Source organism: Prionailurus bengalensis, chromosome F2 (genome assembly GCF_016509475.1).
Source record: "Prionailurus bengalensis isolate Pbe53 chromosome F2, Fcat_Pben_1.1_paternal_pri, whole genome shotgun sequence".
NCBI lineage: Eukaryota > Metazoa > Chordata > Mammalia > Carnivora > Felidae > Prionailurus > Prionailurus bengalensis.
This window is the reverse complement of record NC_057353.1, coordinates 42779277-42850953: the sequence shown is the minus strand read 5'-3', so window position 1 is coordinate 42850953 and position 71677 is coordinate 42779277. Positions and strand designations below refer to the sequence as shown.

Here is a 71677-nt window from a genome sequence, read left to right as displayed (position 1 = left end):
AAAGTGGGGCAGACAGTGACGGTAGGGTTGGTATTTTGGTAGCATGTTTGGGGGACAGTCTCTCTGAGGAGGCTTGAAAAGAAACCGGAAGGAAGCCAGGGAGCGAGCCATGTGTCTCTGGGGTGAGAGAGTTCCAGAGTTCAGAAAGTACTCAGTTCCAGTACTCAGAAAGTACAAAGCTCTGAGGGGGGAATGTGCGTGGTTGAGAAATGGGTGAGGGGCCAGTGTGGATGGAGCAGGACAAACAAGGGGAAGTGAGGGCGGAGAGGAGAGATAGCCAGGGGTCAGGTGGCAGGGAACAGAGAGCCATGCCACTCTAACACACGTGCTCTGCTGGTGCATATGTGGTGGCCTGGGATGCAGAAGGCTCTGTTAATCTTGCTTGGGAACGAGAGACTGCATGGGGGTTGGTGTGAGGGAAGGCTTCTCAGGGAGCTGGAAATGGAGCTGAGCCACTCAACACAGGCTTAGCTCTGCTAAATGCCGGGGGCAAAGACAACAAGACAAGGTATTTGTCCTTAAGGGGTTTACAGTCTACTGAGATTAGGAAGCAATATACTTGACTTGATGGGGACAGATGGTAGCTGGGCTTGTGGTGAGCACAGCATAAAGCATGCGCTTGTCGAACCACTATGTTGTACGCCTGAAACTAATGTAACACTGTGTGTCAACTATACTCAAATAAAAACATGTAGACAGGAAAATACTTGACCTGATAAAGTCTGCACAGGGCACAGTGGACCGCCACCGAAGAAGAGATCGGTGATGTGCGGTGAGCGTAAGGCATGAGGTCACCACACTGAGCGGACCCATGGGAGCCAGGAAAGCTCTTGGAACAGTAATGTCATTGGACCTCTTAGTCAGTGACGTTGAAGATGGAGAAAGGACATAGTGGAGTAAAAAATATAGGAATCTGCTGAAATTAATTCAAGGACACACTTCCTCTCCTCTGTCCAAAGGAGGTCTTTGCCAACATGACACATATACACAGGGCATGTCTTGTCACAGGGGTGTGGCTGAGTGTAGCTGTTGGTGTCTTTCAGAAACACAGGGTTTACTCTTCTCTGATGCAGTTGTGTTCCCATGTGGTTTTGGCCTCCAGCTGGGAGGCTGGTCAGGAGGCCTCAGTCCACACCAAGAAGGATAAGGAAATATAAGGAAGGGACATCATTGTCTCAGGGGATGACCACATGTCCTCTTGCACCAGGCCATCCTGTTCAGATGGGACTTGGGGAGGAGGAAGGGCTCACTTAAATGGACCTCAGGAAAGTTGCGAAAAATGGAGCCTCAGGTATTGACGGCTCAAGATTAATCAGGAGGATCTAGGTCTGGTTTCCTGTTCCATCCTCAGAAACTACTTTGGGCCCGTTGCTAAACCTCTTTGGACTTTATTTGCTCATCTGTAAACTGGGCTATGATCGCATCAATTTCACACTCTTTTGGGGACAAAATGAGTTAATAGGCATTTAGCACAATGTCTGGCACATATGTTCCAATAAAGGTTAGCTATTTTTCTCATTGCAAAACATCTTATTAAAGGTAGAAATGAACTTAATACGACAGACACACGGGAGCCAGAAAAGCTGTTTGACCGGTAAAGTGATTGGATCTTTAACGTGAGTGGCATTGAAAAAAAAAATAAGGCAGCAAAGATAGGTTTCTGTTTCAAGACATTTGGTTGCAAAAGGAAGGAAAACTGGATAATAACTTGGGAATTTTTAGGATAGATTTTACGGAAGGGTGCAAATCTAGGCTGATGCAGCTGATATGACGTGTCCTACAAGGATGTCATTCACTCCCACAGAGGCAGGTTTGGTCCTTTACTCTGGCCAAGGGGTGGGTAAGAGAAAAGCATAAAGTCATGGCCATGCTGAGGTAGTACCAGAAGAGCGAAACAAGGACAGAACCCTTGCTCAGACCCTGTCAAGCACTGATGAAATTTGTCAACACCTATTGCCATGCAAACTGGTTTAGCATAGTCCCTAAGCATTTGACTTTTACCCTTTGGTTAGGGCGTTCCCGCCACTGGGGAAAAAACCAACCAACCCCCTCACCATTCTTCACCACGCCTGGCACATAATACATAGCAAATAATTACTTCTTGGCTGCATAGATCAATCTATGTTTTCCTCTAAGCAAACATTAAATCATAATCTGTTATCGGGTAAAACTCAAAGGCACCCTGCTGGCTAAGTCTGCTGATGAGACTACTTGGGCAATGCATCGTCAATTCAATTTTATGGCCCTAAACTAGAAATACCTTGCAAAACACTACTAATGCTTTTCCAGGTCACATCCATTTTACTAGCCCCTGTGTGCTGGGAAAGTGACACAGGTGGGACAATAATTGAAGTCAGCCTTTTTAATTGGAAGCCATTACTCACGCTGGCAAAGGAATGGTAGGAAGACCGTGCAATCCTTTGCAGCTGAGAACCTGGCGGCATTAGGACGTCTCAGCTGAGCTTTACAGCTGGAAAGATGATGGCATGGCAAGGTTAAGTGGCTTGGTCACTGTGCCAGGTTTAGGGACATGTATTGAGGATTATTAGCGATAACTTTCCTACGAAATTCATCAACAGACTGCCGAGCAAAAATCATTCCATTGTTCCAACACAGAATTCACTAGAAGGGAGAGGTGGCATGAGGAAGATGATTAAGCAGTAAAACTCTTTTTAGAGGAAAGTGAAAATGTGTCCAAAGTATATAGACAAGGAACAATATTCGAGTCAGCCAGAAGAGACCCAAGGAGCTACAACTGTTTAAATAAAATTGCCATTTTATATTCACAATGGGCCAGATTTTATCCCGGTATAGCTCTGCAGGAATTCTTTGGAAAGGTTCCTAACTCTAGAATTACTTGGTGAGAGCGAATTGGGGCCCTATGAAAATGATACTTGGTGATGATTTTATGCAACTGCTTTTTAACCACCTAATAGACACAGAATGACTTTCCTACTAGTCCCACATTGGCACAGCCTGGGATGAACATTCAGCAAGTCCCATTATAATGTGGATTCGACTTTTCTTTCAGTATGATAGCTTTTGTGGAAAGAAACTCCAACAAGTTGTGTATTTGTCCAACTAACTCAGCATAAATCCATTTCCACTGAATGTGTGCCCTATGCAAAGTTGGCCCTGCCATATAAGCTTATACAAGTCCAGCACGTACTGTAAGGATCGCTTACGTAGTGAGATTAGAAACCCCAGCAATGCCTATATACCTAGAGAATCAGGTTGCTTCTGCTGTTACCTGTTCCCTTGCTATGGGCAGCGAATACCAAGGAAGTTCATTATGTTCTCCACTGCTTCTCCACTGTGTTGGCCCTGTTATAATTATATCTTTTTCTCCAATATTTTTAAATGTTTCATCCAACTTAGTCTTTCCTCAAGCTGTCCCCCAATTTTGGGAACCACTACCCTCTTTCCTTACATTTCGCCATCTCAAACTCACCATCTATGGAAAACCTCTCTCTACCTCCTTTTCCCCTCTTTTCTAAGCTCCCATGGAAATGCTGACACAAAAATGAATAACACAATTTTTGTCCTTAAGAAACTTCCAGACCAGTGGGAGATGGAAATGTGGTGATCAGGAGACACATGGAATCTCCAAATAAAGATATATGTGCCAGCCTGGGAGGAAATCCCAGAAGACCTCCAAAAAAAAAGGTGGCATCTAAATTGAGTCATAAGATACAACTAGCAGTTGTAGGGCAGGTAGGCAGAGGGAGGAGTGGGGAGAAGGAATCCAGGGAAAATATGAGCAAAAGTAAAGAGGTACGAGATAGGATAATGGTGTTGTAGGGCTAGGGGGTGGAACGCTACAGGTCCTTTGGGGCACCTGAAATGGCAAAGTAGGTGGCAAGCAGTTGGGGAGATGGGGCTGGAGAGGTTGACAAGGACCCAAAAGAAAATCTGCTTCCTTATAGTCATGGCTACATAACAATACATTGTTGGAGGACTGGAAGAATGAATCACTGAGAAATCATTTTCACAGTAAGACTCACAGAGTCATTAAACAATGGAAGTGAAGCTCCTGAACATGATTCAGAGCAAGGGTTTGGTTTTTGTGTAGATTAGTTTAGATTGACAATCAATTTACTTACTGATTTACTCAGTTTTTCTTCTTTCATTATTACCTACAATGTGCCAAGCCTTGAGCCAGACACTAAGGATAAGAAAAAAACCAAACAAGACACCAGCTCCAGAGTAGAGTGTTTTCCTTTACCAGTATGGCCTAAGAGTGGTCCCTGCCCTCATGAAATTCAGGTTCTGAATTCAAGCAAGGTGGTGGTGAGGCCACTAATTTGCAATCGAAAAGGAGGCCAGATGGCATAATCTATCATAAGCTGGAAAGCCAAGACTTGACTTTACACACTGTATTATGAACTATGTGTGACCGGGACAAAGTTACTGAACCTCTCAAAGTTTGTTTTCCTATCTGTGAATTGGGGGTAATGACATCTATCTGATAGAGTAGTTTCCAGGATCACATGAGATAATATATGTGCCTGGAGCATTGTGGGCATAACACGTTTAATTCCAACAAACATTGCTCAAACATGCAAATTTGCATTCAAGTCATATACTATTTCTTAATCTTCAAACACTAAAGATTCAAAGATGAGTAAGAGACAGTTTGCATCTTTAAGGAACTCTCCACCAAGTGCTACCTTTCTTCTGATAAATACAGATAGAAATTTCTATCTGTATTTGTATTGTATCTGTATCTGTATTGTATCTGTATCTGTCTTAGTTTCTCACCTAGGAAACGAGGCTAGTTTTCTTGCTTTCCTTCCCTTCTCCATAGAAAGTCTCAGGACCTAATATAACTTAACTACACACACACACACACACACACACACACACACACACACACGTGTGGTGAGGCATTAAGCACACACATTCTGGAAATAACTCACCAAACCACCAAACGAACAAAACTTCCTCATGCCCGGATTCGCACTGGGCCACAGCTGGTGGTGCTGTGGCTCACAGAGCTGTAGGTTAGGGCATGGCTAGTCTGAGGACATAGAAATCCATAGGCAAGTTTTCTGGCTTGTGTCCAGAATCCCTTATGGTTCCTTGGTGAGAAAAAGGCAGACAAATTCACAGGAGCCTCAGGTTCTCATCCCTCTCCCAAATGTTGCTGCTGTCACTGGGCAGGGAAGTAAGAATTCCATATGCCAAGTGCCTTTTGATGATCATGATGGGGTGGGGGCAGGTGGGGATTCCGTTAGGATTTTGTTTCTTTCTTGTGATGTGCTATACTCGTTCATCTGTTCCATGTGTCCCAATTGTTAGGCAGCAGCTGTTTTTAAGTTATCTGGGCGAATCCACAGGGACACTTAAGCATCTAGAGAACATTAGTGGTAATACACCTGATAAATCCATTTGTGTTACATGGTTTTCCTGCAGAGACAAGGAAAAGACCAGCATTCTGATGATGGTCTAGCTTGTGGGGCACATCTGCCACATATTAAACACATTTTAGGGTCTCATTTCTGAGAATGATTTTTCTTCATTTTAGAAGGACAGCTACAGCTGTAACTCCCTGTGAGTTATATTTGATTGAAGGCAGCCCAAGCTCAGGAGTTGTTGAAAATTTCAGTCACCTTCGATGATGCGCCAATGAGTTTTAGTAAAGCAGGATCTGTCCAATGATGTCACTGTGTACATTTTTTCATTTGTTCCTTTCTCCTCCCCCACTTCTTCCTTCCTCCCTCCCTCCCTTCCTTTCTTCCTCTCTTCCTTTCCTCCTTCTTTCCTCTTTCTTTCTTCTTTCTTTCTTTCTTTCTCTTTCTTTTGAAAATGAATCTTTCTAGGTGATTCAACTGAATTTTAACTCACCATAAATCTTGTCTCAGAGTTAAGAGACTCCAGTAAAATGCATGATCTGACTGGAAGTTTTTGTGGTTTCTCTGCAAAAAGATGGTGTTTAGGAACCTGGGACAGCAATCAAAGTTTAAAAGCAGAATTTACAAAGCACAATGTGGCTGGCCTGCGTGTGTAGAGCACGCTCTGTACCCACCATGGCTAGAATGTTCAAAGAAGGGGATTTCATATGTCTTGTAACAGCAAAGTCTAGGGCAATTTTAGAGCAACCTGGCCAGTGTACTGTGAAAAATAAGCCAACGGACGTGTATGTAGTCTTCCCTCCTTTTATCCACCCCGGGACCCAGTCTCATTCTAGCTCCCAAGCTCTTTCACCAAAATTCAGAGGAAATAAATTAGAAACTTGACTTTTTAATAGAAAATAAGGGGAATTCCTGGTGAACTCTGATTGTGGCTTTCTGGGTACAAAGAATGGAAACTTCCTCTGTGCAGCTCCAGATATGGGGATTCCTGTAATAAAGACTGAATATCACAGGAATCACAAAGTCCCGAGGCATAAAGAGGCTTCGGGGAGACAAAGATGTCTCAGATCAGCTCTGAAGGTGGTGAGTCTTTACTCCTGTCACCACTTTGGGGGTTTCAGCATCTATACAGATGATTCACCCAACACTCTGGCCTCACTACCTTGACTTCATCAATTCTAGTGACCTTTTCCTGTAGCCTTGTTAGCCACCTACTCGCACCATCTTACACTGTATTTTGTCATTATCTGTCATTTCACTGACATTGAATTCATGGAAAAGACACAAAATGCCACAAACCATGGTGAATAGGTGCAATTAGAGGTCTTTCTCTCAACTGATTGTGCAATCTTCAAGTCCTGTCTCCAGAAGTGGCCTGTGTGTGCCTTCTGGCCAGCATTAGCTGCCTTGTGAATGTTGTTTGTATTTGCTCCTCAGAGCCCTTGTCTTTGAGAATTAAATAAAAATAGTTAATTAATAAATAATTAATTGAATAAAAGTGTGCTTACTGTTAAACTCTACCAAAGTTATTCCACCAATAATTATGTCAAGTGCTGGAAAGAGAAAAAATATCCACAGTATCAATTGGATATACAGCAGCTCGTTAAAGCAAAGATTATTTTCTCATATGGAATTAAAGTGAAAAGTTAAGCTTCCTGAAAATAATTTTTAAGAAATTAATTTAATTTCCCAATTGTTTTACTTTTGCTGGAAAATAATTTTCTTGAATCTTGAATAATTGAATAAATTTTTTAAAAATTTGATTACGTTGCTACTATTATTATATATTTATATAAGTCACTGATTCACATATGTGATTTTTTATGTTACAATTTAGTTAAGTAAATGACATTAAAAGCCATTCAGCAAGTAGGTATGTCAACTATTAATAGATTTTTAATTTTTTTCAACGTTTATTTATTTTTGAGAGAGAGAGAGAGACAGAGACAGAGCAAGGGCAGGGGAGGGGCAGAGAGAGAGGGAGACACAGAATCCAAAGCAGGGTCCAGGCTCTGAGCTGTCAGCACAGAGCCTGATGCAGGGCTCGAACCCACAAACTGTGAGGTCGTGACCTGAGCTGAAGTCAGATGCTCAACTGACTGAGCCACCCAGGTGCCCCAATAGGTTAATTTTTAATTTAACTTTAAAATTCAACATTTTATTTAGTCACCTTAAATTTGCATCCAATAAAAAACAAGCCTTGTACTTTTTTAATGTACACACAGTGTTATATACTATATATACTGTTTGTATATTTGTGCTGTGTGTATATATATATATATATATATACACACACAGCAAATACATAGATAGTACATGTTGTTGAAAAACCACATTCTGATTGTGCACACCAGCAGGTGAATCCTCACTTCCTGATTACAAGTCAATCATGTTTTTGTGACACAGAGTCCTCATGTAAGCTGTGGTTAGTATAGCAATATGGTACTGATGGGGTAGTAAGAAGTTATGTGAGTGGAACCCAGGTATCAGCTTCAGGTGACAGAGCTTTTGTGAGCTGGTCCTGTGAATTCCTGACCGGAGTGATTTGCTTCCACGTTTCTTGCGTTCCTCAGCAAGCCAGGCACATACTCGTCTCAAAGCTGTTGCGATCACAGTTCCCTCTGCATCAACAGCTCTGGCTGCCAGAGCAGGGCTCACCCCCGCTTGGTTCAGGGCTCTGCTGGGAAGTCGTGTCCTCAGAAGGCACGCCCTGCTGGTGCCCACACTCGGAGCCCTGTCTCCTTCTCCGTTTGTTGTGATGTGTGATACCTATCACCGCCTGACATTGTATGTCTATTTGGTTATTTGGCTTATTGTTTCTCTCCTTCATTAGATTGTAAACTTCACAGGGCCCTTTTGTTCACTCCTGTATCTCCAAAGTAGAGACTCCGTATTTGTTGAATGTGTAAATGAGTACATGAATAAATAACAGAGCCCAAGGTTGAGTCTTGGCTTAAACGGAGCACAGCTTGAACGTTTCTTTTTCATTACTTCAGGCTACCTTTCTACCTGATAGTGGTAGTGAAGCGCCGGAAGATAACAGACATCTCTTTCTTTCTCCTGCGTTCCTGCCCCACCCCTCTCTCTTTCCCTCGCTTGTTCTGTTTCACACTTTTCACATTCCTAATGGCTGACAGGGTCCAGGACCCTGAGGAGATAAATCTCCAGAGGGACCCCCTCCTACCTCGTGTCTCTCTCTGCCCTGCTTAGCGCAAGTCTAATGCAATTTTCTAGGCACACAGCCTTTGAAGGTGCTTTCTTCACCTGGTCGTATCACTTGGTCACATGCTGCTGAGATGACTGTGGGCCTCTCACCCATTCCTGCCTACCAGGTCCTGCTGTCAGGTCTGAGTTACTGTGGGCTCACAGGTCTCATCCGAGTGTGATGACAGTCTCCTCCCCCGCTCATGCAGCAGAACATTTCTCCCGGAATATATTGCTCTAATCAATTTCAGGCATTGCCTTAGATGTCCTCGAAGCTTCCCAGGTACCATCTGAATGTACATTCCCATGAGACCAGCCCAGGACACCAGAGCATTTGGAAATTAAACTGTCTGGCTATGTACGTATTTCTGGGGCAATCTCAAAGCACAGTGTAATTTCTATTATGGGACTGGGCTTGTGTTTGTCTATCACATGAAATGGCAGAAAAGGAAACACATTGATTTTGCAAATGTATACTTTTTTATGGTCTCTAAAGAAATGGAAGAAATGAGAGACTCCATTTGCTATTGCCATATGGAATATAGTGCGAGAAAAATTTACCAGCCTGCAAACCTGCAGTTCCTGGTCTTAAATCTTACCTATGAATTGTGTTTTTCTTCTAACAAATGGAAATCCCTGAACATTTAAATAGAGGACTCACTGACTTGTCCCTTGAATTGTAGTTCAACGCAGAGACCCTTTTCACGAGATTAAATTGTTTAAGTCCCTCTAGCCGTGAAAATTTTTTTCACGCTCATCCAGATTTCTTTCCAGAAAGTGACTAGGTCAGAAGGAGAGACACCAACTTAACTTTTATGTCGATGACAAGGGCAATACAGCTTACTAGGGTGAGCTTTGATGTTGGGCAGACATGGAAGGGAATCTTGTACTCTCTCCTCCACCAATACTACAATCAAGACAAGTTATTGAGAGAGGTGGTATTGAAGAGCAGAGAAGAAGATGGGCTTCTAGGTCAGGTGGCTTGAATTTAAATCTTGTTTCTGCTACTTATGCTATGATCTTGGACAACTGACTTTACCTCCCTGAATCTCCGTCTCTTCTTCTGTAAACTAATGCTTTACTTAACTGGGTGGTTGTGATCATTAAGTGAAATAAAGTATATAAAGCTCAGTTTCTGGCATAAAGCAAGGGTGCAATAAATATAAGCTGCTACATCGTCATCATCGTCATCATTATCACCATCATCCTCTGTAACATTAGTAATTGTGGTATTCGGTAAGATCACACAGCTAGTTAGTGATGGAATCTTAAAAATCCCTAGTTGCCTTATTTCCAGCCAAGTGATTTTTCTATTGTGTCAAAATATGTAGCTTTGGGAAAAGATTGGGCAACAAGTTCAACAACGAGGGTGGAGATGATGATGATGATGATGTTAGTAATGACGGTAACTGTTTGAACCACAGCTTTCTTTAGACTAGTGGTTCTCAACCTAGGTCACAAATCGGAATCATCTGGGTAGCTTAGAAAATACCTGGATTTCACTCCCAAAGATTCTGATTTAAATGGTTTGGAGTGCAGCCTGGGTGATGGGATTTTTTAATACCTCTTCCTGATAATTCTAATGTACAGCCTGGGTTGAAAACCACCGGTTTAGGGACACCTCTTACAGCTTGCTCTTCTGTGACAATGGTCAAGCCAAAATCAGGCTCTGGTGCCCCCATAGAGGAAGGCCAGCAGAGAAGTTTCATTCCCTGGCCCCCAAATTACCTGCTGTTATGAGGTTGAGAGGATGTGAGCTCAGTTCACCTTGCTGGACACCTGGAAAGGAAAGTAGCAGCTGACTACCTCTCCACTTGGGACCACCTGCCCTGTAGTCTCTGTGGGTGCCTCTCCCTGCACCCAGCTGTCAGCTAACCCATAAGCAAAGTGTGTACCTGCATGTAGGCCCGCACAAGTTTAAAAGCATGTTATCCTGGAATAGCCATGAGAATCTCAAAATGTGTGTGTGTGCTTGCATGGATATATATAGAAGAGTGGGATCATTACAATCAATTTTATATTCCCCTGTATTTAATTATATTCAACACAAATCAGCTGAATATTGAATAGGAAGATGACCATGATCTTGAGAGAACCTTGAGTTTGTTCTGAGCCACCAGGTGCCACCATATTGCACACCTAGCTAATGGCCTTCTGTTTAAGAGGGCTGGTCAAGTCCACTTCAGGATTCATGGCCATTATTTGTCAATACATGATCCCTCTGTACCTGGAGGTACACACTGGAGCAGGGTCAGCCTGGCTTGACCAGATCTCACAAGCTTGAGCAGATGTCCCCAAGTGATGTGTCAAGCTTGTGGAAAAGAGATTCAGCATGTATCCTTAAGGAGTGGGGAGTTGAATCTGGGGCAGCAAATCCAGGCCAGGGTTCTAGAGCAAGAATCAAGGTGTGGAGTCCAAAAAAGGTATTGTGATACCAGAAGGGCAGGGGATGGGGGTTAGAGGAGCTAGAGAAACAGGAAGCGTCTTGGAGCAGTTCTGATAAGTAGTCCCCTTCATTTGTAAGGGAAGCAGGGACCAGAGTAAAGTGGACAATTATCATTGTCTATGTATCTATTGTAAATTATTTTGCCTCTTGGAACCCTGAATGCTTCAGGTGGCTGAAGCTAGTGATTTTATCAACCCACTAATCTCTTTTAGGCCACTATGGGGTCTTGTCCATGGACATTTGACCCTTCTGGAGTCCTCTCCAACCTTCCTTTAGTTACTACTTCCCGAGTCAAGCCTGCCTCTCTTCCTTCCCAGTGTGCCTTCCTCTGACGAGCTCCTCTTGTCCTTGCCCTGCTCAGGGCCCATGACCAGGGACTGCCATGTTTACTCTGGGCCCTTGTTCAAGACTCTCTGCTCCCTCCCCCAGCCTGTTAAGTACAAGAAGTCAGCAAGGTTTCCTGTTGGAAAGAGTGGATAAACTAACTTATACTGCAGTGTGACTAACTTAAAAGAGCTTAGTATGTTCCTCTTTAGGATATTTGCATTTTGTGTGTATGTTGGGGGAAGTATACTACAGGAAAAGGAATTTTATTTTTATTGATTTTTTAATGTTTATTTTTGAGAGAGAGAGAGAGAGAGCATGCAAGCAGGAGAGGGACAGAGAGAGAGGGAGACACAGAATCCGAACAGGCTCCAGGCTCTGAGCTGTGAGCACAGAACCTGAAGACCGGCTAGAATCCACGAACCACAAGATCATGACCTGAGCTGAATTCGGGTGCTTAACTGATGGAGCCCTCAGACGCCCTGCGAAAGGGATTTTAAAAAAGAATTTCAGGGGATGCCTGGGTGGCTCAGTCGGTTGAGCATCCAACTTCAGCTCAGGTCATCATCTCGCGGTTTGTGAGTTCGAGCCCTGCATCGGGCTCTGTGCTGACAGCTCAGAACCTGGGGCGTGCTTCGGATTCTGTGTCTCCTCTTCTCTCTGCCCCTCCCACGCTCATGCTCTGTCTCTCTCTGTCTCTCAATAATAAATAAACGTTAAAAAATTTTTTTAAATACAATTTCAGGTATCTGTCATTAGACCAGTGACAGATGATTAAAGACTTTTGAGGATTTTTGAGAATTTAAAAACTTAACACAGGCACTCCCTAGGCCCCTGAGACAAGAATGATCTTCCCCATGTGCAGGTATACACAGACATCCAGGTGTGATGAGCCAGTGGGGTAGGGAGGAGGGAAAGGCACACTATATAGAATCAGCTGGGCAGACCTGGGTCTGGGCTCACACTCGGGCACTAGCAGTGTGGGATCCAGGCAATCAGCCTGAGCTTCCCAGGCCTTGCATCTTCATTGGAAAAGTTAGCCCTGGGGCCCCCAGGTGGCTCAGCGGGTTAAGCAATCTTGATTTTGGCTCAGGTCATGATCTCACAGTTTGTGGGTTCCAGCCCTGCATACCACCCCTCCTCTGTCCCGTTGAAGCTCCATACAGCCAGCACTGAGCCTGCTTGGCATTCTCTCTCTCTCTCTGTCTCTCTCCCTCTCTCTGCCCCTCCCTCTCTCTCTCTCTTTCTCTTTCAAAGTAAATAAATCAACAATAGATCAAGAAAGAAAGAAAGTTAGCTTAGCCAGCACTTAAAGAATACCTTCTAAGTTCCAGCGCAGTACTAGCTAAGCCCAGGGGGGCAAGGAGAGAGCATTTACTGAGGAAGGTGAATCCCTGCCACAAGGCTTTTCTAGCTCTACGCACCAGGCATAGAGGAGACTCAAGGAAATGTATGAACTCTGCAGGGGGTGTTGGGGAAGCCTGCCGAAGGGGAGCTTTGTGCTCACCTGGGCTGCAGAATGCCCCGAATGTCCGAATGTCCGGTACTGGGGACAGTGCACCGGGCGGTTGGAGCCATGAGCTCTGTGGAGTCATAGAGCCAGCTCGAATCAAGGCTCTGCTCCTCACTAGCTGTGTAACACTGGAACATTATCTGAAACGTGGGGATGATAACATATATACCCCATAGATGAGAAGTAAGATAATACAGGTGAAATGGTCAGAATGGTGCCAGCTTTTACCTTTGATTTATTGAACAAATGATCAAGATGGGGGATTTCCGGGAAAAGAGACTGGGGCAGCATTCTAGGCATAGATGGAGGGAAGGCAGAAGTACAAAAAGAGAATGATGTGCCTGGGGACTAATGGGCACAGCAGAGGTCAGGGACCTGGGACATGTGGGAGGAGCGTGGGAAACCAACCTGCGGAGGCCAGTGGGGGCCAGACCTTGGCAGGCCCCAGGGGTGCTCGGAGGGGTGTGGGCTCCGTCGAGAGCCTCAGGGAAGCCAGTCATGGCGGTGAAAGTGTTGGAGGGTTATACCAGGAAAAGGTTTCTGGCAGGGTCATGAAGGTTGGGCTGAGGAAGGGAGACAGGTAACAGGGGTGTGGGAAGGTCCAACGAAATAATGAGTGTGAAAAAAGCTCATATTCGTGTGCAAAGTGTAAGACGAATAGGAGTGGTCCAGGGAGCCCAAGGCAGGGCTGCCGACAACCCCCTAGGCTGGGAGAACCCTGGGCCCAAACTATTGCTGCCAGAGCTGGGGGGAGGTGCGAGGGTTGGAGTGAGGCTCCGGCCACCAGCCCACACCTGTTTGTGGCAGACTGCTGCAGGCCACAGGAGCGGCAGACAAGACTCATTGCAAAGGACTCCTCCCCACTCAACCCTGCTGCCCCTGCCCCCCACTCCCCTACCCGTGCATTGTCTTGAATGGGAAACTTCTCATCGTGGCTGTAGGCAGACGGAGAATGAGGGCTTGAGGAATGGCCTGGACTTAAATCTGCTTCTCTCTCTCTCTTTTTTAAAAGTTTTATTTATTTATCTTGAGAGTGAGAGAAACAGGGGGTGGAGGGGCAGAGAGAGAGGGCGAGAGAGAGAGAATCCCAAGCAGGCTCTGCACTGTCAGCACAGAGCCCGATGTGGGGCTTAAACCCACGAACCATGAGATCATGACCTGAGCCAAAACCAAGAGTTGGATGCTTAACCACAGAGCCACCCAGGTGCCCCAAATCTGCTTTTCTTAGTTACTAGCCCTGTGACCCAGGCAAGTGACTTAACCTCAGTCTCCTTTGGCCTCAGTTTTCACATCCATAAAATGGGGTTAATGAGAATGCCTACCACATAGGACGGCTCTGAGGATTAAATGGAAAGCACTGGCATGGTATCAGGCACACAGTAAGTGCTAAATAAGCGTTTATTGGTTGAAATGTGTAAAGTGATAATACTTGCACCTACTTCAAGATTTATTGTGAGTATTTATTATGAACGAAGTATTTAGGGTAGTGTCTGGAATATAACAAACCCTCAGTTAGGTTCACTGTGACTATTAGTATTGTAACAGATGCCCCGGAGCCCAGGGAAAAACTCAGGGGGAAAAGTAAAGGGGCGGATGGGAAGGACATTTTCCCTGTTCCAGTGAATCTACTTGAACATGAGTCTTGCTCTGTTGCATTTCTAGTTGAAGTTCACTTCAGCCGTGTTTATTTGCTAATCATTTTCTGCGTGCATAGATATTCACCTGTACCACTTCCATCGCTGGAGAGACAGGAAGCCCCTACTGCTTGCACTGGACCAGCCCTTTATCTGCCTGCAGCTGATAAACTGCACTTCTGCTCGGAGGCAGAGGGATGGACTAGGCGATCTCCTCTTAGCCTAAAAACTTTTTCTAAAAAGGACACATCAGATTTCCATAGCTGCCTCACACAGAGACCCGCCTTTCAGGCCATTCATCACAACTGCTTTGCAAAATAAATGTAGGCTTGCTTCTCAGAGCCGCCCTGGGTTTGCAGACAGGAGCCAGAGATCCAGAACCGCAAGAGAGAAGGTAATCATTTGGCAAAAGAGAGAAGAAACCAGGCAAATGGAAAGCTGGGGGCATCAGGATATCCCTCCTGTCCCTGATATCCCCTTGACCCTCTTCCATGTTGAACAGCAGGGCCACCCACAGGAGGGCTGGCCTCCTCTGGGGAAACTGGGGAAGCCCTGGGCGGGTGGGGGTGGGGGATCCCAGCTCTGTCTAGAGCTGCAGGATCTGGGCCTACTCACTTAGCCATGCAAGCTTTTCCTTATCTGTAACATGAGAAGATCAATTTGTCAAGAGTGTTTTTCAGGGTTCATGAAGTAATAGCCTTCTTTCCCTTACTTAGGCAAAACTTGTTCTCGCCCTGGGGACTCTGCTCCCACTGTTCTCTCTGCCCAGAAGGCTCTCCCCCCAGACTCCTGTCACTACTTTCTTTTCATCATTTAGGCCTCAGAGCAAACATCTTTTCCTCAAAAGGGCTTTGTTTTCCTCACCACCTGATCAAAAACAGCCATCCCCTGACACTTGTATCACATGACTTGATTCTATTGTTTAACCCTTGTTTATTTACGTGGTTATCATCTGTCTCCCCTGATTAGAAGGTTAAGTTCCACAAATACATACTCACTGCATATGCCCATCTATTTCTGAAAATCGGAATTCTCTAGGCTTTTATCATGGACAATAACTTTAAACTATGTACTACTTATGAAAACCCATCTTTGATGAAAATATCTATAGAGGCATGCTGTTCTGTCACGTTTATTTTCTTTTCATTTTCTTTAATGTTTATTTATATTTTTGAGAGAGAGAGAGACAGACAGAGTGTGAGCAGAGGGGCAGAAAGGGAGGGAGACACAGAATCTGAAGTAGTTTCCAGGCTCTCAGCTGTCAGCACAGAGCCTGATGCAGGGCTCGAATTCATAAACCTCAAGATCATGATCTGAGCTGAAGTCAGATGCTTAACTGACTGAGATACCCAGGCACCCCTGTCATTTTTCTAAATATTCCGGATGCTACATCAGCAGGAAAACCATAAACTTGCCCCTTTCAAAGGGTGGCTTCAACTGAGTTAAATTTTTGTGCTCTGCCCTGGGCTTTCACTGAAGGATGCTATGAAAAACTATCTTAAGAATCCTTTGTTATTGGAATAGTACCAGGAAGACAGTACATTACAGCCCTAGGAGCCACCATGAGAAACCCCACTGTAAGAAATTCCTTTCAAATTTCAACCCTTAGCAAAATATTCACTTCTTTGAGGAGCTAGTATGTATTTCATCTTCAAGAGTTGAGTAGCAGACTGTATTTCTCTTTTCATGTCAGCTGCCAGGAAGCTCAGGGCCAAATGTTTAACTCCTTTATAGATAGTAGCTATGTGAGACTTATTGGCCTGCATATTTGCACTTCTCTTTTTCCTCAGTCTTTACTTGTTGCTTTATATTCATCCTCAGTATGCTTAATGTCTGAGAAGATAAAAATAAATGTGGCTTAGAAAAGGGTAGGTACCAATAAGGCTGGCCTATCAAAACTACAGCTTAATCATAACAGGGGGAGAACCTGGCGAGGACACTGATGCCACAGCCTCTGGACATGGGTCTCTGTCACTGCAGGTGTAGTCCTGAATAGGAGCATCTGCTGGGAGAAGACTGGTCAGACCCTCACAGCCAGGGGAGAGTGCAACAGGGGAATCTGGCCTTCTAGGCATCTGTATGAGAGATGGCCCTCCCTCCCTGCCAGACTCAAACAGGAGGGGATTCCTCAAACATGGGAAAGGGCTTCAGATATTAGACAGCCCTCCTCGCTGCCCTGCAAAATAACTATTCACCAGAGTTTATTTTTATTTGGAAGGTTTTTTTTCTTATATACTTCAAAACCTTTGTGGAATGAAGGGGGATAGAGGGATATCAATAAATACATAAAACAGATGTGAATTGATCCATGCCAAAAGGTGAAAGAAACTTTTCATTTCCTTACTTTTCTAAATGAAAACCTGTTCTGGGTCCCATTCCCCGATGTCAGTGAGAAGTTCAGTGTCAGTTACTTATCATGGCTCCTTTCTCATTTCTTGTACCATGAGAGTCCAGGAGGCATAATTTTCAGAAAAATTGTGGGGATGGCATCCGTTCTCTGGGGAGGGCTCCCCGGGGGTTGCCATGGAGATGCCCATTATCCATATGCCTGGGCCCTCCCTGAGGTGGGCAATTCCCCTGGTGACACCCACTCCCTCTAGGCCAAGCCCTGTGCTGCATTTGTAGCTAGCTGGGCCACACCGAGGTGAAAGCGGAATATTTTAGATCCATCCGATGGGTAGAATCACCTCTAGGTGGAAGTCAGGCCGTACAGGCTCACGGAGGCCAGAACACAATGGGGGCCCTCCACTGTGCATTCTTCTCTCCCCGGCCCCACCCTGCCCTGGCCCCAGGGTCCACACGCTCAACCGTCTTATACCCAACAGAGTGGCGCACACCTGACACATTTTCTTCAGCCTCTTCTCAGTCTGCATATGAGGGACACACAGAGTGTGGGACAGCGGGGCACTGTTCTCCCAGATAGGAGGAGGAAGGTGACCGTCTATATTTGTAAACATAAAAGGAGGCTGGATTTGACCAAACTCCTCACAGCCAGCAAATCGCCAGGATGATACTGGGCTACCACGCTGCTTCCAGGGCAGCAGTGGCGAACTCTCCCCACACCAGGCAAGAACAGAACAATCAAGGTGTATCAAAGACTGTTGCTCTCCTGGAGGCTTTAAATTACGTCCCCTGCTGGTGCTCCTGCCCCGAGCTCCCAGCATTAAAGTGGCTTGTGTTGCCATCTGAACACCAGAGGGCGCCATTAGCTTAGTTTCTGGACTCGTCCCTGTAAGAACCAGACAGGTGTGAGGCCGTTAAACAAACTGCAATATTTTAGATCCATTTTAGAGCCAGTAGTTGGCCTTTTGCTGTGAATTAAGGTTACCGACAATAAAGTAGGGCAGAACCTCCTTGATTCCTTTCTGCCCAATCTCAACGTAAATAAGTAACTATGAGGCTGGTTTCAATGGTTTCCAAGAGACTGATAATTCCAGGCCTAGGGGCAAGAAATAGTGATTCTGGGCATGAGAAGCATTGGACCTTCTATGAAGGATGAGGAAGGCTTTTTTTCAGTTTTATCAAGATGTAATTGACATACAGCACTGTATAAGTTGAAGTTGTTCAGCATAAGAGGGAGTCTTTTAAATCATTTCAGTGAGAAGTGTTTCCAGGTTCTGCACGTTACTCATCTCAAAACCAAGCAGTAGATCCTCTTTCTTGCTCTGTAGAGCCACAGCTGCTGTCAGGCCTCCCCTTACCGAGTATTCTTCCCAGAGCTCGCCTGGCAACCGGCCCATCATAGAGGACAACATGCGGCCGGGTCTTCCACTGGGGGTTTGGCATTTTTGCGAATCTGGCCTGAGCCGGAGTAGACTTATGGAGAAAACGCTTGGTCAGCAAATGAAAACCACAAAGAAGATTTCGGGGATGTGTGTCTGATCAAAGCTTTTGGTCCATTCCATGGCTTTTTCGTTGTTGTTATGTGTAAATAGATTGAACTTACAAATGAGTCTCCTGGGGCCTTGAAAGCTGGTCTCAGCAGAGTATTCACCTCAAAACACTGGTGGTGGTTATGGTTTTGAACATAACAAAAACACATTTTTAAAAATTTGTAAATTATAAGAAGTGCACTTGTCATGATGAGCACCGGGTGATGCAGGGGATTGTTGAATCACTATATTGTACACCTGAAACTAACATAACACTGTATGTTAACTAACTGGAATTAAAATAAAAACTAAAAAAAAAGAAAAAATAATAATTCAGACTCTGTTTATTCATTTATCATTCAGTCAATTACTGGCTATTTACCACTGGGTCCTGAAGATGCCTCCTTGGGAGATGACTTCAGTGTGGCCCTTTACCCTGGGGCTGTGTGTTGTCTTGTGGGAGATAACTACATGTAGAAGGTCATTGTTGTACAATGGGTAGAGACTGTAAACAGTATTCCGGACAAAGGAAACAAACCTATTGAGGGTTAAAGGTGGCTTTCTCTTTCAATAATTTCATACCTAATTGTGCACTCATTCTTTCCACACATATTATCACGTAGGGTTGTGAGGCAGTGAGCACACTCCAATTGTAGGCGCGTGCAAAAGGATCCACGGTAAGGTCAGAATTGCCTGGCGCAACTGGGGCTCTAAAAGCTCTTAGAACTAACCAGCCAAGGCTCACGTGCGGGATGGGGCCCACAGTGAGAAGAAATTTCTGGGAGGCTCTTCCTGCCCACGTGGGCTGGCATGCACTGGCTGGTATGGATTACCAACAGGAGCAACAGAATGCTGCATGGAAAAGCCTGGAAGTTTGAGCACATGTCTCCTTGCTCAGAGAATTCCTTCAACGTGGTTGGTTTGTGCAAACTCTAAGTGTCACATGTTTGGTTTTTTTTCCTTTTTAAAAACGTATATATTTTTTTCATTTTTAGAGAGAGAGAGAGAGAGAGAGAGAGAGAGAGAGAGAGAACAAAGGAGGAGCAGAGAGAGAGGGAGAGAGAGAATCCCAAGCTCAGTGCAGAGCCCGACCCCGGGCTCAATCACATGAACCGTGAGATCATGATATGAGCTGAAGTCAAGAGTCGGACGCTTAACTGACTGAGCCACCCAGGTGCCCCTCACATGTTTTAAAAATCAGTTTCTGAGTGAAGAAAATTTATTAAATATCCATAATAATGAGGAGATGGAAAATGCTATTAGAAACCGAGTTTTTTAAAATCTGTATCGTTTCTGCTTTTAAAGATTGGGCAGCACATTTCAGATCAAGGTAAGGATGCCTCATCCAAGAATTTAGCCTGATTCAAAGAAAAAATAAACACCAGTTTCCCCAATGTCGGCAGGCTTTTCTATGTGATGAATGGAGGCTGACCATCATGGTTGACTTGGTCTTTTTGCAAAGCATTGTAATGGGCCTCATGTCGTTTGAGCACCAGTAAGGAAAGAAACAGGAGGTGTTTTGATTTATATAGTAAAGTAGGATTCTGAGATTCCCAGGACAATCTGTGGGGAAAGGCAGAGGGGGATGGATGAGGAAACATGGCAGAAGCCAGGGGGATGGCGAGTAGAGATGGCCAGTGGAAGGTCTCAGAGGTAAGCCCACATGAGGATCGTTAAAGAACAAAGACATCTGATATTGCCTTTTATGTTGTCTTCTGGGCTGTGTGACAATCTAACTTCTCCACACCTTCAGTACCAGCATGCCATATGTGGCATCCTTGTGTGCTGTGGGGAAGCAGAGGTCAAAAGGACAACTTTCAAGGCAAGGCGGCAAGAAGAAACAGTCCTAGGAGGGCAGAAAACAGTGAGAATTCAATATAAATAAGGCATTGGAATAAGAGGGATCTGGGAGAAACACACGTCTCCAAGAACCCCCAGAAATATCAGGAACAGAAAAGATGCTGGTTTTCCTATGTAAGACGTAGATTCTGGATATTTTAAGGTTAATTATTAAAGAAAGGATGCCCCCACATGGCAGCAAGGTGCACCAGCACCCAGCTGGCTGGCCTGTGAATTACACCACCTTTCAGACCCTCTCCTAAGATTTTCCCACAGGCTTTTAATTCATTTCCTTATAGGTATTCGGCCACCTGGTTCTGAAGCATGTTAGCATCCCATGAGAATAAATAGCATGGATGGAGTTTTTCTACATTAAAAAATTGCAGACACAGTGATTTGACGGGAGCGAGGAAGAGGGTGAGGAATAACTGGGTTAAGTCTGCCTTCTACGTATCTGAGTTTAATAAAAGAGAGTCTTGAATGAAATAACCACACTGAACAGTTGCTGCGAAGGTCTCTTTGTGGAAGAGAATGGCAGCTTGAATTAATTGGCCTATTTTTTCTTTTTTTTTAATCTCCAGCCGTGTGAGAAAGATAACCACAGGACTGTGGTAATTATAGAGTAATCAGAGCAATTTGTTAAAGGTAAACCTAGCTGGTGGTACTAGGGGTTCTGTAAACATTTTGTCACTTTGCACATTTTGCAGACAACTTTTAAGGGAGCATCAGCTTGTTTAACAAGTTCCTTGGGTGAGCTCTGTCATTGGATACACGGACTTCAGCTTTTAATCCTTCTTCCATTTGAGCTGATGCCTTTAATATTTTTTTCAGGCATCAATTATGTGGCCAGTGCAACGTGTCCTGGTGAAAACTGGAAGGCTATGGTCAGGGCTCTGGGTCTGGCTGGCCCACGGGATGGGTTTCCAGAGAATGGCAGCAATGAGCGGTCGCCTCCTGCAGCCCACTGTTCCTTTACTCTTCTTTTCTCCAGGTTCTTTTGCCTGGAATGACTGATATCATTACAGTAGGTGAGCACACAGGCAAAGGAATTGACAGAAATGGCCTTTGCTGGCGGAGCCATGTATTCCAAAAAAATTAGGGAGGTTTTTCCTCATTGGTTTCCTATTTTGTAGCTATATGCAATGCTAAAAAGTGTTAGAGAATCTTTTGACAGAAGTGTTTTTTTTATGTCAACCGCATCCCTTAGAATTTTATGGGGGCAACCCACAACACATAGTCCCCCCACACACACTCCCACACACATACACACACACACCCTTCAAATAAAACTTTTCCATTAGAATATTTATACTATGCACAGGAATTCTGATCTGTTCTGTTCTGCTCCATTCCTTTCTTTTGCTTAAAAAAACTGCTGATCATTATCTATTGCTCTGATGTCACAACCCACAGTTTGTAAAATACTGCGATCTAGACCATTTGGCATTAGGTCACAACAGTAAAGCTGTCAATTTGTTTTTTAATACCGCATGGCAGATAAATGATTAGAAGAAGGCTTTAGTAGGAATCTCTGCTCTTTGGTCAGTCCTTTTCCTGCTCTATTTAATCATCCTTAAATAAAATCACTATGACCTTCATGAAGGGGCATCCGCCCTTCTCTTACTTGGTTGAATGGGGGTCAGGAAGACAAGGTTTTTCAGCCCAGCTCTTGTCCCCACTCTGTCACCAACTGTGAGACCTGGACAGGGTCCAACTCACCCTCATTTCTTTCATCTGTAAAATAATAGTACTATTAACAGCTAAAGTATTTCTATGCGCCACTCACTATTCTAAGTGTTTTACATAAACTAATTCACTTAATCGTACCGCAAAGCTGTGAGTTTGAGGCTATGTTGGTCCCACGTTATAGCGAAAAGTAAAGACCTGGAAAGGTTAGGAGATAGGCGAAGGCTGCAGACCTACAATGGCAGAGCCAGGATTTGTACCTGGGCAGCCCATAGCATTATTCTACACTACCTATTTGGGGCCAGTTAAGCTGGGTGGTCTCCTAGGCCTTTCTCAAATATGAGTTTCTGTGATTCTCCTTGTCACGGTAATTCGGAGTTTCTCAAAAGTGAGTCTCACGGAAATATTGTCCCTGTCGGTCTTCAGGAAAAGTTTTGTGATATATGACCTTAGAGAATATATGTCTTAACATCTGTAAGACAAACTCCAAGCAACGTTTCTTACTCTAGAAAGAGGTTGTGTGTATGTGTGGAGGTGGTCAGAGAACATGGAAGGCAGGAAAGTTGATAAAATCAGCCAAGGAGGTTTTTCTCTTTATCCTTCATATCCACATATATTACAGCCTTTCCCCCTGCAGGACACATCAGGAGCTGTGGTCGAGGCAGGCACCATCAAATATGTCTGTTACAGTTAAGAAGTAGAGAAGTACAGTTAAGGAGGCAGTCAGGCCAGCCTTCCCGACGGGACACATCCGTGAGCAGGAAGTAGGTGGCGAGAAAACACAGGCAGGTTCAGAAGAATCAGAAGAATCCAGCCATGTGTCAACACGACTGCCAGGCGTGTGCTCAGGAGTGATGGAAGACAAAGTTAAGGCTCAACGTAGCAGGCCTTGAATGCCAGGAGAAGCCAAAATGCCTATTGAAAAGACCTTTAGCATTAAAATTATACTTTCAGGTATTATTGAGTTACACTCCTAAAGTGATATTCTTGGCACATTGGATACTGCCTAATATTGCTAAAATATGAACAAACTTCTAAGAGCGGGTCAAACAATCCATGGCAGCTATTTAAACCTTCAAAAAAAAAAAAAAACCCATCAAGGGAATCGTAGTGTTGGCTCCATCCAATCGTAAAAATGCACCCCACAGAGAAATAATCAGTATTTATTTGATGCTATACTTCAATGAATATCAAATAATAAAATCCTTATAGGGAGATAGGGTTCCCCCCCCCCACCATCAGGGCCACTGTGGGAAAATAAATCTATCAAGGGACACATTTAAATAAAAAGAAAAGTAGATTAGTTTCAAGTGGTAGGGTTTTGGGGTTTTTAAGGAGAAAAATATTTTAATTCACTCAGTGCTTAAATAAGGATCAAGAGGGAAGCAAAGTTTTTTTAATGTGCTTCAGTCCCAAATTGTTCAAGGACAGGAATAGAAAGAGTGGTGGAATGAGGAGGAGAGAGAGGAAAGGAAGGCAGGGAGAAAGAAGAGGGGCGGGGACAGAAGGAGAGATTGAGGAACCAGGCGTGGGGACGAGAGCCAGTGGCCAAGCTGAGCCTGAAGAGCATTCTCGAAGGATGCTGTGATCGGAAAGTCTCAAGGAGCCAGGGAAGTGGAAACAACTGAAGGCGAACTGTGGTGATCTTAACTGAGGGAATAAATAAGAGGAATTGAGGATGGTTCACATAATATAGCTGGAGAGGTGAAGAATTGGATTTTAATCCCCAAAAGACTAATATGAGTTTTCCACTTGAAATTTGTGTAGATAGGTATAAATTCACCCTTAGTTACGCTTATTAACAGAGTCTGTGCAAAGGGGTTAAAAGGCCAAAATTGTCAAAAAAACTTGTCTAGATGTTTCTGCCTTTATAAACATTATTTTACAAACGGGCATTTCTTGAATTGTTTTATTAAATCTTTGTCCTTTTTTACTGAAGTAAAATATACACAACAGGAAAACTGCCCATTTTAGCAATTTTAAGCGTACAATTCAGCGGCATTAAGTATATTCATGTTGTTGTCTTATTGGGACCACCATCCATCTCCAGAATTTTCTCATTTTCCCAAATTGAAAATTTTTATTCATTAAACATTAACTTCCCATTCCGACCCCTACCCCTCACCCCGCCCAGGCCTTTGGCAACCACTATCTACTTTGTCTCTGTACTTTTTCTGAAGACCAATTCATTATGACTTGTAACTGTGACATTTCGTAATCTTAGCATTTGGGAAGCAAAATCAAGCAGAGAAGTCTTTTTGAGGAAAGGTAGGGCTTACACTGACTTTTCGAACCTTAAGTTCCATATTTATTGATTTCAAAATGAAATTTCAACCATTTCTCAGATTTAAAAGTGTTCATTTAATTAATGCTAAATGAAGAGGCAACAAATTTGACTTTATTTTTAGTGATTCTCAGACAAGATTCATTAGAGTATTGTTTTCTAAAAGTGCATGAAATTAAATAGTTACATCAGTCATTTCTATTTGACTGGAATACATTGAAACTAGTCAGTGTAGGCTCATGCCCTAAATATTAACATAAAACAAGTGAAATTGTTTCTAAAACAATTGAGGAAGCATACACTATTTTTGATGGAGTAGTTAGTTGTTCTTTGCGACTTCTTTTACAAGTTAAACCTGGCCTTTAAACAAATGGAGAAGCGAGCAATAAACAATAGACATTGAAATCATTTAGCTAATACGATTTAGAGTTCTGAGGCAAAAATAGATTATGATACATTCATAGTAAATGTGTCGTTCTTAGTGCATGTAAATAAACCCTGAATTTGAGAACCTTTGTTTTCCCAGAGCCCTAGTAAATACACTTTTAACAGAGATCTCATGTAAAGTAGCCATATGCTTATAATTATCCAAATATTGTAGATCCCCTGTGTGAGATTTCACATCTTTATTGCTTCTATTTTAATGTTTACAAAGTTGGTAGTAATTTTTAAAACCAAATCTGATCCCAAACAGGAAAGACAATTTCCTATGTAATTGTAATTCTCTATGCGAGATTTGGCAAGGAGCAAATCGTTTCTAGGATTTAATCATCTTTACTCTTGTAAGCATCCTCTACGCTCATTTGAGAAGGCACTTTGTCTGCTCAGTTTAAGTATCCCAATACCTATTGGCAAACTGCAATGTGTTTTTAATCTAGAATATTTGGACAAACATAAAACATGTCGAATCATTACAGAAGAAAAGTGTTGCCACCAATCCACAGTGAAATACAGTAAAAGCTCACTATGTCAAACACATTTAGCCTTTTGAGAGGAGTTGCTTAACAAAAAGAAATTCTTAAGAGGACAAGAAAGCTAGTCAGACTGACGTTTTGAAATGTAATTTTGAAAAAAAGTAAAATGTATAAAGATTGAGAACTACTAACAGAACTATTAACAGAACAGAGAACAGAGAACTATTAACAGAATTATTTGAGACTTAAATCCAAATGGTCAACTAATGAATGACCTCCATACTTACTAAACGTCTGTAATAAAAATTTATATGTGCTGTTGTATGTGTAATCTGCATAAAAAAACCTAGAGGGACAGATTTTTACCTCCATCTGAGGGGACAAACGTAAAGTTAGAAGATTTTGTGTCCATGGATCTAGAGAGTGAGACAGAGGTGGGATCCGGGATCAGAACCATCAGCTCCAATCCCCTCCTCTTTCTTTCACATCCATAGTACATAAGATGTCTACACCCTGCTTCATTCTGATGCAGTTTCTGTCTCCCTTCCAGGTTCCAAACAGGCTCAACGTTGCTTACATCTAGAGATCTGACCAGAGTAGGCACATTTGGCCTGCTATGACTGTAGACAATTAAATACACCTGGTTCGCATGGGGAATGAAAATTATTTGCTCATTAGGAATAAGAATCACTAATTTGAGAATAAAGTTGCATACTGTGCATTTCCTTTACACCTTTCTCTTAAAAATCAAAGCATTTCTCGAAGTTGTTGGCAGGTAGGTTGCCCCTATTTCATGGTGCAGTGTGGACCAATGGTTCTCCAACCTAGGCAAGCATCACAATCCCCCGAGGGCTTGTTGACGTGTAGGTCTGTGGGCCCCAGCCCCAGAGTTTCTGATTCAGTAGATCTGAGGTAAGGCCCAGGAATGTGCATTCCTAAAAAGCTTCCCGGTGATGTTGATGTGATGTCCCTGGTCCAGGGACCACCCTTTGAGAACTATTGGTATTGGCAAACTACAACATGGTTGGACATCTCTGTGCCACGCGGTGCAACCAAACAAAGGAGAGCAGTGAGTGGCTGATGTGACACTCCAGTGGGTCTTTGTGCTTCTCGCGATATTCAGAACTGAAGCTCACGTTCCCTGCCAATCTCAGTGCTGTCATACTGGAGGCAGGCGTGGGGCCGGCCACATCTGAGTCAGCCGATGGAGTGGGGAAACCGAGGCCACAGAGGTTGTGAGTAGGATACCAGCAGGCACGACGCTTCATTCTGTTTCATCTAACTTGCCTGTGATTCATTCTGGGAAAGAATGGGAGTGCCAAGCCAACAAGCAGAGGAAACAACAGAAGAACCAGAATCATCAGTCCCAACACAACAGGAGGATGTCAGAGCTGGTACCTCCCAGTCTGAGGTGTGAAGAAGAAGTTGTATCTTACGTGTACCCTTTCCTCCAAGGTCTTTTCCCACAGTGTTTGGTTACGTTTGCTTTCGTCCCACCCTCTGCCGAGAATCGTCACCTTTTTCCTGCTGCTACATTTTTCACTCTTTAAGGAACATTGTTCGTTCATGACTCTAAGCCAATGGCTTCTTTTTTTCCTTTTGGAAGGAACTTTTCTGCAGATGAAATTTTCTGAAAATGTCAAAAACATAAGAGCGGGGCTGCTCAGGTTGGAGTAAGTATGGTTGATGTGAGCCTCACCTGGCTGGCTTCCTCCTCAGCACTTAAAAAAAAATTTTTTTTTAATGTTTATTTATTTTTGAGAGACAGAGAAAGAGACAGAGCACGAGCGGGGAGGGGCAGAGAGAGAAGGAGACACAGAATCCGAAGCAGGCTCCAGGCTCTGAGCTGTCAGCACAGAGCCCAATGTGGGGCTGGAACTCATGAGCCGTGAGTTCATGACCTGAGCCGAAGTTGGACGCTTAACCCACTGAGCCACACAGGCGCCCCTCTCGTCAGAACTTTAAACCCACTTATTGGACCCTTTCTGTCATTTGCTTTCTTTTAACCCAAATCTACCAATCTTGAATCTCATTTCTCCTGGTCCACATAGGTCACAACTAATCTTATCAGATCACCAGTTTATCAATTTATGCAGAATAGTATAACGCTGGTCATAAAATATGAATGGGGACCCTACTCAATAACATTTGTATTTTAACTCCAGAACCTTTAAAGAATGGTTACCTCACCTGTGGGTGGGGCCCACATTAAAATTCAAATCTCTTTGGTTACTTAAAAAAATTCTATTTAAGTTTATTTATTTATTTTGAGAGAGAGAGAAAGAGAGAGAGAGAGAGAGCAAGCGAGCAGGGGAGAGGCAGAGAGAGATGGAGAGAGAGAATCCTAAGCAGGTTCTGCTCCATCAGCACTGGGCCCGAGGCAGGGTTTGAACTCACGATCCGTGTGATCATGATCTGAGCCGAAACCAAGTGTAGGACACTTAATGGACTGAACCACCCAGGCGCCCCTCTTCAGTTACTTTTACTAAAGTTGCTTTCCAAGTGACATTTCAATTAAAAATGACAAAAGATATAAACTCCTTTATTTAAGAGCATCTTTCTCCTTGGGTAAATATGAAATAATAATTTAGAGACAATGGCAGCTCAGATTTCAGATAGTAACAGGCCATTTCTACTTGTCTTTGGTCCAATATTTCTGGGCAGGCACATCTCTCACCTATGGAGACTTTGTTGTCAAATGCTACACACATTCGAGAGTCAAATGACTCTCTAATTTCTTAAAATCATGTTCATAGATGTCCCTATCCCTCGCTGATCTTGGCAAGCTCCTCTAAACATTCTGTGTCAGCATGGTTTGGGTGCTCCAAAGATAACTCCCTCGCTGTCCACAGGGGGGCAGGACATACCATACTGCACGTTGTCCCTATTCCCTTCTATGTGGGGGGAAATCTAACGGTGGAAAAGAATGCCCCAGGAAACTGCTAAAGGTGCCTACGCCAGACCTCAGTTCAGCTCAAGAAACTCTTACCCCTTTTTTATGTTCTTCATAGATGAAACCACTGAGGAAATATGAGAGAATTGAAGACTGGACTGAAACTTAACTCCTATCTACTATTTCAAATTCTCAAAATGTTGTGAGAAGATCTAAAAGCATATGTTCACTTGTAGTTTTTTTCTCTGTATATTTTTACCACACACACACACACACACACGCACAGCAAAGGCCTTGGCATGGCCTTACTAACATTGGGGTGAATTCCTATTTGAAACGTATCCATGAGGGAGGAAGAGATAGGACTTTATACATGACTGGGGATCATTGCCACGATATTTGAAATATGAGATGTTTTTTAATATATGGGAAGCCTTGGATTAGGAGTCACAATGACTTGCCTCCCAGGCCTGACTAGACTACTGACCAGCGTTCGACCTTGGGCCCAGCCCCCGAGTTTATTTGCTCACCTGTAAGTCAGAGCTGCACCCCATCAGGCAAAGGGCAGCCTACACTTTCCTTGCATAGACCAGAAGTGGGTAGTTATGTAGGAGAGTAGTATTCCCCTCCCCACCGCCCCCCTGTGGGGGGGGGCGGGGGGGGGGAATCTTAGAGCTGGGAAGACAGACCACATCCTTTGTGGTCCCTGTCTCAGTGTCATTTACACTAACACATGACTCTATCTAGTGTGCTGAGAGATCCCAAGCCACAGCAAATAGGCTCATTACTTTGTTTCCTGTTTACCGATAACTTGTAGCTGATAATGATTGCTGTGAGCAAAATGAAGAGAGAACACGCTGGGTTGCAGTTACAGGCAGGAAACATTCTTATTGGATGGAGGGTCTGAAACCATGAATCATCATTAACCAGACTCCATACTGATAGAAATTAAAACACTGATAACACAAACCACAAGTGTTCATTTCCCCGAGGGAAAGGATGGAGAGAGACCACAAGGAGGAAGCCTCTTCTGGATGACACTCAGGAGACGGATGTACAGAGCCAGAAGCGGGGCCAGGCCAGGACAGACGGCGTGCATCCCAGGGGTGACAGGTAGGCAGAAGGGGGGAAATGCTGCTTCTGCAGGTGAGAAGTGAGTTTTGCAGAGGTGGCATGTGCAGGCCTGGAGAAAGGGGGTGAAGACCTGCAGAGAGGGGCAGGAGGGCACAGGGGAGAGATGTGGGGGGAAATGGGCTTGGCCTTGATACAAAAAGCAAACAAAAGAATGAAAAGAAGGACCAGCAGATGTGCTTTGGGCATAATGTTAAGTGACAAGGGCGGGATACAGCACGGCATCTATCCCTGGATTGCAGTAATGTGGAAATGATGTGCACAAAAAAGTAAAGAAGGAATGGAAGGGAACTCATAAAGGTAAAAACATTTTAATTTGGTGATTTGTTGGAGCAGCTAAAAATCTGAGAAACAACTTTTCCCCATTCAGTGTCATTCCCTTTTATGTTGCTAATTTAGTAAATAGTAAACAATTTTAATGCACAGACAGGAAAGAAGGTCATGGTAAAGCATCCCTTGAGTCTAAAGGTCAGAACCTGCCAATCACAAAGTCAAAACTAGGGGATGTACATGGGATTGCTATAGGGCCACAGGGGCATCTGTGGGGGAGATGAGGAGGAGAACAGCCAGCACAGACCCTGGAGCAGTGTGACCTGAGGTCTCAGTTTCCCTACCTGTAAAATAGGGATAATAACAGCACTTATAAGACTATTTTGAAGATTAAATAAAATACTATGTGTAAAGGGCGTATAATCCTGCCAGTTCACAAGTTCTCTTAGGTGTTTGCTATTATCTGGGGGAGGCCAGTGCCAAAGAAGCCAAAGCAGAGCCCAAACCTTGAGGAAGTTAAGGCATGAAGGGAGAGGGGAAGAGCAACTTCCCCCTGCAGTCAAGCCAGTGGACCTCTGCAGGGACAGAAAAAGGCAGGGAGAAGCAAAAGTGAGAGGAAGGGGAGTAGAAGACTGGCAACACACACATACAAAACAAGTGTGGGAGGAAATCATCTGAGATCAAATAAAACCATAAAGAAGAAAAAGGCAAAAATGCGATAGAGGTTTAGGGTCCGCGATGCATTCTTCTATGCTGGAATGGGAACACTGGATTTGGGGTCTGTGCCCTCGGTTCTCTCCCTGGCTGCATGTCCTCTTGTCTGAGTGTCCTTGGAAAAGTCATTTATCCCCTGTCTCATTTTTTTAAATCTGTGAAAGTGAAAATGGTGAGGCCAATTGCACAGAGCTGTTGGGATGACTAAAGGAGAGCATGTTATGGTTGGTGGCTGAACACCCAAAAAATGCACAAGGAGATTCTAGGACCATAGCATTCCAGGGCACCGAGCACTGTGGGAGAGAAGCAGTCCTCCGCCTTGACTTCCAGCGTTCAGGCCCAGGAATGAGCGAGGCAGTGGGCGGGGAAGACACGCACGGGGAATCTGGGGACAGATAAAGGAAACTCGTGATGGGGCGAGGCTGGGCTGAAGAGAAACAGATTGGGGAAGAGCTGCAAAGGGAGGGGTCCGCTGAAAGAGGAGGGGGAGGCCGCGGAGGGAGAGGGTGGGAAGGCAGAGATGGGAGGGCAGTGTGAGAAGAAAAGCAGGCTGGGGAAAGAAGGATTGGAATGCAGAAGGAACTTAGGGAAGGAGAAAGTATTGAAGGCGGGAGGGAAAGACGAGTGGGAAAATGGGGATGCAGTGGAGCGGGGGACCAGGCCGCGCGAGCAAAGAGGACCCCGGGAAGAGACGGAGGAGAAAAGAAGCGGCTAAAGCCAGCGCCAGAAGAGCCTGGGGACTTCGAGAAGAGAGGCTGGGGCCTGCAGTAGAGCGCGGCAGCTTTCAGCATCCATCCGGACTCTAAAGACTCGTGGCCTTTGCTTGACCTCGAGGGTCGGGAACAGACGCCCTGTCTTTGTGGAGAGCGGTACCCCACCGAGAGAATGGGGCTGTTCGGGGTTGGGCCCTGCGCCTGGAGCCCAGTGAGACTTCGCTGGCCCCGGGCGGGCCCCTGAAGGCAACGAACGGCCGCCCTGGAGGTCGGGGCCGAAGAAGGAAGGTATCACCAGCCAGAGCCAGAGCGCAGTCCGCTGCAGACGCGCCTGCCGGGAGCAGTCTCTGGGGGGCGCCGCCGCCGCTTCCCTCCTCCGGGGCCGCTTGCTCCCCGAACAGTGGAGGCAGCGGGAGTGGACTTAGCGCCCGCGCTGCGCTGCGGCGGAGGTGAGGGGGCGGGGGCGAGCTTCCGACGGTGCTAGGGGGACTCTGGCGCTGCGGATGCTCCTGGCCTCCTCGCCGCCGGGCGACCGCGCCCGCCTTCCCTGGCCCAGCGCTCCCGGCCCGCTCTGCGCACGCCGCCCGGCAACCCCGCGCGCGTCCCGCGGGGGCGCTGCGTCTCCCAGCCACACCGGCGCACCGCGGCCCCTCTCCCCCACACCTCCTGGCCACACCACCGGCCTCTCCTCCCACCCTCCGCTCCCCTCCTCCCCCACCCCTCCCCTCCCGACGAGGGGCGGGAGGGGGCGTGGCAGGGCCGGGGTTTGTGTGGCTGGGACCCGGCTCCTTGCACTCTGAGTCCGCGCGAGGAGCCGGGCCCCGGCCGCTGTCCAGCCGCTCCGTGCCCCTCACGCCCTGCGCCGCCGCCTCTCTGGGAGACGCTGCCACTCGCTCGCCATGGATACCCCTAGAGTCCTGCTGTCGGCCGTCTTCCTCATCAGTTTCCTGTGGGATTTGCCCGGTTTCCAGCAGGCTTCCATCTCATCCTCGTCGTCGTCCGCGGAGCTGGGCTCCGCCAAGGGAATGCGAAGCCGCAAGGAAGGGAAGATACCGCGGGCGCCACGAGACAGTGCCACGGCCGGGGAGCCCCAGCAGCGCCACGAGCCACAACCGCGGCCACAGGATGAGCCCCGGCGGCGGCCGCCGCAGCAGCCCGAAGCGCAGGAGCCCCCCGGCAGGGGCCCACGCGTGGTGCCCCACGAGTACATGCTGTCAATCTACAGGACTTACTCCATCGCCGAGAAGCTGGGCATCAACGCCAGCTTTTTCCAGTCTTCCAAGTCGGCTAATACGATCACTAGCTTTGTAGACAGGGGACTAGGTAAGTGGCAAAGAAGACGCCCCACTCCTCTCTCCCTGGAACTCCGCAGCCAGGGCGCTGCTTCGGCTCTGGCAGGAGGCTGCGTTTGTGAATTACCATCCCGCTCTGGACGCCTCCCCCTTTCTTTTCTTAAATTGTTTTTCTCAAGCCCGAATAAGTTTATGAATGCAGCTGCAGATTTGACTCCAGTTTTCAACCCTCCCTTCCTCGCTTCCTTCTTTCCCTTCCTTCCTTCTCTCTCGTCTTTCTTTCTCTTGTCTTTTGCAGAAAGCAGCGTGGTGGCCGCTCGTCTGGTGGCTGGTGGAGGAAGCGTGGAGGACGGGAGGTGGCAGGCAAATCACTGGGTCTGGAGAGGGGACGCGGCGGGGACTGAAGGCACCCTTGCCACGGGGTCTCGGGTTGTGCGTGGTGCGCGGTACAAGGCCTGAGCTGCGGTGGCCGACCGGGAGGGCCCTGGGGCCGGAGTGAGCAGTTGTAAAGCCCCGAGCTCCTGTTCGCTCCGGGAAAAGCCGGCAGAAGCAAGTCCCGCGGTCGGAGGAGTGAGTCCTCGAGCGGCGTCTGGCATTGCCCCGACCCAGCCGCAGCAAGGGTTCTCAGCTCACCCCAGCGCTGGATGTGGGGGGTATTAACAGCCTGGAGGGAGCCCGGCGCCCTCGGGCGTTTTTACTCCTGCAGCGTGCTCTCTGCGGCTCCGAGGCGTCAACCTAGTCGTTTCTGCTAAGGCAGCCGCGAGCAACTGGCAGGGCGGGGCAGGGGCAGGGCAACTAAGTTTGGGGTTTGTTGGTACTTAATCCATATGGGTGCATGGATGTGTTCATCCACCTTTCCCGGCCAGGCATCGCTCCTCTCTTTGAGCTTCTCCCAGGGGCCCTATTCGTGGTTCCCTCCGAGGGCGTGGGTGCATGAGTGGGTGCCTGCGGAAACTCGTGCACCAGCTCCTTGCCACCCGAGATGGCCCACGTGGTGAGTGCCTTCAAGAGAACCCCGCTCTCCCCATGGCCCCCAGAAACTGAGGAGGGATCCACAGGCACCAGGAACTCAGCTCCTAAAGAGACAATAACGTGGAAGGAGGCAGGAAAGGAGGGGAGAAAAGGGAAAGAAAAGGGAAAGGGGAGGAAGGAGTCGAGAAGAAAGGGAGGAGGAGGTAAAAGAGAGCGAGATTTGGGGGCAGCTATCCATTCCACCATCCTGCCCAGACTTAGCTCCGCGGCTCTGACCGGTTCCCCTCCTCCTACTCCCAGGTCAGTGAAAGTGGGGTCGCTCAGGAACCCGCGAGCGCCAGGGTTCAGGCGGACAGGGCTGCTCCGCTCGGCCTGCCTTGAATACACGCAGGTCCTCGGACCTTTTCAGAGGAGGCTAACGGCCCCCGAGCCCCGGGCTCTTCCCGGGCTTCAGACCCCAGCCTCCACCCTTGCAGCCACCTTCCTTGCAGACCAGGGTTCCTGCCCACGCTGGATTCGCTGCTGCAGCCGAGGTCAGCGAGGTTCATGAGCTGCTGAAAGGTCCAGGCAGCAAATTAACGCCGGCTATTTTATGGTGATTTTAGGGCTACTAAAGTCACCTTTGCAGACACACGTGGCTTCTTCGTAGCGCTGCAACTGGATCCCCAACCTCGGTGCCGGCAGCGCAGTTCGCCCCCTCCCCCCACCCGGTCTTCTCCCTGCCTCTGTTGTCTCCCTCCCTCTAAATCCTGTTTACCGTCCGCCTTCTCTGCTACCCTAGTCAAAGACTACCCTACACTTCCCTGGTGGAGACACTAAAGAAGCTCAGAGAAAATTGCTTAAGAGGCCTTTCCCCAGGGGAAGAAATCCCGGAGGCCCAGGCTGGCGGGAGGCTGGGCGCCTGTTTTCTTTTCCCCAAAGGAAGTGGCAAGAATCTCCGCCCCTCCCCCAAGCAGGCACCCCTAACTCGTAAGCTGCGCCCTCCGAGTTTGGCCCGGGACCAAGGGACCCTGCAGGCTGTTGGGAGGTGTCTACCGAAGCCTGTGGCGTGCAGGCAGGAGTGGGAGGTCTCTGGAGGGTTCAGCTCCCGCGCCGGCGCGGCCTCCCTTCTCCACTGCTGGCGCTGCAGTCTCCCCCCCGGGCACCAAACTGGGCGCCCCGGGCGCCGGAGGTAGGGAAAGGGACTGGCTGCGCGCCCAGGCCTGGGGGCCTCTGTTCCCCAGCCAGGTCTCCAGGCTAGCGGGACCAAGACCCAGACGTCGGCTTCAACTCTGGAACGCGGTCCCCAGCCGGAGGAGACGCGGAGTGACCACTTGGACCTCAGCTTCGAAGGCGCGGTCTCCTCCACTCTCTCAGGTTCCCAGAAAACGCGAAGAAAGGCAGTTAGTTGACTGGGAAGGCTGTGCGACTCGTCGCACGCCGCTCGGGGGCGAAGGCGTGCGGAGCTCGAGGCCGGAGGGGGCGCGCAGAGGAGGGGTTGCGTTGCGGGCTACAGCGCCAGCTTGATAAAGGGAAAGCCTCACTTTCCCTCTCACTGATTTTGATTTGATGTGTCACCGGCGGTGACCTCGGGCTGGACCTTCCGGGGCTTGCTTAGCATCGGGCCCCTGATTGGAGTGTTTCAACTCAGCGATCTAATTGAGGGTTCATGTCATAACACATCAAACGGTGTCTAGTCTCCCGTGATGGAAGGGACCCGCCAGCCGCGCATCCCCGGCTCCTGGCGAGGACTTCCGCCCCTCTCACGTGGGGACTCTGAACCGCGCCAAACCCTGCTACATCCCCTCCCCCAACCCGTGGATGGCAGGGCAAGTAGGAGAGAGCAGCGGCCAGCCGAGAGCTGGGCCGGCCGCGCTAACTTGGCGCCTTGCCTCGGGGATGTTTAAATCGCCGTCGAATGCGGCAGGCTTGGCTTGGAGCTGCAGGGTCCCTCAGGGGGAGGAGCAAAGAAAATGCCAGGAGTCTTGAAGCCGGTCCGGGAGGCAGGAACTCCTTACTTACCTACAGTATTTGTAAAAAGCCTTCCTCACCCGGGAACCCCGGAACCTCAAAAGTCACCCCTCAAGCTTGCGATTAAGAGTGGGCGAGTAGGGATAAATTCGGTCGGAAGTGAATGAAGAGCGCTTTGGGTCTAGAAAGATAGCACGTTCTCTGTTACCTCATCCTTGCCACTTCTCCCCACCCCATACACACACCTAATGAGGAGACCTGATTGCGACTTTTAAAAAAAGGTCCCTCCTTTCGGGTTGCTCTTCCAGCATCTAGGGGTGATAATAATAGCCAACATATATGGAGCATTTACTGTATACCAAGTACTGTGCTAAAATCTATTACCTGAATTATTTCATCTAATTTTAACAACAACCCCTGGGGAAAGTGCTATAAACAGTGTTTTACAGGTGAATTAAGGAAGACAGAGAGGTTAAGCAAGTTGCTTAAGGTCACACAGAGTGAGGGGTGAAGCACACATCCAATTCTAGGTCTTGTGTACTTAACGATGACACTATATGGATAGGATAAGGGGTGAGGAAGTTTCTAAAGGATGGTGGCAGGAAGCGGGAACAAAAAAAGGGGGGGACAGATTTGCCACCCGGTCTAACATTCTATGATTTCTAAGAACCAGTTTGGAGTTGGAGCAGATCTTTGGATTTGAGGGTCTGAATCTGTGCTGTGCTTTGTCGTCTCTGTAAAGGCACAAACCACATTATCCCTGATCTTTACAAATTCTTGCATATTGTGCTTTGACTTTGGATCCACAAAGATGGAAACTGCACGTTTGTGCTGCTGGTGCAGTCGTAAGATCAGAATAGATCAGTTTGGATACAGAGAAATTGCAATTAGCACATGATATAACCATTCAAAGGCCACTAGTACTGGAGTCCTGGGGCCTGGGAAAGGCAGACAATTAGAACTCTATGAACTCAACATGGCTGAGAGATAGAGGATGAGAGAAAGAGAGAAACAAATCTGGAACTCTCAGCTTTGTAGTTAGAAGTGCCACATAAACAAGGGGGAAAAAAAAACCTCCCCCTTGGTTTTGGAAGAAACCAAAATGAGTCTAGGAATACTGCTGTAAGTTTGGTTTCCAGATGATTTGGAAATAAGACTCTTTAAAAAAAATTTTTTTTCCCCTGGTGGTGGTGGTGGTGGTTGTTACAATAGCCTTCTCAGAAAGGCGGCGGTAGGGGACAGATCAAAAACCAAAAATGAGATCGGAACATCCTTGAGGAACTTGACGCCCTAGAAATGAATCGCTGGAAAGTCTGCCGTTGACTGTTGCCTTCTTGGTTTACCTTGTGGGTCTCCATTATCAGAGGGCAGGGCAGGACAATTGTGGGGATAGCCGGGCCGGGAGGAGGGCATTCTCAGAGCTGCAGAGTTCCCCCGCGATTGAAGTTTGTCCCGTACAGCATGTTTATGCAAAACAGCGAGTTTCTGGGTGGACCTGGGCCGCAGAGTGGCGTAATCAACGCAGCAGCGCTTTTGCCCCGACCCTGTTGTCGTTGGCAAACGGAAAATGAAATATAAGCAGGGAAGTATTTTAATGGGGACGGAGGGAATTCACAACTGTTAATTATTTGGTGACCTTGTATTCGATTTGTTTGAGTCCCTTATAAAAACACTAATGCAGACCAGACGGCCAAGTGAGGAAGCCGGCAGAAGGTTCCAATCTAGGCTTTATTTCCCCGGAAAGAGGGAACAGCCTTGGAAAAGGATTGCTGAGCGTTCAGAGTGTGCGCGTGAGGGCGCGCCCCAGTGAGCGTCCGCGTGGGGTTTGCTTTGCTGTCCAGGTTCATGATCTTCTACCAGGCCGGTGGAGTGGAAGGTCCTGGGAAAAGGCCGAGGGTGAGGGAAGGAAGCTTTAAAGCAGAAGTTTGTTCTTCTCTTCTGGCGGGAAGGATTAAAACATTTTCAAGGCCACAAACCACAAACACCTAAGCCATTGGCTTGCTGTTAAATATCAGTTGCTGTCACCCCCTTCCCTAAGGCCCTAAGGCCTTTGAAGACTCTTACAAGGGCCGCCTTAGCAAGTAAGCTAAGAACACCTAGTGTCTTCTGCAGCGAGAGTGCGAGTGTGGCCAGAATTCTGGGCGAGCTTCCTCTGCAGGGGAGGCTAATTTGACAGGGACACTGAACGTTTTCCCCCGGCGCGGGAGGCTCTTGGGCTCTGCGAGTTTGCGCGATAGAGTTGCTGGTGGGGGAGGGGATCGAAAAACGTGCCCAAACATCCGTGCCTTTCCTCCACGCTAAAAGAAAACCAACCAACCAACCAAACAAACAAACAAAAAAACCAAAACAAAAACCGAAAAACAAGTTACCTGAGCCACAGCCCACGACAGGCCTTGAGAATCCCTTCCGCAAGCTGAAAGAAGACACGAAACCTCCCCCCTTGCGACCCGAGCGTTTGAGCGTCGCCTGGACCCGCGGGGAACGCGGGCGTTGCATAGATGGAGGTCCTAACGCAACCGGTTTTTTCTCCCAGTCTCAGTTCTCTGGGTTCTGGCGGCACACCTCCTAGCAATTGGTGTCGTCTTTCTGGGGCGGTGTAGGGAGAAGGAGAAGAGAACGGGACGGGGGGGCGGGAAAAAGACAGTACGAAAGAGGGCAGAACGAAAACGTTTGCTTTCTGCCGGGACTGCTGCGTGCTTTAAACGACGCAGAGCAAATCAACAATACCCCCTGGGGGGCTCTTAAGGGAAGTGAAGGGCATTAATTCAATAAGTCCTCGGGTACAGAATAACCCTGGTCGAAGGATGCTCTCTAGGTCCGGGGACAGTATCCCAGCGGAGGCCGCGACGGATGGCAAGCGGGACTGTGGATCTCCGCGTCACTTTGTGGCTGGGGGCATCAAGCACCCCACCCTACCCCCGTCTCCCTTCAAAGCCCTGGCTTTAAGCTCAATGGCAGTTAAGTGGTGCCCTCTGCTTACAGGAATGAAATCGGGCCTCGTAGGCCTAACGAGTTCCAGGGTTGCTGTTCCCTGCCTTCCAGGACCGTCCACTAGCGCTGCTGGGGGCAGAGGGTTGGGTCGGCGTGGGGTGAGAAGCTGCGGGAGCTAGGAGGGACTGGCGGAGGGCGGCGGGCCGCGCTGGCCAGCGTTCCCGGAGAAGCGCGCGCGGCGCAGCCAGTGGCCGGGGTGTCTGGGGGCGGAGCTCGGCTTAGGGACGGGGTAGTGGGCGTGCTGGAGAGGAGAGGGGCGGGCTTGTGGCCCAGGCGGACGCCGGTGGAGCTGAGTGAGCCGAGCAGAAAGTGGGGGCAGGAGCTGCGCGGAGGGTTGGTTTTGGGATCCCGGGTGGTTTATACGGCCCCCTACCCCGTACTCTCCCTAAATAACGTGAGAACCAAAGAGAATCCTTGCGCCCGCTTTGCCAATCTGGCTTTGCAAGATGGTCCAGCCCTCATCCCACGTCCCAGAACTGTTGCTCCTAAGCCCCGTGGGGAGGGAAATTGAATGATGTTGGCCTATGGTCCATAGGTGCCACAGCGAATCTCATTTTGGTGCGACGTTATTTTGGAAGTCAGCTGAAGGTGAACTCATTGGAGCAGAGTTTCCACGATCCCAACCCTTTAAAGAAGACACACCATTGAGGTTTCTCCTACGCAGGACCCCTGGACACCGAAGGTCCTATCCTGTCCACACAACACGCCGGATGGAACCCCTCTCCACACCTGCAACCTGAGAACTGGTCAGGGAGGAGAAACCAAATAAAAAGGAACCTTTTCTTCTACTTTTGATCTCAAAACTCTCTAGTCAAAAGGCCCGATCATGTTCCAACCGGGAAAGCTGGTTCACGTCGGCAATTCATCCTCCTGGCCAATCCTGGGTCTGTGTCACTCCAGTGGGCTCCCAGAGACCCTGCTGGTCAACAGGGCAGCGAGGGCGGCCCCTGGCAGATCAACCCGGTCCGGGCCCTGCGTGCGCAACTCCAAGGGAAGGGCAGTGACCTGCGGAGGACGGCAGGACTCCGCGGAAAGTTGGGGACAAAAGGTACAGCATGAGGGAATGGTACCAAGTTTCCGTCTGGATTTCATCTGCAGTGATGTCAAATTAAGATTTTGGGAGACCAGGGTGAGACTGCAGTGAAAAGAGACGCCTGTGAAGTGTTCTTGATCTCCGCTTTGAATCTCTGGCTCTTGAACCCCTCTCAAGAACTCGTAGCCAAGAGCGTTTGCACTAAGTCCTTGGACACCACTTTATAAATGAATCCATTTCATCTTAGAGAAACGAAAGGAGTCTCCTTGAAGCTTCTTTGCCTTCCGAGTCCTGCTGGGGGTGCGCAGTGCCCAGTGCTCTGGGGGAGGGCTGGCCGCCTTCTCCAGCCAGAACCTCGCCTCACTGCCATTGAAGGCTGTGCTGAGGCTCCAGGTGTGCTGGAAGTTCAAAGTTCAGTCGGGTGGCATTCAGGGTTCGCCTTCCCTCCCCTCCTCACGTTGGACCCAAGTGTGGTGCTCGAACACTGGGATTTCTCTGTGGGATCCCCGCTGGCCACCAGACCTGCTGAATCGTATAGGGTTTACAAGGCCCAGACTCTTTGCAGGGAGGAGGGTGCCAGTCGGCCAGGCTTGGGAGAGAGGCTGGAAAAGCCTCTGAAGATTCCGTGGAGGACCCGCCTGAGGCCTCTCTGGCTTTGAAAGGAGGAAAACAAGCTGACAAATTCTGGGCCAGCTATTGGAGAAAACACTGGGGAAGCCAAGAGATCTAGAGAGAAGCTAGATGGTTGACTGTGTGGTGATCACACACACACACACACACACACACACACACACACACACACACACACCAACCTATAGGGCCTTCTCAGGTGACTCAGTGGCTGGGCCTCATTCATTGCTACACCCCATTTTCCCCACCAAATGTTCCTGGCTCTTTGCCCTGTGAAGATCACCCTCCTCCCCACCCCGATTGCCTCTGTGGACAGATCATGCCCCACAAAAGGGCTCCAAAGTGGGAAGCGAGGGGCGGGGAAGGCTACTAACCCCCAGGCCTGTTTGGGCTGGGTCTGCCCAGCCAGGAACCAAATGCCAGGGTTGGCATATGGGCCAGCACTGGCCCTGAACCCACAGAGGAGGGAACCTGCTAGGAGGGACCTATCTTTGATGAGATTCTGGCTGGAGGTTGGTTGCCCATCTGGAGGTTGTGAGAGAGACCTTGGTGGTGGAGGGACATAATGACAGGAGCACTGAAAAGGGTCTGTGTGATGGGGGTGAAGCCACAACCCCTATAGGCCTTGCCCTCACTGGACCTCAGATGAATAGAAGCTGGAAGCCCTTGCTTCTCTCCTCCTCCCAGCACCTCTCCTCCACTCACTTCTGGAAATCCTGTGGAAACAATTGGACTGCATCTCCTCAAAGAAGGCCAAGAGGAGTGCAGGTGCATCTTTTGCCTATCTGATTTGGGTGGTTTTACAGTAATCTTGGCTGTGTTCATTGGGTGCTTCTGTGTGTCATGTACAGCTGGCCCTGGCTGCCTTGACTCTGACTTTTACAATGACTCTGCAAGGTGGGGGGTGGTTCTCCCATTTTACAAGATGAGGCCTATGAGGCTGGGAGAGATTATACGACCTAGAGTATCCAAGGTCATCCAGCCACTAAGTTACAGGTCAGGATTCAAATCTATGTCTCTTAGACTCTAGACATTTGTGCTAATTCCACATTGTCAGTAGTAACTAACATCCACACACGTCTTCAGATAAATGTCTTTCCTACTCTTCTCATTTGCCACCCCTCCTGCAGTGACTCTGTGAGTTGATGTTATCCTCATTTTATAGATGAGAGAATTGTTTCCCTGTAAGTTCTCTTTCAAAAGTCCAACTGTTAACATCCCTTCAGTTCTGCTGTTTAGGAAGTGATTGACTCTTAGAGACTAGAGACCGATGCTCTTCCCCCAAGCATGGGCTGCATGAAAGAGCAGGAGCCTTCTCAGAGTTTCTACCAGACACAGAGATCAAGGGCTAGGATGTCCAGGGTGGTGGCACAGATTTCGGAGCCATATGGCCATGTTTACTTCTTGGTATCTTGGGCAAGTTACCATTCAGCAATCTGCATGTGAAGTTTCTGGTCCATAACATGAGCATACTCGTGATATCCTTTTCTTTTTCATAGTTACTTTTGAGGCTTAAATGAGTTGTTATAAGGATTTAGATCATGCACAATAGATAGTGTTTGCTATTATGATTTCTATTCTGGATGGTCAAGCAAGTGCACCCTATGGAGGGTGAATTGCGTGGATGGCCTCTTGAATCTGCACCTCAGTGAGGAGGCTTCGTGAGATCAGCAGTTTGCAACAAATCTCAACAGAGGCAGGACTCAGGACAAGAATACAGGAGGATGCTCAAGATATTACTGTGTCCCAGGAGAGGGTAATCGTTGGAGCACAAATTACTCAGAGGCCTTCACGCCCCAGGAGAGAGGGCTGGTGGCTCATTTTTACTCACCCTGTTCATCTGACTGTGTTTCTAACCTGTCGACTTTGGCACCTCAGGCAGTGCTGAAGCTGAGTAACTAGGGAGCAAGTGACTTCCAATCTAACCGTGAAATTCCTGCTTGGAGATCCTCCTTCTAGTAAAGGAAAAAAAAATCCTTGGGGAACCCAGTTCGCCTTGAATTGATGGCATTGGTGATGAATCTGCGTCGCGTGTCTTTCCTCCCTCTTTGCTCCACCGCCCAACGAGTGCCCTGGAAGAGGCGTGGCCACAGGTCTGAGGGCCCCGGATAGAATTAAGACCTTCAGATCCTGTCCTTTACTAGTGGCAAGGCATTGGGCAAGTGAAGATAACTCATAGAATCCCAGTTTCTGCATCCATAAATGAATGTAAAGTAGAACGGGTCTCACCGCCAGCGGTGAGGATTCAGGGACAGAGGCCATCAAAGCCCAAGCACTGGCCTGCCACAAAGGCGCGCCCCATACACGTTCAGTGCGGCTGTTGGCCAAAGAATGAGGGGGTTGGGGGAAAAGGTTAGCTGCAAAGACGTCTGGAGTTTTAGTTGTAAAAGATGGGTGACTATCCCGCCCCTTCTTACTCCCCCCCACCCCACCTAGGGAAGTGGGGGTGGGAAAGTCCACTATCATCTCGGCTTTCTGAGCCCCTGCCTAGTCGCAGGATCTGTGCCATTGGAGGACGTGGGGCAGGACGCGTGGCGGGGTGTCGGGTGGAGGCGAGTGGGGCCCTCTAGGGTCACCTCAAATGCAAAGGACGAGAGCCCGGCACGCACTGAGGAGCCTAGAGAGCTGGAGCCGCGGGGGCACCCTGGAAGGGTGAGGGGCGAGAGACAAAAAATCCCGGCAAGGACTCTCAAGCGGGACCTCAAGCTGTGTACCTATCTCAGGAATGTCTTGGAAAAAATGCAGTGTGTGAGCTTTCCGCCCCAAACCAAATGAAACTGCCGGTTTTCAGAAACTCTCCACTGGGTGGCCCAGCGGAGCTGGCCCCAGCGTGAGTAGCCCTGGGGGACCCTCGGGGCGCATTTCCTGCCGCCTGGAGGCCCTCCACGAGGCCACCCTCCTGGGGCTCAGGTTCTTGGGTGTCGGGTCTTTGGTGCTGTGGGCAACCTTTCCTTTCCCGTCTGGTGTTTGTTTCTTAGCTTTCTCCCGCCACGTACTGAGACTGCGACCCCGCATTGATGACTTTACCGTCCTAGGCCAGTTTTCTAATTTAAAATGGGCATTACAGTCCCTACCTTGCAAGTGATTCGTTTTTTTCTCGTGCCTTCATTTGTTTCCTTTTTAAATTGTTTGTCAAATTCCACACTAGATGTACATGTTTGAGGTGTCCTCAGCCTTTTACCAACTTGCTCTTAACTCAAAAACGGCTGACCTATTTATGAAGACTTCTCTTCAAGTATACAGATGTTTGTCCCTTCTCCTTCTCTCCTCCCCCTCCTTCCTCCATCCACCCACCTGGGAAAGTTGATAGGCACAAATCCAGCAACTGTAACTCGAAAGGTCTGTACGTCTAATACTCAACAAACACCGAGTAAACTGGAGTCTGAGCCAAGCTGTAACAAACCAGGTCGGTGCAAATTAAAACAAAATAAAAAGCTCCCATGATTACTGATTGATTTCAATTTAAAGGTGGAAACCTTAGGATTCCCTCCCAGGATGTAAGAAAGTACCACAAACAGAAGGGAAGGTTCATGTTTCTAGTGAGGAGGATGGGAGAGAGGGTCAATTGGTGATATCAGCCCTCATTTATACAGGACTTGTGGGAGAGGAGGCTTGTGGGAAGGGAGTGTGAAGGGCTGGCTTCCTACCCAGAGGTGGCCATGACGGCAAGGCCAGGCTTTCTGATGCCAGGTCAGCAAAGTGTCTTCAGGGTCACAGGGGATGGTGGTGTGTGCACTCCCCAGGTTGGATGCCTCCTTTGGGCGATTTCTGTGATGCATGGCCCCAGAGCAGGTCCAGACAGGTGGGGAATGTGGTCTGTAGGAGAGCTGCACAGAGAAGCCACCTTCTCGGACCCTCTGTTCAGGGGTTAGAGGTTCTGGAGACCCAGTGAGAGTACATGTGGCTGAAAGAGTACCAAAAATGTGGGGGTGGCTGTGGGGGGCAAAAAGGAGCTGGGAAGAATAGTGACTTGGTTCTAGTGAGTACGACCTTAGAGTCTGCCCTGGGTCCTGTGCTTTGGAGCACCCTGTTTTGCCTCACCTCCAGTGGTGCCCCACCCCACATGGTGAGGAATCTAAGGAGCCAAGGGGACATGCTCATGTAGATTAATGGCTCTTACAGTGAGATCCCAGACCAGCAGCAGAATCAGCATTGCCTGGGAGCTTCAGAAAGATGCATTTTCTAGGCTCTGTAAGAAACCTCTGGAGCTTGAGAGAATTTGCATTTCTAACAAGCTTGACGCTGTGTGGTGCTGATGGTGCAGACTTAAGGGGCCTCTACAGGTATAGTGGCCTTGAGAGCTACTATTCTACTGTGGTCATTGAACCATAGAGCTCTTGCCCAACTAGCCCAGAATCCCCTTCAAGGGCCTGGACAACTTCTTCATTGGGTTTGTCCTCCTAAGAGTGTATCTGCCCCAGATATATGCCTGGAAGCTTGCACCTGTGAGCAAGGGAGTCCACATTGGTGCAGGTGAAGCTGTTGGAGCCGCGATGGAAAGAGAAAGGAGCAGGTTAGACTGAAGCCCCCATTTGCACTCTTTCCCTGAGCCCTGGAAAGATTAAGAGCTGGCTGATCTTGCTAGAAAGACCATCAGAAATCCCAAGGCTGCACAATCAGTAGAACCCTCTCTCTACAGATGCTTTCCTCTGTTCTGACACCTCTTGAGAAGTAGAGAAAAGTAATTCAGCTGTGCAGACTAACCATTATTAGCCCACACTTACAAAAAAAAAAAAAGAGTAGAAACAAAATAGGCTGCTTTCTCCATGTTTCAGGAGAGAGATATAAATAAGTCATTACCCTTTGCACCTTTCTATGCTCTCCAGCCAGTGACAAATTGTCTCAAGAGTTATGTAAGCAGGGATGAAAATGATTTCCTTAAGGAGTTCATGTTTTATTCCTAGCAAGCCCTGAAAATACAGTTTGGACTGTGTCCCCCCATCCCTTATACCCCAGCCATTCCTGGTTGCTTTTAAACTCTAGTACCTGGACTACAATGGAGAGGCAATGGGGCTTAGGGGCTAAATGCTCCAACTCTGGAATTAAACAGACCTAAGTCTGGATCTCAACTTCACCACTTACTAGCTTTCGGACTTTGGTAATTAACTTAATTTCCCCAAACCTTGGTTTTCCCAACTGTAAAATGGGAACAATAAGAACATCTACCTTACAGAACTGGTCTGTGCTTGTGGATAAAGTAAGGATGAAAAATACATCAGCCCTCACAATATTTAGCCAGTGCAGCAAATGCCTTCTGTTTGTCCATCTCATCACACCCTTAGTTTAGGGAGAGAGAAATATGAGAGGCAAGAAAGTGAAGCCTAAGGCAATAGGTCCAGAGATCTGGGTGGTGGCTGAGGGTTGTCAGACACAGGTTTCTTTAAAGGAGGAGAAGAAAGTGTGCTGAGTTCCCACTGATTTTAATGTGACCCTGGCCGGTTTGAAGGTCTTGGCTTCCATAAATCAACCGCCTCCAGCAGCTTTTCCCTCTTCACCTCTCTAACCCTTCCCACAGCTCCATCTCAGGTCAGGACTTGTGCGTTAGAGTGAGGTAGCCAGCCATGCAGTCAGCCTAGAGTGGGGACTGGGTGTGGCTGAGGCTCCAGACCCAGTGCCCTGAGGCTACATCTGGATAGGCAGGGAGGGTCGGACCCAGGACCCAGTGACGCTTTTACTATTGAAATCGAACCAAACTTTACTAGCTTCTGGGGAAAGCTGGGGGCTTTGGGGATTTTTGTATTTGCTGGGTTGTAAATATTTTATGAGAAGGCAGCCCAGGAAAATCTGGTTAGCTTTCCGCCTTGCACATTGAAGTGGGGTTGGCTTCATGCACAAATGCATCAAAAAAGAAGTCAAGTTGTGCCTTGGTCCCAAAGAATTCATCTTGGATTTTAAAAGCTTGTTATTCCCACCACCCACCCCCTGCCATCATGTGTCCCAAATTTCTTTTTCTTATTTGTAATCAAAAATTTAATCTGCAAGATGAGTTGCGAAGCAAGAAGATTTCAAGTTGGGTGGGTGGGTGAAGGGGAGAGAGAGAGAGAGAGAGAGAGAGAGTGTGTGTGTGTGTGTGTGTTTGAGGTATTCTCCTTACTGGTGTATTTCTCTTTGACTGAGGGATCTTCTCAATGGATAGATGCCTGGTGTGTGTGTTTGTTCCTTTGCCCCCTGCAGACTTCTGAAAGCTTCATTGCTCTTTTGTTTGTTGTTAAAATGGTAGGTGAATTTGAGAAAGGAAGGAAGGAAGGAAGGAAGGAAGGAAGGAAGGAAGGAAGGAAGGAAGGAAGGAAGGAAGGAAGGAAGAGATCATATAGTCGATCTTCAATCTGTCAGCTTTGTGTTGGGCCTAAATGCTTCAGCAAAACTGTCTAATGGGCAGCAACATCCCCCCAGACCAGTGGGTCTAAACTAGGGCTGCATCTTCAAATCATCTTGGAGCTTAAAAACAAACAAACAAACAAACAAAACTGACAAAAACCCAGTACCCAGGCTCTACCCTCAGATATTCATGCAATTGGTTAAAGCAAGCCCTGGCACTGGTAATTATTAACTTCTCTAGATGATTATAATGGGCACCCAGAATGCGAATAGCTACGTTTCTCACTTATTGCCCAGCATGTACTCCAGCTGGCACAGCTGTACCGGCTGCGGTGAGCAAGATGGACATGACATGGTCCTAGCTCCTATGGGTCAGTGGAGGGGGGCAGGATGTTGCTGGGAAAGACCACTAAAGAGACAAATATAAGCAAGTGTTTGTAGATAATGCTAAGTGCCGGGAAGATAATAAGCCAGGTCCTGTGATAGTGACCAAGGGAGGCTACTTTAGATCAGGGTGGTCGAAGATGGCCTCACGGAGGAGGTGACATCTGAACCGAGACCTGAATGATGAGAACGAGCCAGCCAGCCAAAAGGAGGTCTAGGGGAAGCGCGGCCCAGGTCCACGACCACAAAGGGCACATTAGTGGTTACGCAGGCTCCTTGGAGGGGAAACCGGGGAGGCCGCCGCCACCGCCGCCTCTCCGGCAGCCAACGACTTCCGCCCTGGGAGCCTCCGGCTGACAGGAGGAGGGGGGCCTGCCCCGATGCTCCCCCTCCTCTGGCTGCGCACCGGCCAGGCGGGGAGCCCGGGTGGTCAGGCCCCGGGCTGGCCGAGCTGGTCTCCCAGCCGGCCTGCCCCGCTCCCCGCCCTTTTCCTCCCGGGGGCGGCCGCAGAGCACCGGACTGATCTCCCCCTTAAGTGAAACTGACTGTAATTATTTTTTATCTCGCAGACGATCTCTCGCACACTCCTCTCCGGAGACAGAAGTATTTGTTTGATGTGTCCACGCTCTCAGACAAAGAAGAGCTGGTGGGCGCGGAGCTGCGGCTCTTTCGCCAGGCGCCCGCAGCGCCCTGGGGGCCGCCGGCCGGGCCGCTCCACGTGCAGCTCTTCCCCTGCCTGTCGCCCCAGCTGCTGGACGCGCGGACCCTGGACCCGCAGGGGGCGCCCCGGGCCGGCTGGGAAGTCTTCGACGTGTGGCAGGGCCTGCGCCAGCAGCCCTGGAAGCAGCTGTGCTTGGAGCTGCGGGCCGCGTGGGGCGAGCCGGGAGCTGGGGAGGCCGAGGCACGCGCGCCGGGGCCGCAGCAGCAGCCACCGCCCCCGGACCTGCGGAGTCTGGGCTTCGGCCGGAGGGTGCGGCCCCCCCAGGAGCGTGCCCTGCTCGTCGTGTTCACCAGATCCCAGCGCAAGAACCTGTTCGCCGAGATGCGCGAGCAGCTGGGCTCGGCCGAGGTCGCGGGCCCGGGCGCCGGCGCCGAGGGGTCGTGGCCGCCGCCGTCGGGCGCCCCGGACGCCGGGCCTTGGCTGCCCTCACCCGGCCGCCGGCGGCGGCGCACGGCCTTCGCCAGCCGCCACGGCAAGCGGCATGGCAAGAAGTCGAGGCTGCGCTGCAGCAAGAAGCCCCTGCACGTGAACTTCAAGGAGCTGGGCTGGGACGACTGGATTATCGCGCCCTTGGAGTACGAGGCCTACCACTGCGAAGGCGTGTGCGACTTCCCACTGCGCTCGCACCTCGAGCCCACCAACCACGCCATCATCCAGACGTTGATGAACTCCATGGATCCCGGCTCCACCCCGCCCAGCTGCTGTGTGCCCACCAAATTGACTCCCATCAGCATCCTGTACATCGACGCCGGCAATAACGTGGTCTACAAGCAGTACGAGGACATGGTGGTGGAGTCCTGCGGCTGCAGGTAGCGGCGCCTTTCCTGCTGCCTTGGCCCCTGACCGCAGGGGAGGCTTGACTAAAGAGAGGCGGAGGAGGAGCTGGCCTTGGAGGAGGCAGAGGGTGGGAGAAGAGGGAGCGCAGCCTTCCCAGAACCTTCCACCTGCCAGCCCAGAGGGAGATACGGATTTTCACACCTCACCTGGCCACCCTGGAAAAACAAGCCAAGGAGGATTTCTTTAGTTTTTTTTTTTTTTTTTTCCTTTATTACTGTGGCTTTGGATTTCCTTGCGTGTCTCACAGGTTTTGATAGGAGGTGGGGGGCGGGGAGACGCATACCTGTTTCTCAACCGCTCCAAGGATTGAAAATTTTGTAGCTTAAGAAGAGAAACAGTGTGGGAGGAAGAATCACCTTTGACCACATCTTGGTTTGATTGTTTTCTATCCGTGTAAAGAAGGTGGGTTTTTTGTTTGTTTGTTTGTTTTTTCTGGCCATGGCCTAGCCTATGCCTTGTGACCTCCCAAGCAGAAGAGTGTTCAAATAGAGGAACTGGCACCGGGAACAGGAAAGCCAGGAACGGCCCTAGCTTTAGAAGAACTTGCTTTTATACCTGGCTGCCCTGGGCTCTCCCAGGAGAGGGAGCTGGCAACCGGCATCTCACTCAAGGGGGCTCAGGTCCTTTCTGTTGCTTTTTCTGGTAGGGGAAAGGGGGGCTGGTATGGATGGAATGACAAGAATGAGTCCAAATGGAACCCCCTGAAGGATAATGAGAAACCACAAGGCCTGCCTCTGATGGGGCTGACACTGAGGTGTATTAGCCAGGCTGGAGGTAACCCAGGAAAAACCCTTCTGTGGTGTCTGTTTCTAATTGATTTCTTTGAACAGAATTTGCCAAAATTCAGACATCCCCTTTTAAGGGGAAGGTGATTTTCCAGTTAAACAAAAAGTGAGTAGGGACGGGAAGCTATGTAACTAAGGTAAGAGGTGCAGAGGAGGGGAAATGAGCCAAGAAGCAGAGGATGAAGTCAGGACGGGAGGTCGTGGGCCCCAAGGAAGGATGGGGAGAAGGGGGCAGGCCAGAAACAGGGAAGAGAGGATGAAAGGGGACACAGGTCCCTGTGCCCGTAGATTTCTTTAAAATCTATGTTTTCTCCCCTCTCTCTAACATTCCTGAAAGATTACCAACCAGCAATAGCCCAGGGCTCCCCCAAAAGAATTGTTTCAGATTGTAATTACCAGTTAGGCAATGTTTTTAAAACTTAGTAATGAGAAACTGTGAAAAGAGCTAAGTGTTACATTGAGCTTGGAGTGGGAGATGGGGAAGGGACAGTGAGGGAGGAGGCAGGGGCGGTATTCATCTTCCGAAAGGAAGCAGGAGAGAGCACAACACAATTTCAATACCATTCCCAGATTGTCAGAAACATGAACTTTCCCCCAGCCTGCACCAGTATTATTTTCAAACATTGCCCATATGTAGGCCCTTTGCAGCATTAGTTTCCTTCCTAGCTTTGACCATGAAATGGTTTTAAACAAGGGAACTTGTACCAACCATTAAAAAAAAAAAAAAGTTTTTGTTTTTTCCTAAGTGGTTTTGCTCTCTCTCGATCTAAACCTGTTGCTTGTTTGGTTCAGAGAACTACAAACTGTCCAAGAAAGGGTGAGAATGATTTTTAAAAAATGCTAATATAAAATGCTAAGTAAAAAAAAAAAAAAAAAAGACTTGGCCAGGAGAAATAATTTAAAATGCACATTTGCTTTGGATGCACTGTTGTTCTGTTACGGCTGTATATATTTGTTTATTTAAGGTGGCTGAAAGTGCAAAGGGGAAATGGACAGCATGCAATTCATCTTAATGTACAAACCTTATATGCACTCAAATGTTATAATTTCTAATATTTTAAAAGTTTATATTCGAGTTGTACAAAGTTACGCATTAATCAGATATTTCATTCTTTCATAATGTTATCATTTTCTTAAATATTATTACAAAATTTTAAGTCTGTCTAATGGAGAGTTTTTTTAAACTGTCTACCTCACTATAATACAAGTATTTACAACACTAAAGTTACCGGAGGTCAATTTTATATTCAAAACATTTTTTACAGTACACTTTACTTGGATGATACGCAGTCTAATACTGTATTATTAAACTCATTTTCCCCCTTAATCACTCAGCCTGGTTTATATGGATCTATTTAGAAAAATCATTTTCTCACGGAACTGTTGTCAGTGGAATTTTGGTCCGGTATGGGACTGAATGTCTGGAAAGGCACTGGTTATTTGAAAGTGCATCATTTAGAGCATTGCACTTTTTCTTCATAACTCTTCCATGACTCTTGGTGAAATTTTCATTTACCAGATTAAAGCCAAATCCTCGTCAACTCTTAGAAAGTGTTGATAAAGCCTGTAATGCACTCCAGCATCTCAAGACCCCAAATAAGAATTGGGATGATTTCTTGGCTTCTTTAACGTTGAGAAAAAGGCTGTAAATTATTTAAGCCCACCAAGATGTCAGTAACTACTGTCTTCATGTATGGCATACTGCAAGCAGAAGATATGAGACGTTCTCTGTTCACTTACTGTAAATCAGGCTCGTCCTTGCTGTACACACAAGTGCAAGTCTGAGCCCTCGCTGTAGGTCAGGCGCAATGATGTATGTGCATTATTTCATTTAAACCCCTCAGAAACTCCATGATATAGGTATCATTTTTATCCCCATTTTACAGACCAGGAAACTGAGGTGCAGAGAGGTTAAGCAACCTGTCAGTGGTCATGTAGCCAGGGCGTGGCACTGAGGTTTTAAACCTAGTTCTTTCAGACTGTAGAGCCTGAGGCATCAACCCCTATACAATTCTCCCCCAACCTCATCTACCTGCTCTCTGGTTGGTGCCTAAATGTCAGTGTGGGGAATTTGCAATTAGTCACAATTCTGGAGGTTGGTGAGCTGTCACAGGGGCCACCAGCGCTGCGTGCGGGTTTGGAATATGTGAATTGTGTGACTGCTAGGGTGGGGGAAGCTGAAATGTGGGTACAGATTGCAAAGCTCAGTGAGTTCTTAGTTTAGGCTTGCCCCGGGAAACCCCGTAGTTTAGGTCATTGCTGGGTTTCTGCAGAGTCTCTCTGGTTTTTTGGAACTGCCTGGGTGTGGTTTTGTGAGTGGGTTCTCACAATAATGGTCAATTTACAGATAGGTTATGTTTCAATAGACTGGTTGTAAGTGGTCTGTGTAAAGGTGAGAAACATTTTCCTATTGAAACAATAATGTTGGTTTGAGTTTCCAGGTCATTTTGCATAAGTTTTATTTACCCAAATGGAACTTTTTAATAAAGCAATTTTGATTCTGGGTTTTGGGGACACATAATCACCTGGGAAAGAAAAAAAAAAAAGAGGCTCTTGCTCTTCTCTTTCCTGGGTGGAGGTAGGTTTTGAAATAGTTGAGAATTCTTTGCGCTCTCCACCACTCTTTCTGTATCCCTTACCCAATTCCCCAAGCTCCCCAGCTACCCCTGGGACTGCCAGCCCTGCCCTGTAGTGTGTCCCCAATCCAGAGATTTCCCTTTTCTGCATAAATATTTCCAGCCCCAAAGTTATTTTTCTCTCTTCCTTCCCCATCAGAAAGTTTATTCCTTCACTCCGATGGTAGAAGAAACACGATCGGATTGAATTACATGAAGATGTAAATATCTCCTAGTTCCTTAACCTTGGAGACATTTGCATCTTAAGAAAAGAACCTTGGGTAACTCAGATTTCTTGGGAGTGATGTGAAAGACTAAATAGAAGATTCAACACTCCAGCCACACACAACTTTGAGGTTGAATATGAGCTAGGCACTAAAGATACAGGGTGAATGGAAAGAACTGTCAATGTGAATTTTTTGATGTCCTTTAAGGTACATCGCTATTTATAGCTAATGTTTTAAAAATTAAATGCAATGCATTAAAGCAAAAACATTTAATAACTTAGTTTTTTCTAAAGCTCTTACGGTTAATGAGTGTAGGCCCCATAAAGAATTTGTTGCCCTTGTTTTTACTCATTGCTATATTCTTAGTGTCCAAAATAATGCCCAACACATAGCATACACTCAATAAATATGCTGAATGATTTTACAAATCCTATTTTACTTGTTAATCTAATAATTTTAATAAGCACTTTGAAGGGAGCCTCAGATTTATGCCTCTTCCACTCAAATTGAACGGATCAGCCTCCCTTAATTCTGGTTACAAACCTAGTTAATAGACTTCCTTTAAATATTGCACACTGCTTTTATCAATTTAATATATTCATTTTTCTTTTAGAGCCCTTCAAATTTCTCTAATAAGAAAAAAAACTTCTTATATATTTACACCCCTCTTAAGTAAAGCTAATAAATTAAACTTCTTAAGATGATTCTTAAGCATTTCAATACTGTTTATATCATTTGACTTAACATCAGGAATCTAAAATTAGTTACCCAATTATCCATTTAAATTGATTTCAGAAGGCTAACCTGCTAGATACCTTAATAGACAACATTTTTTAAAGCTTAAAAATGTTTTAAATACCAAATATATACAAATTGTCTGAATAATTAAAAAAAAACTATTTTTGGGGCACCTGGGTGGCTGAGTCGGTTAAGTGTCCGACTTTGGCTCAGGTCATGAGCCAGGTCATGGCTCAGGTCATGAGCTCCTGAGTTTGAGCCCCTTGTCAGACTCCATGCTGACAGCTTAGAGCCTGCTTCAGCTTCTGTGTCTCCCTCTCTCTCTGCTCCTCTCCCACTCATGCTCTGTCTCTCTCTTTCTCAAAAATAAATAAACATTAAAAAAAAAAACCTATTTTTGAACGTAGTACACAGTGTTAATGATTGAGATTCGATTTACTTAATCTTGGTACTCTATTCCAAAATTTCTTTGGGTTAAAAACACTAGCCCACTCCTGAAAATTGTAGTGTCACAAGCAAGGTAGAGTGGCCATTTCATCAGACGACTGTGGCTGCAAATCTACCAAAAGTTTCAGTTGAGAAAGGAGATGGATTCTCCCTGGGACACTGACCACATGCCAACTCCCTTTTAACACTCACTGTAACTACATGAACTCCAGACTCCTGTCTTTTATGAGGTGATCTCTCTTGGTTTCAAGATAGGTCATTAACTAATTTTTCCTCCTGAGTTGGGTAAATTGAATTCCACACCCCTTATTAAGATTATAGCTAACTTTCTTCACTGATTAATTGGATTTCACATTTATTTAATGATCTTAGGACTTATCTTTAAAAAAAAATTTTTTTTAATGTTTATTTTTGAGAGAGAGTGCCCGCACATGCGCACGAGTGGGGGAGGGGCAGAGAGAGAGGGAGACACAGAATCCGAAGCAGGCTCCAGGCTCTGAACTGTCAGTAGCCCGACGTGGGGCTCGAACTCATGAGTCAAACCATGAGATCATGACCTGAGCCGAAGTTGGACGCCCAACCAACTGAGCCAGCCAGGTGCCCAAGACATATCTTTGTTTTCGCCTTTGGTTTTAAAATTACTGCCATTTTATTGAATTATTCTGCCCTTACACAATTCTTCCACAACCTCTTCTGACTTTATTTATTTATTTTTCCTATAATCTTCCTTTGTGGAAGAGCTACAACTCTTACAGATATTAAAATGGCGTCTGATGGAAGCTGCACATCCCTTGTTCTTGGTCTAGTTCTATGGTCACTGTACTAAAACCGTGTTAATAAAAACACAATCCCTATGCTTGAGGAGTTCGTAGGAATATTATTATTATGATTACTATTATCTTATGAGGTAATCTTTATGAAAACCCTAACTCTTATCACTCTGCCTTACAGATGAGAAAACTGTGGCTTAGCCAGGGTCAGCCACTTCTTGAAAGGAGTTAGGATGCAATCTGGTAGAATCCAGAGCCCAGTCTCATCTGCTCACTCATTCGGCAGCTGATTCATAAATTCTCGCAGCATGGTATGCATTGTTTGAGGCTCGAGGAAACTTTACAAATTGAACTGGAGATACAGGCAGTTCCAAAATTGAATTCGGAGATTTTGCAGACTCCTAAAGGCAGGCTGCTCTCTTTATCTACATTCTGCATTTTTATACTTTATTCGTTTCCTTGCCAACTCACAAATTCCCTGAAAACTTAACCTACCCTTTTCCATAGCTGTTGAGGAAGCAGGGAGAATAGGATTCAGGTTTGAGGGATGGAGAAACATTTACAGCCGTGAGTTCTCTACCATCCAGATATTCAAAATTACAAAGGATGCAATGCTAACCCTTCCAAGTAGTCCAAACTTATTGGAAGTAAAATATGTTTGATTTAAAAAGAAGAAATTTAATAAATATTTGTTATGTATTAGTGTCATCTGTGACTAGAGGCAGAATTTCCTAGATGTAACTGAGAATGATCACCTGAGTGGAAATTAGAACCTCTTGATGTAATTTTGTTTTCAAAAATTCATATTTCCAAGTGATTATTCTTTTACCTCTACTGGGAATCCTTAATCATGATCATGAGGGGGCCTGGGTGGCTCAGTTGGTTAAGCATCCAACTCTTGATTTCCGCTCAGGTCATGATCTCAGGGTTTTTGATATGGAGCCCCTGTTGGGCTCTGCGTTGTTAACATAGCAGAGTCTGCTTGGGAATTTCTTTTCTCTCTCTCTCTCTCCCTCCCCCACTTGCTCACTCGCTCTGTCTCTCTCTCTCTTTCTCTCCCCCATAAATAAATTAAAAAGAAAAAAAATATATATATATAAACAATCATGATAATGGTTCAGCAGCAGGAATGTGAGACTAGTTAATGTACTTTTCCATCTCGAAACAGCTAGAAAACCAATAGTATGTGTCCAGGGAATTTTAAAACAGGTTTAACAGGATTATTTAGTCTTGACCTAGGGCAATGACCAAATAGGATTACATCCATGATGCGATTTGGCCATCTGTGACTCCATGTTTGGTTGTCCCTCTTTGGAACAGAGGGAATCTTGTGTCTTTACCCAGAAGACCTGATGATTTACTTGTGAATGCCAACATACTTACACCAGCCAGGTGTGCCCTAAACTCTTCTTTTTTTAAATTCTTGATTAGATCCTTACTTTCTGAATTTTTGTAAGTTCTCCAGAAATGACAGTTCCAATTTGTTGGAAGAAAGGAATAATTGAATTGCCAAATGTCTTCACTCCTTTCCTTTGAAATTCATATTCTCATTTCCACAGGGGATTATTTACTTGTCTCTGTTGAGATTGTCTTAAAAGTCTTGGAGTTTCAGTTTGAATTTTGAGACTTGCCTTATCTCCAGTTTTATACCTAAAATCTCTGATGAGTTGAGAAAACCATGGAGATAATTAGCTTCTGAGTTATATTATTATTTTCTTCCCTTACTAGTAGATAATGTTTATTGGATACCACTAGTGTTCAAATCATGGTAGAAGAATTAAATTTATCCAAGGCCCTTAGTTAGATGGCTCAGTTAATAATTTATTCCCACCAGAAAGAACTTTTAATGTTGCTTACTTTAAAATTACTGTCCAGAGCAAATGGACATTTACCTTATAAGAATGTTTGGTTCAGGCTTAAACAAAACTATGTATTCTTTCCAGATTTCAATTTTGCCAAAACTTGAAGTTTGTTGGGAGTGGGTTGCCAGTGAGCAAGAGCCTCTGACACTGCAGTGAACAGATGGTTCTTCAAAATAAATAGGTAAGGGGCGCCTGAGTCGCTTAGTTGATGGAGCGTCTGACTTTGGCTCAAGTCATGATCTTGCGGGTTTGTGGGTTCAAGCCCCGCATCAGGCTCTGCAGCTGACAGCTTGGAGCCTGGAGCCTGCTTCAGATTCTGTGTCTCCCTCTCTCTCTGTCCCTCCCCTGCTTGCTCTCTCTCTCTCTCTCTCTCTCTCTCTCTCAAAAATAAAATAAACATTAACAAAAAAGAAAATTAAAAACTAGATAATAGTTTCATTAAAAAACAATGATCTGATTTCTAAAGATTACTTATATCAATTGGAAAGTGACTTCCTAGCCAGCACATTGTAGTTGTTGTTACCTAGTTGTCAGTGGGAGTACCCTGGATTGAGCATTGGGACAGCATAGTGGTTAAAAATTCACTTCAGGCATGATCTGAACCGCCACTGTATCTTAGAATGCCTCCAAATCTCAGAATTTGGGCTATTTGTCTAGTAGTGGGGTACACAGACAAGCAGATCTGACTCCTTCATATCACTGTCTCCCAATCTCTTGGTGTGACCCAGGCTGTGAGTGCTTATCCTATGATCATGTTTCCTGGGTCTTGGGTGATCCACCCTTGTTCTCTAGCAGGGAAGTAGCCAGGAATTCATATGCTCCCTAGAAGTTCAAGAATGTGAGGGAGACATGATTAGGACAGGAATTTTGCTCAGTCTTGCTGGAATGTTGGTGGATTTTGTGGTTGGTGATGAGATTCTACTGTTTACTAGTTATATAATATCATAGACGATAGTGGTGGTGAGTGTTTGTAGTGTCAGCCGTTTAACCATTAGTAGTTAGAGAGAAAGTTTCGACAATAAAGGATGGTTGGATCACTTAGGCCTTTGTTCAGTTTTATTTAACAGAAGCCCTCAGGTTAAGCCTAGCTTAAATTTTAGAAATTTAGCTTTCACACACAAAAAGTTCAATGACAGGCAGTCCAGGGATAAATGAGGGTTCTGCAATGTCTTTCAGAGCCTAAGTTTCCTATATTTCTGCTTCACCATTCTAGTGCATAGCTTTCATATTCAAAGTTAACTTATGGTCCAACATGGCAACTGAAGTCCAGCCATCACGTCCCAGCTGTAGGCCAAAAGAAAGAGGAAAGTCAGAAGGGAAAAAAAAAAGGGCTTCTTCCAGCTGGACCAGCTCTTTTTTTTTTTTTTTTTTTAATTTTTTTTCAACGTTTATTTATTTTTGGGACAGAGAGAGACAGAGCATGAACGGGGGAGGGGCAGAGAGAGAGGGAGACACAGAATCGGAAACAGGCTCCAGGCTCTGAGCCATCAGCCCAGAGCCCGACGCGGGGCTCGAACTCCGGGACCGCGAGATCGTGACCTGGCCGAAGTCGGACGCTTAACCCACTGCGCCACCCAGGCGCCCCTGGACCAGCTCTTTTTAAGCAGCCTTCCCAAAAGTCCCAAACAACATTTCTCTTTTTCATTGGCCAGAGCAAACCCACACCTGGCTTCCATGGAGACCAGGAAATGTAGTCTTACTCAATAAAGCATATGATTGTTCTTTGGTTAGGCAACACATAGCCTCATAATCCTAGGGTTTTAAGGCATGGACCCAATCTTATCAGTTACATCTCCTCTTCCCTGAAGGTGTCCTAACTCTGAGAGCTCCTCACAGAGAGTTCAGTTAGCTAGAACAGAAAGCAAGTGTCCCTAAAGTGATGGTAGAGAAGCACAGGCCCTGCAGTAAAAGCTTGACTGGAGAACCAAGCTGAGGAAGATAAGCCTTTTGCTCTCTCACTCCAGAAAATGTCTGAATCTATACGGCACACTCTGATTTAGCAACTTAATTGTAGGAACAAAGAAGGTTAAACTGAAAGAACAGAACAAGTACTTATTGAAGGAAATGTCGACCAGTAAGGCAAAAGCTTTGACCAGTCAGATTAGAAGCTCCTCCTCCTGTGGGAAGGCACTGACAAGGGAAAGAGCATAAGGTAGAAAATCCCATCTCAACCTTAGCTTTCCTACTGCAGGTGTTCTTGTTGGGCTGTGTGTGTATCTAGACATAGATACTTATAAATGTATAAATAATCCCATTACTATACACACATAGAAATATTCTATATCTTTATCTTTATATATTCCCTATGTATATATAATATACTGCATAGTCTTATAACTCTGAGCTCTGCAGCCAACAGGCCCTCAAGGATTAAGGTGTACTGAGATATCGGGCCCGGGGCGGTCAAAGCCTATAGCAGATCACCTCTCTCCAAGAGCAGGCTCTTCTGTTTGCCCCATTGTGTTCCACAAACATTACCACTTTCACTGTGAGCTCTGGGCCCCCAAAGGCAATGAATTAGTTTATTCTAGGCAGCCTCATGGTATGTGTCACAGGAATATCACTTTTATTGTCATCTATCAGCGATGGAAAATTAGTGAAAACTTAAGTCAGTTGTAGGCATCAAGCCACAGTCTGACTGAAATGCAGTGCTGACCTGGGCTCTTCATCAATGAATAGAGGTGAAGAACTAATCAGGCTAACCACGGTGAAGAAGCAAAACCTCTTACCTTCCAGATCAAACATCTTTAATGAGATAGATGAAAAGACCAGGTTACTCCTAGAAATTACAGTTGACTCTTGAACAACTCAAGCGTTACGGGTGTCTACCTTGCACAGTTGAAAATCTGAGTATAACCTTTGACTCCCCTAAAACTTAACTACCAATAGCCTCTTGTTGACCGGAAACCTTACCAATAAGTAAACAGTCAACTAACATATATTTTGTATGTTATGTGTATTATCTACTGCATTCTTACAATAAAATAAGCTAGACAAAAGAAAATTATTTAAGAGAATTATAAGGAAGAGAAAATACATTTACAGTGCTGTATTGCATTTATCAAAAACAAATCCACACATAAGAGGACCCATGCAGATCAAACTCATGCTATTTCAGAGTCAGTTGGCACTGATAATAATAGTGTCATGATATTTGTGACATTTTCTGTGATAAAAATCAAAACCAAAAGCGATATTTCACTACTTGGATGTTTTGGGGGGTGGGGAGGGATGGGAGTTTGTGAGGTCTTGCCATTCAAACAGCACCTTTTACCTCACACCAAAAACATCCTATGTTGTTAGTGATTTAAAATTGATGTTTATTCCACAGATGGGCAAAATGGTCAATTATATGAATGTTAAAAGTTGAGTTCCTATCATGGACCAACCTTCAGTGTCCAATAACTTCATAGGTCATTTTGATTCCTAAAGGTAGATTACAGAACAAAAATTTCTTACAAAAAGTATGCTCAATAAGACATTCAGAAGCCAGTTCAGCCTCTGTGAATGTGAGGTGGTCCGTGTCAGTGGTCATTGTACCAAATTACACGGCTTCTTTTAAGAGCATGTGTGGTCTGAAAGCATGGACCGTAGATAAAGATAAAATATAGAAATACACACACACACACACACACACACACACACACACACACACACAGCTCTCTTACAGAGCTTTTTCAAGCTTAGCAAATGACCTAGTATGTAGAAAATATTCAGTAATTATTTATTATTATTATTATATTTTTTGGATAGATCTTTGAAAGCTACATTAATCTTTGGTGATACAAATGAGAGTTCTGATAGTTCCAATAAGCCTCTAATAAGGGACATCATTGATTCATTAAGGAGTGGTGACTTTTGGGGCATCTATCATTTGCCAGGTGCTATGCTAGGCACTCAGAATACAGACTTAAATAGGAGAGTCTCTGTAAAAGAGAAGACTTGCTAAAATCATTGCAGCACAATATGGGAAGCATTATGAGGATTTGAACATCATGCTGAAGAGGAGAAAGCAGCACCCCTTCACACAAAAGTGACATCCCCTTGAATTTTAGTGAGCCATTCACCCTGATTGGTAATCTCTCACATTGGTGAGGTGGGTTGCCAACTTAGTGTGCAGCATGTGATTACAAAATTATTTTTTCTCTCTACCTAAAATGAAATATGCCTTTGGAAAATCAAAGTTCTGACATACATCTTATTAACCCCGCTGAGCAAATGCACCTGGGCTATATATTTTACTAGGCTACTTAAAGGTTACAGGGTGGGCAGTGTAATAAACCTTGTTATATTATCTCGGGTAAAACAAACTCTGAGAACAGATATTCAGATGAGCCAATGCAGAGAATTCATCCTGGAGTCAAAAAAAAAAAAAAAGGAACAGAAAGGTGTGTCAATAGGGTCAAGTTCATCTGCATAAAACAGAAAGCCCCAAATAACAGTGGCTCAAAACAGTTTATTTCTCTCCCATAAAATAAATTTGGAATTTGATACTGTAGGGTTGATATGGCGATTTCTTAGACATTAAGGAATTTTCATCATTTAAATGTGCTTTTTACCTTCAAGTTTGCCACATAGTCCAAGATAGCTGTTGGAGCTCCTGGCATCTCATCCCTATTCCAGTAGGCAAGAAAGAGAAAGAAGGAGCCGGAAGGGTGATGTGGCTGGGGCTTCGCCGGCCTCACTATGTCTGCCATTTTCAATTTTCAGAGTCTGTTGACTGTAATCTTGCTGCTTATATGTACCTGTGCTTATATCCGATCTTTGGCACCCAGCCTCCTGGACAGAAATAAAACTGGATTGTTGGGTATATTTTGGAAGTGCGCCAGAATTGGTGAACGGAAGAGTCCTTACGTTGCAGTATGCTGTATAGTGATGGCTTTCAGCATTCTCTTCATACAGTAGCTCGGAAAAATATCAGAATTTAATTGCCATCGGATTACAGTATGAAAAAAGGACTTATCTATAGAAAATAATGGAAAGAATGGTTAACCCTTTTATCTCTGAACATTGAATGAGATAAATTTCCAGCTGCTGTTGTCTATTTTTGTTATTGGACCAATGTTCTATGTAAATAGGATGTAACCATTTAACACGCAGAGTTTAATATGTCTGTAACAATCAACCTCTGTACTCTCACTACAATATTACATTCTGCAAATGTTATTCTGTTATGTCGGATACCAGTTTTTAGTGAGGTATCTCTTAAGACATAGAATAGAAAACAAAATTGGTAAATTATTCCACTTCCTTTCACTGTGATTTGGAAATGATTAATCTTTATAGAATGAGACATTTTTCTGGGCTAGCTTTTTTACTGGGGGGGAAAAAAAAGGTTTAATTTGTGTTGGTAAGGATTGCATTCATATTTAATAATGCTTGCTTTTCCTGTGGCCACACCAGACCATTAACAGAGTACATCTAAGCAAACTATATAGTGTACTACAGGCATTTCAACTATTGAAAACAAGCCTGTGTGGTTCTTAAGGTAAATGAGATGTGACTTAAGAGTACTATTGAGAAAATGTCCATATGTAACATAAAAGTTTAGAATAGATGACTGGTCCAGTAGCCTCTGAAAACTCTAGATAAGTATGGATAAATATCTTACAAATAAATTGACCAGCTGTCATTCTCTGAAAAAAAAAAAAAAAAAAAAAAAAAAAAGAAAGAGAAAGAAGGAAAGGCAAGAAGGGTGCACTCTCATCCTAGCAGTGTCGATTACCTTTATAGAGCCTTTATGAAGTTTCACATAACACTTTAACTTGCATCTCATTGACTAGAACTTAGTCACAAGACCTCACCATGGCTACAGGGGAGGGTGGGAATGTAGTCTTTTGCTTGGATACATTGTTGCTGGAAATAACACTGAGGTTCTGTAATCATGGAAGGAGGGAGAACAGGCATATTGGGAAGATAACTGGCAGTCTGTGAGATAATTGGCACGACAGGTTGCAAGGTTTTTAAGAGGAGTATTGACATAACATAATACAAGCCACATATGAAAAACCCACAGTTAACATAATACTTAATGGTGAAAAGCTGACAGCTCTCCCCCAAGGTCAGGAATAAGACAGGGATGTCCACTTTTACCACTTTTACTTAACGTAGTACTGGAAGTCCTAGTCACAGCCATCAGACAAGAAAAAGAAATAAAAGACACCCGCATTAATAAGGAGGAAGTAAAACTTTCACTCTTTGCAGATGACAGGATACCATATATAGAAAACTCTAAAGATTCGACCAAAAAACTACTAGAAGTGATCAATGAATTCAGTAGGGTCACAGGATATAAAATCCACACATAGAAATCCATTGCATTTCCATACACTAATAATGAAGTAGCAGAAAGAGAAATTAAGAAAATAATACCATTTACAATTACACCAGAAATAATAAAATACCTAGGAATAAACTTAACCAAGGAGGTGAAAGACTTGTATAAAACATTGATGAGAGAAATTGAAGACAATACCAACAAATGGAAAGATATCCCATGCTTATGGACTAGAAGAACAGATATTATTAAAATGCCCATACTACCCACAGCAATCTACAGATTTAATGCAATCCCTACCACAATACCAAAGGCTTTTTTCACAGAACTAGAACAAACAATCCTAAAATTTTGTATGGAACTCCAAAAGACCCTGCGTAGCCAAAGCCATCTTGAAAAAGAAGAACAAAACTGCAGCTACCAGATTTCAAGATACACTACAAAGTTGTAGTAATGAAAACAGTATGATACTGGCAGAAAATAGACACATAGGTCAGTAGAACAGAATGGTGAGCCCAGAAATAAACCCATTATTACATGGCGAATTAATCTTTGACAAAGGAGGCAAGAATATGCAATGCGAAAAAGACAGTCTTCTCCACAAACGGCGTTGGGAAAACTGGACAGCAGCATGCAGAGGAATGAAACTGAACCACTTTCTTACACAATACACAAAATAAACTCAAAGTGGATTAAGGACCTAAATGTGAGACCTGAAACCATAAAAATCCTAGCAGAGAGCAAAGGCAGTAATTTCTCTGGCAACAGCCAGAGCACCATTTTTGTAGATATGTCTTTTAAGGCAAGTGAAACAAAAGCATGCATAAACGATTGGGACTATATCAAAATAAAAAGCTTCTGCACAGCAAAGGAAATAATCAACAAAACTAAAAGGCAACATACTGAATGGGAGAAGATGTTTGCAAATGACATATCTGCTAAAGGGTTTGTATCCAACATACATAACATGCATACATAAAGAACTTATACAACTTAACGCCAAAAACTCCACAAATAATCCAATGTAAAAATGGGCAGAAGATATGAGTATACATTCCTCCACATTCAAACATTCAGGTGGCCAATAGGCACATGAAAAGATGCTCAACATCACTAATCCTCAGGGAACTGCAAATCAAAACCACAATGAGATATCACCTCACACCTGTCAGAATATCTAAAATCAAACACACAAGAAACGGCAAGTATTGGCGAGAATGTGGAGCAAAGAATACCCAAAGAATACGAAAACGTTAGCTCAACGAGATACATGCATCTGCATATTATTGCTGCATTATTTACAATAGCTAAATTATGGAAACAACACAAGGGCCCATCGATAGATGGACAGATAAAGAAGATATTGGCGAGAATGTGGAGCAAAGAATACCCAAAGAATACGAAAACGTTAGCTCAACGAGATACATGCATCTGCATATTATTGCTGCATTATTTACAATAGCTAAATTATGGAAACAACACAAGGGCCCATCGATAGATGGACAGATAAAGAAGATGTGGTATTTATGCAATGGATTATTATTCAGCCATAAAAAAGAATGAAATCTTGCCATTTGCAACTGTATGGGCCGATCTACAGGGTTTAATGCTAAGTGAAATAGAGAAAGACAAATTCCATATGATTTCACTCATATGTGGAATTTAAGAAACAAAATACATGAGCAAAGAAGAAAGAGACAAACTAAAAAGCATACTCTTAGCTACACAGCACAAACTGGTGGTTGCTGGAGGGGAAGCTGTGGGGCAGGGGGGTGGGGTGGGGCCAGTGATGAAATAGGTGAGGGGATCAAAAGTACATTTATCACGATGAGCACTCAGCAATGTATAGAATTGCTGAGTTACTATATTGTACACCTGAAACTAATATAACTACACTTGACTTAAAATAATTAAAAAAATAAAAATAATAAGTAGAATAAAATAAGGAAGAGTGTTGCATAAATTCTCCCTAGTAGTATGGGACACGGCAATGGGAATAGAGAAGCAGAGGAGTCAGCAACATAGGGTGAGCATTCAAATTAAAAAAAACAAAACAAAACAAAACAGGGGCGCCTGGGTGACTCAGTCAGTTAATCATCTGACTTTGGCTCAGGTCATGATCTCACAGTTTGTGGGATTGAGTCCCACATTGGGCTCTGTGTTGACAGCTCGGAGCCTGGAGCCTGCTTTGGATTCTGTGTGTGTGTGTCTCTCTCTCTCTTTGCCCCTCCCCCAGCTAATGCTTTCTCTGTCTCCTGAAGATAAATAAACATTAAAAAAAAAAATGAAAAAGTTGCTTATTTTTCTTAATTGTGAAGAGGGCTTATCGTTAATATCATTAAGTGGTATTGTCTGATGTGCATTTAAGATATTGCTTTCTTGAATTATCTGGAAAATGACGATTTTGTGAGGGAGAAAGCTCTTGTCATGGGAGATGAGGGCAAGGGTGTTCATTTATGTGCCCTAAAGAGCGGTGGCAATTGGTTTTCCATGCACTGGATGGTGGTGGAAGGGTTAATGTGTTAGTGCTTGCCCGGGGCTGGAAGATGAAAACCAGTAGGCTGGGATATTATTTTTATTGTGTTGACACAGATGCATTTTCGTAAAGATTTATAAGAAACTTTTAATTTTTCAAAATACTCTGCCTCTTGCTTTTCAAATTCCATTTTACTTATGTATGTGTCATCTACACTATGGCCTCACTGGGGGAGAACAACAACAAAAAATATTTCTCTTTTCTTTGAGGTTTTACATTCACGTGGAACATTTTTACTGAGTCAATAAATCGTTGCTTACCAGCGAGGGTGCCCCGGAGATCTTCAGAAAATTTTCTGAAATTTGGGCAAACCCAGTAATCATTCAGGAAGAGGGAGCAAACAAACTGAATCTATTAACTTCCAAGAGAAGCAGAAGGTTTGGCATGATAATATCACCACTACCAATAATAATAATAAAAACCAGCAACCATTATAGACTGCTTGCACTGGGACCTGGCAAAGCTTAGTGCTGTCCACACATCTTGCTCCTCTCCCTTTTCCTCCTCTCTACTTGTACTCTTCCCAATGTACAGACAAGAAAACCGAGGCTCAGAGAGGTTAGGTAAAGTGCCTGTGAAAAAGGAAAAAAGGCCGGAAAAAAAGCACAACTGGGACTCATACCAGGCAATCTGATCTCACAGTCCACAGCAGTCTTTAACCACTGTGTAATATCGTCTCACAAACATCCCCAGAATCTGCTCCATCCCTTATCACCGACAAAGCCTTGGATTTGCTGGGAGAGAAAAAAATGCTTGAAATCTAACTGGGCTCTTCTAGTATCTGTTTTGACAGCCGAAATTAATTGTCCATTTTCTGAGCACTTTTTGGCAACGCTCTGTAATGACCCGAACTGCCATCCCCTTCCTTTTCAGTTTGGCAGGGCTCCCTGGTGTCAGGCTGACAGGGGAGAGGGGTGGGCCGTGCACTCCAGCCATAGGTGCCTGGCAGGGTTGCCGGCTTTGATGAGAAAGGGAGCGATTGTTCTCACTCTCTGGAGTTGCTGAGAACGATGGTGGGCATTTTCGGTCTCTCCGATTAGAATGAAAAGCCTCACAAAGCTGATTAAACCAAATGTGATAATTGAGTGGAGCCTATCTCCCATCTTTGTGTTTGTCCTGTCAAAGTAAGACGAACTGTCTTTCTCACTCTCCGCCTCCCGCACCCCTGCCTCTGCACTTTCCCTCAGTGCTGACCAGAAGAGGGAGCAGCAGCAGCCGGAAGGTGAGAAATGTGCAGGCACGTGTCAGAATGGACACCCATCTTTAAATGTGCTCATGCCTTTAGGACTAAAAACATTTGTTAAACTGAAAAATGCCACTGAGAACAGAAAATTATCAACATTTCTTCTTGTAGCTCTGAGCCTCTAGGTACCATTTTGGGCAACTTTATTTTGAAGAAAGCTGAAGCCGCCCCCAAATGTTCATGAATAATCACTTGAGAAAGCCCTTAACGTCCTTGATACTGATATTATCAAGATACAAGGAGTCCTAAGTGCAAGGTGCTTATAGGGTAAAATGCAAAAGAGATTGTGTGGATAAACACTAATTTCCACCTCCCCTCTTTATTTTCTCTGTGTTTCTCTCCTGTAAATAATGTAGTATGCAAATAAATGGGGGGGGTGTCAATATTTGGCTTTTGATAGCAGTATTTTCTCCCCTGATTCCTCACCATCATTTCAGGTGAAGGTGAACTTCACGTTGGGTTTCAATTAGGAGGAGAAAAGTAAATTGGAACGGCGACGGGGAGGTGATTCCTATAGGTGAGCACTGCCTGAAGAAGAAACAGAGAGGAAAATGAATCAAGAATAAAAGTCACCCGTGGCTGCTTGACATAAGATGGAGCAAAGGGTTTGGATCAGGTAGACTCTTCAGCAAACTGCAGGAGGAGGAGAGGAGGAGGATGAATTTGATGCTAAAGGCAGGGGAAGTGCTGGAAGTCTTGAGGCTGGGATAAAGAGAAGGGAGATGATGCTGGGCATGCTTAGACCCCAGTGGAAGCATTTAAAGCAGTGGATCCTGCTGGGCGGGTCAAATAAGAAAGGAGGCCACATGTACTGATTGGCCAGGGAGGGTCCCAGTTTATACCTGCTGAAACTATTCATAGCTCCCTTGTTCATTGCCCAAGCGTCTTGGCTTAGATGGTAAATTATATAGTCCCCTTAACCTTAGTTTACACACCATTCATGGTCAAGGGATAGATCACATATGGAGGGGGAGGGATAGCTTTTGGAGAGGTTGCTGTAAAACAAACAAACAGACAAAGCAGGATGATGGGAACAGTAAAAAGGGACCTAAATGGTGATCTCCTGACACAAGGGGATATGAGGGGGACCATGAGGGAGCAATGCATTGCTCCATGTGGTGGCAAGATCCCCAGGGACAATTGATATTTATTATATGAAAGTGTTGAGCAAACAATACATACTTGTGAGGTGGATGAAGTCATGCACAGGTGGAGGAAGCAGAGCCTGATGTGAAGAAGGCAAGATCAGAGCCCCAGTGGGAGCTTTTGGAAGCAAAAGTGATTTTCTAGAGAAAAGATATCTAGGAAGAAGTGTGGAGGGCATGGTGGGTTCTCGATCCTGGTGGATCAGAAATGGGGGCAGAAGAGAAAATAGAGAGGCGATAGTCTGGGGAATAAAATAGATGCACAGAAGATGAAGCTTCAAGAACAGAGGCACAGTTCAGATGCCACATGAGGCATCAGGGACAGAGTCGAGTGATGTGTGGAGGCAGCCCTCACAGTGCTCATGGTCTGGAATCTAAGACCATCACAAATAAGCAGTTACAAATCAAAGTGATAGTGTTAGAGGAGTACAGTAGGAAGGGCTTTGTCTTGTGTTAAGGTGGGATGAAGGTCCTGTGGGTGAGGGGCCAATATGAGTATCAGATTGTTGGAGATGGCTGATGGGGGCCTCGAGGAAAGAAGAGTTATTTTCCAGTTGTGGGAGTGGCAGGAGGGAAGATGAGAACATTATTCCAGGTGGATCCATGGGGTGAGCACGTGCAGGGCGGTGCACCTGGCACACAGGGTATCTGTGGGATTAAGACCACAGAGGAGGGCACATGAAGAGCACTGGGAGTTCAAAGCTAGAGCATATAACTTTGGTTCCGCAGCTCACCATGCAAAATTGTTAAAGAGGGGGAGTGTTCCACAAGTGAACTTTGAGCAGTGGACGATGGAAGGGCAGATTGAAGGAAGGTGAGACTGGAACAAGGGAGAGGGGGAGGGGGACAGCACTCTTGCAGGGTGAAAGGAACAGAGAGGAGGGGAGGGAGGGAACTAGGGGACACCTGTAGGGTCTGTTTGCAAGGTCTGCAGGGCAATTTGGATGTGGAAGGTGAGGGAGAGAGGAGACGCAAATATTTTGACTATGAGGAAATCTCTGAGAGGGTGGTGAAAGGAAGCAGCTCCAGAAACAGGGCTTCAGGGATGTGAGAAGCGAGTTTGGTGAAAGAAAGCAGAGATGGGTGGGGAGAGAGTGGAAGGCTGGAGGGGCTGAGATGGGGTGACAGTGTGATGGGGAAACAGGGAGGAGGGGTGCTGGGGGTGGGCACACTGCCAAGGCTGAAGGAAAGTGGTTAATCTTGTTTCCTGAGATGGATACGGGAAGCCTGGGTATATTTGGTTTTGATGGGGTTATAGAAACAGAAGGTAAAAGCTGATGAAAAATGAGGGAGATTCTGTGGTCACTAGAGAAAGCAAATAGTTCCAGCTGATGTTACAGTTTTAGTACTAGGCTTACCCCCAGCGGGTACTCTAATTCTTGTAGATGATGGTTGTGAGTTCAAATCTAGATGGAAATTGGTGGGGAGGCAGGAGAAGAAAGATGGCTGAAGAGGCAGAGAGCAGCCAGGGATGAAATGGCACTAATATGTGTTTGACAAAGGGACCGAGATATCAATAGAGATACCAATAGAGAAGGAAAGAGAAAGAAAAGGAATGTAATATGCAGCCATGTGGGTGCAGAGACACAAGAAAAGATAAGAAAACCAGAAAGCAAGTTCAAGGTGGTAGTGAGTGTTTGTTGTCTTTACCACCTGACATTCATACCTACTTTTAAAAAAATTTTTAAAAATACTTTTATTTATTTTTGAGAGAGAGAGAGAGAGAGAGCGCACAAGCAAGGGAGGGGCAGAGAAAGGGGGACAAGATCCAAAGCAGGCTCCACACTGACAGCAGTGAGCTTGATGTGGGGCCTGAACTCATGAACCACAAGGTCATGACCTGAGCTGAAGTTGGATGCTCAACCAACTGAGCCGCCCAGGCACCCCCATACCTACTTCTTGAAGCAAGAATGCCCTGAGTGTCTTTTGGGGAAACCACCCTTATTCGATGTTCAGATCAAGTGCTTAGCATTTAGCTGACTTCACTGAACCCAGCACTGGAATGTGAGACTAGGTCCAGTCCTAACGTTGTATTTCACCCCCTGTGCATTGTGGCTGGTACAGGCATATACACTTAGCTCCAATCAGACCTAGGGAAGCTCAACTCTGGGATTCATTACTGAGCTGTTGAGGGACAGGGCCCTGTTTTTAATGCTAGACTTGAACCTAGAAGGATACAAGCTGGAGTGGCAAGAGACAACTTTACAGCCTTGAGGGGAGAGCCTATCACAGAATATGGACAACATGGTGGAGTGCACAATTAATAGAGTGAGAAACTGGGTCTTCATGATATCCTCTGAGTCCTATGTCTGAAGCTAGCCTCATCACTAGATTTTCAGCTTTATGAGCAATAGACAGATTCTTTTTCAGGTAAGCCATTTGGATCGGGCTTTCTTATTTGCCATAGAAAGAGCTACAACCGATAAAGGATATGCACATCGACCTAGGATTTGAAGCTGCCCTTGGGATTCAAATTTTTCCTCTCATGTACACTTAGACAACAGCTTGTGGTAATGTTAATCACGCTCTGGAATACTGATAGAAGCTCATTCATTCATTCTCCCAGTAAAAGTTTATAAGCATCTGCAAAACACTATATTGTAAGAATTAGAAGGTGGAAAAGACATGATCTCTTCCCTAGAAGTGCTTTAATGAGACAGGGCAGCAGACAGATGCCATCCTAGTGCTGGCTACTCTGCAGACCGGCGATAAATCCAGGAGTTTGAGCTTGGAGGGGGCCAGAGAGAGGTATCTACATGGCCATAATAAGTTCATAAAAGTTGTGCAGCTAACAGATGCCTCCGAAAGCTGCTAGTTTTAGCATGGGCAGTCTAGGTGAGCTTTGTTCTCTCTTGGAGTCTTGGTCCCATGGTGGGAAAAGAGGAACCAGATAAACATGGTTCTCTCTGTTTTCCTGTTCTATTTCTCTTAATGCAAATGGACACTTGCTTATTAACTCTGGTTATTGACCTCTGGTTATTGTAGGATGCTGTTCATTTAGGCAGTCAGATGTGGATTTTGAAAGTCCTCTTGACTTTCACAAACTGGTTGCAGTAAGTATAGTTGCTGTTATTTTTTAAAATCAGTATATCGACTATTTTGTCCACCTAGGTTGAACAGGCTCACCCTATGTGCCTCTCAGAACAGTGCGTCTAAGCAGCTGCAACACATATTTGATGCAATGAAAAAAACAATTTTTGTCCTTAAAATAAACAAATTTTCTCTTTCAGTAAGCCTGTCCGGATGATCAAAAGCCAGACAAGACCTTCAAGCAAATTCCCTTTTACCATTTGCAATGTAAAACACTCCTTGGTTCCCCACGAGAACCCTCCCGTTTCATGAATGGAAACACAGCTCTTATCTTGATGTATGTGTAGCTGGTGCTTCTTCAGTTCTGACAACAAGAAAAGTGAGCCATGGAACATAATGGAGCCCTAAAAAATTGCTGTCCTCATACCACTGAAATTTCTCCTTTCAAGCCAAATCCACCCAAGGGTCATGTTTGAGAAATGAAGCCCAGGAGAGATATCTGTGAAGCTGACAGTCTGCAAAGTATTTTTCTTTTCTTTTAAATAGCCAGTGATTGCCAAGTCATTGGCCAGTCTCGAACAATTTTCTGGGTAAAGAGACAGTTATTGGAAGGGGAAGACGCTCTCTTTTGCCCTTCAGAAGCTTCTAACCGGAAAAGGGCAAAAACAATTAGAAAAATAAATGAAGCACAAGAGCTACAGAGTCTGGGGATTTCTGGACTCACATTCAGTGGCTGCAGCTTCCCAGGCCAGGTCCCATTCTTAAAGTGTGTGATAAACAGAAAAAAAGGTATGATTCTGAGTCTGTTGTTCTCCACCTACTTTGAGGTGAGTAAAAAATAAAAATAAATGCTACCCCTGACGGGACCCTTGCCTACCCAAACTGTGCAGTATGGCGATCACGTGGGTGCTGAGTTCTGGCTGGTGTTCAGTGATGAGCACAGCACTGCACCCACCACTACTCGCAAGGGAGCAGCAATCTAGTGAGAGCAGATCTCCAGATGTTGCAATGGAGCTTCAGGTCGTCTATTTGCTCCTCATGTCATCTAGGATGATTATAAATCAGGACTGTGAAATATGTTTGCTCAAGTCCTTTTGGCTAGATCTTCAGGTCAGACAACTTTGTCTTTAGTCAGTTTGGAACAGACAAGGGCCACAGAAAGGAAGAAGCAGAGATGACAGTCTCCATCATGATAAGACAGCTAAGATTATCTGAATAACCACTCAGACTCCCTCATGGTAAGATACCCAGGGCACATAAAGGTGTTACAGGCTTCAGGATTTCCTGCTGACTCTGTGTGGGGGACATGAGCTCTGGCATGGCCACGGTTCTCATTTTCAAGGTCTACGACCAGGCCCCTGAGCACCTCTTGGTAAGCTTTAGCTTGAGTTTCAGACACCTTGGCCAAGTATCATCTTCTTTGTCTAGTGGTTGGTGGAGACCATTAATAATGGAGTACTCTATAATTTGCTCCTGAAACTTCAAGCTAACCACTCTAATAGACAGTGGCCCAAGTGTTAGGGAATGCACGTTTGTGTACCCCCTAAATCTATATGCTATGCTGAAGTCCTAGTCTCCAAAGGGATGGTATTTGGAGATAAGGCCTTTAGGCCTTAGTAAATTAAATTACTTAATTTAGCTATGAAGGTGGAGTCCCCATGATGGGATTAGTGCCCTTATAAGAAGAGGCATGAGAGAGCTTGCTTTCTTCACCATGACCCACAATCCTTCTCTGCCATGTGAGGATACAGCAAGAAGGCATCCATCCACAAACCAGGAAGTGGGCTCTTAGCAGGAATTGAGTTGGCCAGCACTTTGACCTTGGACTTTTCAGCCTCCAGACTGTTAGAAATAAATATTAATTGCCTAAGCCACCTAGTCTATAGTATTTTCATTAGACCAGCTCAAACTGACTAAGACATCTGAGCCACCTCATCTTGGTCTGCCTGTCTTCATTTCCCTGGGCAATTCAACACTAACTTCTATAAGCTGGTGGTCTGCCTGGTCCCTGTTTATTACCTCACATTTCTATGCTGGGTTTTACCTCACCTACAAGCCTAGACAACTGGTAGTACTGAGCTCC

The 71677-nt window shown here is 45.8% G+C and overlaps 2 protein-coding genes across 2 annotated transcripts; both read left to right on the top strand.

The window, feature by feature from the left end:
• Positions 1–30619: 30619 nt before the first annotated feature.
• Positions 30620–50031, top strand: GDF6 (growth differentiation factor 6). Its single transcript, XM_043601420.1, has 2 exons — positions 30620–32114; positions 46931–50031. Exons 1-2 carry the CDS (start codon positions 31691–31693, stop codon positions 47893–47895), a joined length of 1389 nt encoding a protein of 462 aa, XP_043457355.1. The 5' UTR covers positions 30620–31690; the 3' UTR covers positions 47896–50031.
• Positions 50032–59990: 9959 nt separating this feature from the next.
• On the top strand, positions 59991–60995 carry LOC122495626 (protein kish-A). Its single transcript, XM_043601419.1, has one exon. It carries the CDS (start codon positions 60050–60052, stop codon positions 60266–60268), a length of 219 nt encoding a protein of 72 aa, XP_043457354.1. The 5' UTR covers positions 59991–60049; the 3' UTR covers positions 60269–60995.
• The last annotated feature ends 10682 nt before the right edge of the window (positions 60996–71677 follow it).

Excerpts from the sequence above, each read along its gene's own strand:
- LOC122495626 (XM_043601419.1), top strand. The coding sequence starts at position 60,050 with ATGTCTGCCATTTTCAATTTTCAGAGTCTGTTGACTGTAATCTTGCTG.
- GDF6 (XM_043601420.1), top strand. The coding sequence starts at position 31,691 with ATGGATACCCCTAGAGTCCTGCTGTCGGCCGTCTTCCTCATCAGTTTC. Across the intron at positions 32,115-46,930 it reads CTTTGTAGACAGGGGACTAG|ACGATCTCTCGCACACTCCT; the intron begins GTAAGTGGCAAA and ends TTTATCTCGCAG.